A 71,617-nucleotide genomic window follows, 5' to 3' on the forward strand; every position below is an offset into this window, starting at 1 on the left:
GAGCAGGATGAGTTGCAGGTCCAGTTCTGTGTAGACATCTTTTTGCAGTCCACACAGGAAATTTTGCCACAATAAATTTCATTCAGTCTTCATTTTAGTCTTTTTTGGAGACTCATTTGAATGCATCTACTAAACAAATCTCTCTTCTTTCCCAGGCTTCTTTCAGCTTTAACTGTCCTGAATATGAAATTTCCCAACTGGAATACAGGTACTTCAGGGCTTCAGCAGAAAAAAAAGTCCAAGTCTTTGAATTCAGAGAGTAACAAGACCAGAGGTGGGGTTATAGAACAGATTGACTTGGATGGAAGAACAATAAAATTTATCATCCTGCTTTCCTAATTAGCCTGGCTCCATGGGTGCCAAAATCAGTGCTGGAAATACACAAATGTCACGAAACCACACAAAAAATAATACAAAAGTACTTTAATATTGTCTGATTAGAAATTGCATTTTCAGAAATATAACAAATGCAAATGGCATCATCATTCTGTAAACATCTTCCCTCAGACCCTTCGAAACCTCAATGCAGATTTTAAATACATTTTCACAAAGAAAACGGTGTAGAAAAAGAACAAATAATTACAATGCATTTGAGAAAAGTCCTGAAATTAATTTCAAAAGGACATGATTTTAGTATAAGAATACATTTGGAGGAACAGCATTTTTTGTTTGTTTAGCAATCCTCAATTTTTCCAGCAGGAGAGCTGGATGGGCACTCTCTGTACCGTCCTTCATTATTTTCAATTAGGTAATAGATGTGAAGTTACTTTGCCTTTGTTATAAACAGCCAGTGGTACTTCTGAGAAAGGTATATTAAATGCCAGAAGGAAAATGAGCAAGAAGATGTAAGATGGAGGCTGATCCTGCTAACACCCCTGCTCTTCCAAGCAATCCTCTTTCTTTTCTACTTACTGTGCAGTCTAAGAACTTCAGGATTAAGTCAGATCTTAGAACTATAATTCCATTTATTTTTAGAGGCAAACATGCCTTTTGCTCAACATAAATGTTTTTATTTGAAAGGAGGCTGTCAAGCCTGAAAGCGTTTTAAATTCACGTTTAGGAGAAACTTTGTGCGGTTTCCCACAGGCCGGGCGACGCGCGGGGCCGAAGGGATGGGCTGGATCTCGGCAATTCCAGCACCCAGAGCTGCGCTCCCCAGCCCCAGTCACCCCACGCCCAGCAGCTGGGTGAGCAAGCACCCCCTGTTTGGATGCCCAGCACAGACATGGATTAACTCCTGCAGAGACCCTTGGGGTGCTCAGCTCCTGCAGGAGCTCCAGGAGCAGCGGTGCCTCCTGCTGCCATTCCACGCCCCGAGAACCCTGCTCCACCAAAATTGCTGCTGCTCCAGGTTAGCAGTGGGGAAAGAGCTCCCGGAATGCCAGCATTGCATCCCTGTCACGAGGCTGGTGAGGTGCTGACAGTGCAGCAGCGCGTTGCGCTTGCTTGGGATGGGGATGAGCAGCTCAGGGAATAAACAGGAGGCCCCACACAGAAGCAGAGGGACAGGCACTGAGAGTTACATTGTCATCTGTCACTGAAACTCCTCCTGAGAGCCAGCGTGCCAGCAGTGCTACAAGGACAAACACGGGTGTGCACACAGATGCTCACAATTTGCTGTTTCATTTTACACAGGTTTTTTTGTCCTCCTGAATTATCTCCTGTAAATAAAGAAGACAGAACAGAAAGTGGTTTAATGTTTACAGCATTTTTCAAACAGTATTACACAAGTTATCAGCAAAAAAACCCCAAAACCATTGTAGCAACCTGCAACCCCTTTCTTACACATATTAGCAAGCAGCTGATTCTGGGACTGTTGCCTGCAAGCCTCAGGTCTGAGTTTTGTTACATTTTTAAAGCCTGCATCAGAAGCTTAATCAGAAACAGTCAAATCAACCTTTTCAAGGCATTCTTAATTAAATAGCAACATGTGTAGTCCCTGCAAAGGACTAAAAATATTCAGCTGTGGTTATGTTTTTTTGTTCATATATTTCAACCAGCTCAGGAGTGCTGCAAAATAAGTCAGCAGTTGTCATCCTTTTTTTCAAATAATATACTTTCTATAAGCAGAGTTTTATAATAGTTTGGATTCAGCTAATGGATGAATATCATTGATTCATACATTATTTTTAAAAGAAAACTGGGCTGAGCCATTAAATAACTAAAAATATGTCCTTTTTACCCCCAAACTATTAGACTTTTTCTCTTAAAAGAGCAGTAGGGCATATTTTTTCTCAGTTAAATATGAATCCATTCATTTCCCCCAGTTTCAATTCGTTAGGTATGAAAATCTCAGGACTTACTCAGGTTTTTTCAGTGTCTCAAGTGTAAGAAGAGAGTCATGTTACTCATGTTTACCTCTGCCAAACAGCAGTTGGAATATAGCACCTTCGGGCAGAGCACAGTGAACATTATAAAGCACTAAGTGATTCCCAGGAAATTCATAAAATGTCCTTTTCTAATGATTCAACGTATTTCTGTGGAGGCAGATTATTTACTATTTTTAGCCTTTCCCAGTGTCTAGCTCCTCTAATTGCTCCTTGTGCAAGTGCCCTGGCCCGGGGCTATTTTTCAGTTCTAATTGCAAAAGAAAGGATTACATGGCTTTGCTTGTGCTGGAGACGGGGCTCAAACCCTCCAAAAAAACCCCTCCACCCCCTGATTTCATAGCTACCCAGAACATTCACTCAATTTGCTGGTCTCATCTATAACTTCAAACCTGCTGACACCAGGACCACAGGTAGGTACCTGCTGCGTGCTGCCAGTGATCCGGGAGCAGGCCAGTCTGAGCAGTGCTGGAGTTTTCCAATTGATGGTTCTCTCGTCTACTTACACAGTGCAGCAATTACCAGAGGTGTTACCTTTGCAATTTTCTTTGAAAAGTCATGGAGAGACTCCCATAAAATGCTCCTTGTTGCAATTCTAATTGAAAATCCTGGAAACAGCATAGTGAAGTCAGGCTCTGTGCTGGGAATGGGCAGTGAGCAGCCAATTTTGGTTATAAAGCTATCAACTTTCCTACCTACCTACCTCAGCCTGGGGAAGGAAAATCAAAATGTCCAATTACTTTGACTTTGTTAAAAATGCCCAAATGCCACAATCAGAACTACCTAAACGGTACTAGCTGAACTTTCAGAAGATGAAAAAAAAAACGTTTTGTGCCCAGGTTTAATTAACACTGTTTTGTGGATGCTCTGCAGGGACTTTTCATCTCAGCCCACTGGGTAACTTTACCAAGCAGCAGTCTGGCAGAAGCCCCCCTCACTTCAGAGCTTAAAACTCACAGCACAGCTCTTCCCAGAGAGGAGGGAGATGGATCTCCTCCAGGAAAGTGGAAAACCTCAAATCTGTGATTTTGCCTTGTCTACATAAAGAGTGCTTGCATTTTGGTCCAAGCCTGAATTTGTCATTAAAATAGCTCTTGTCTATACAAATGTTAGGAGAGCACTGTCACAGCCTGGTACATCCTTGTGAAAAAGCAGTCACTGTCATCTCCTGTGAGGGTACAGCACTCCTCCAGAGCAGCAGCTATCTGAAAATAATTTCATTTTCCTGTGATAATACAAACATCAGCACAAAGGCCTGGTCTATGAGAGCAGTTGTGCAACACTCAATAATTTCACATCCTGGTCTGAAATGTTCCACAGGCAGTTGGAAGGTCCAAGGCTGAGATCCAAAAGCACCAATGTGTTCACAGCTATGCAAATATTAGGAACTGCCGATGTCTCAACACATGCAACATCTTACATTATATTTACCAGACTCCATTTAAATTCACATGCCTACAAGCTATAAAGACTTACCAGAACTTATGAAAAAAACTAGAATGGATTAAGCCAAATAATTTTTCAGCTATTACTCATTTGAGGTTTGTTTGAGGTTTTTACCTCTTGGGAGATAAAGGTTCCTAAATATTCCAGCAGGCTCTAAATCAGTAACGCATCCGAGACACTCTGTCCCCCTGCATGCCCAGAGAGCCCTGGGTTTGCTCCCTGTCTGCTGCTTGCTCTGCAGCCCATGTGATGCTTTGTTTACTCACTGCACAAGCAGATCCATGCACCAGCCATTCCCAGCAGAATGATTGGGAGTCCACGGCTTTCTTATGCCGGAGTCTGCAAACACTGGGCACTGATGTGTTCCCCTCCTCCCTGCTCAGCTCCCCTCTGTGTTTTGGGTTCAAAGTGAAACTATCCCAGACTCAGGGACCTCAAGAGAGCAGGACTTGGGAAATGCCGGGAGAGACACTGAGGGCACGAGCGTATTATCAGAAAGAATTTGAGTGCTCCCAGCAGCCCAGCAGCAAATTAGAAAGTTTTGGCTCCCAAGAATGAGTTGTGTTGTTTGTTCCTGCACACTGCAGCTGCTCGTCCCTCTCCCTCCCCACCCCCCTCCTTTGGGTGGTTTATTACACACAAGCTACTAATGAATGGGAGCCGCTGTTTTACAGTACACCACACTTACAGGACTTATCTCTAGGCCTACCACAGATTTGACTGATCAACAGCAGGGCACCACCATCATAATTCTTCCTAGAAACAGGAGGATAAAAAGGGGTTTGTTGGAGGTTGGCTGTGTCTGCAGAGAATCCTGCCTGCAGGGCCTGCTGATGCCATCGCTCGCTGCTATGGTCTTTGGCCTAATAAGGTACAGAAACAAAGATTGTTCACTTGTTCAAGAATACTAAAGTACCCAAGTGACGGAAAGTGGAGGCAGCAGGGCACACATCCAAGTGGGATTAAGGCCACAAGTGCAACGTTACAGGGCCGACTGGGTGGCAGAGGGAATATCTGCCTCTGAAGACAAAAAAAATCCAGTTCAAACATAATTTATAATATGTCACTCACAGTCAGAGGTGGCTGTCATTAAGAGTTAAATGTTGCATTGTGTTCAACTTACTCCGATAAGAATTCTCTAAGCTGCTTATATGTTATCATAACTCATGAATAAGTGGAGTGTGGGCAGGGGAGGGGAGAGAGGCTCTCTGGGGCAGGATGGGACCCTGACTGGGAGTCAGAAACACTGGAGCAGAGCTGGGCTGCTGGGTCCTCAGTGTGGTGTACCCAGAGTCTGCACATTCCAAGGACTCCACAGTGAGTCTTAGAGCCTGCCAAGCCCATGGGACTTGTCAGGGTCTAGGCTCTACTTGGACAGATGCACCTTCTTTGCTTTTATGCACTTCTCCAGTCAGGGAGCCAGGCAGTAACACTGAGAGGATCTAAAATGGTACATTCAGCCTCTGTTCAGCTGGTCTGCACAGCAAGGCTCTCTGAAGGTTTAAGAGCTGGAACTGAAGGAGAAAAAAATAGCCAACTAAAAAGCCCCTAAGTTAATGCTGCTTACTGGAAATGGAACTGGGAAACTAACAGAAGAGCAGCAAAGCAGCTTCTTTGGGGACAATATTAAATTCCTCTGACTGACTTGGCAGTTTGGAAGCAGCAGGATTGTTTTCTTTAGCTTAAAGAAACCCAGCAACAGACCCCACCGAAGTTCAAGCAGCTAGATCAGGCCCAATCCCACTAAACCTTACAAGTTTATCAGGGAAATTTTTCCCTATGGTTTTTTGCCTACTTCATTTTGGGTGTAGAGGGGGAAACCTGTGTGGAATAGGAATTAGAATCATAGGAGCCCATTCATTTTCACAGAATTAGAATCATAGGAGCCTGTTCATTTACACAGCTCACTTAGTGCAAACAGCCACTGTAACTCCCAGTTAGAAGCATTTCTCTGGTGCAGCTCATTCAGAAAGCAGCAGTTTGTTTACTCCCTGGCTTGGGCTACCTGGATCACGTTACACCTGCTGGGGCTGCTGGTAATGTGGGAGGTTGCTTTTAAACTGGCACTGTTGCTTTTATAAAGCCTTTAATGTCGTAGGCTCTGGCTGTGTTCAAGACCTCACCCATCAAGCCAAAGCTTAAAGGAGTTTGGGCTGAGACATCCCAGTCCTCTACTCCCCTATCACTCAAGTCAACAACCACAACTTTGCTGCGGTAGGTGTGGGACAAATATTTCAGTCCCTGACCCGTGCCTGGTCTGACTAAAGACCCAGGGTCTCCGATTTGTCCACACTACAGAAACACTGCAGCAAGTACCTGGTTTTCTGAGTACCCCACTGAATGCAAATATCTTACCTGTTACCTCAGTGTTGTGCTCACCTGTGTTTCACAGGCAGGGGGTTGGTCACAGTGAGCTCCTGGCATCCAGAGGTGGCTGCTTCGTGCATGCCCATGGGATGCTGCAGGGCACTGCAGGACACTGCAGCTACAGGGGTGCATGGTGTGTGTGCAGGCACAACGATGCTGCAGTGCTTTTAGGCTTCTGGCCTCTACAACTCTGAGGAGCTGACAACCACAGCCCTCTGTCCCTGCGGAAAGCAGACAGTTCCCTGTAGCCACCTCTCTCCAAGGAGAAACAGCAGATGACACAGGAATTGCATCCACCCCTTCCGCCCACCTAGCCACGGCTGCATCTGGAGCACATCCACACACGGGAGGTGAACCCACGGAAAGGTTTTTGTGGGTGGGTGTCCCAAGGGGGGACGTGCTTGGCTGTTGTGCAGCCTTAAGAGTGTGCAAGTCCAAATCCATTTGCCTGGATGCAAGTTATGGTAAACACTCACAGGTAATTGTTAAAAGAAAAGTTAAAATAGATGTAACTGATGTGTGAAGATGTGTTCTACTCAGCTCTAACTTCTGCTGGATGCATGAGTAAAGGCAGATAGTAGATTAACTATGCAGCTCAGAGACCATTAAGGCTTGCAGAGGAACAATTAATCCAGAATTTGCATTTTATGAAATTGAACCTTTCATAAAACTTACAGCACAGCTAATGACAGAGGTTTCTTCAAACAAGTATTTCCCTCTGATCTTTGTCGCATGGGGTTTGTAGCATCTTGCCAGGATATGAGAACCTAAAAATGTAAAAGGCAATTTTTCAGCAAAAATTAAACCCACTGGTTTATCTTTACCATCTGTGTGAAGTGTAAACATAGAGAATAAATAAATAAATACTGAAAAATACATTTGTTTTAAATAAATGTGAACAAAGGGTTTGACACTGTTGCAGTATGTAATGCTGATTTTAAAACATGATTTTAACCACGTGACACATTCGATTAAATACAGAAAACTCTCCAGGTTGTATTTGCATTCTGGAAAAGCAGCTACAAAAGAAAGTGTAAGTGCAGCAAATCATTCTGAAAATAAACTGATTTGAACAGAGAATGAATTCTCCCTGAAAGGCTGCAGCACCACTGACTTTATAGTATTACTTGAAAAGCTGCAAGTATCTTATTTTTCCCCATAAAACAGATCCACTTTGGGAAGGGCAGACTGACAGTTTGATCTACACTCCAAAAAAGCATGAGAGAAAAAAATCACTTCTAGGACCACAAATTTTCAGTAAGGTCTCTTTTTCCTCCAATATTCAGGGAGATTTCTAATGCAGTTCACAGTCTTTAATTTAAAAAAAAAGAAAACAACAAACAACTGCATCAATAAATGATAGAAGAAAACCAAATCCCTTTTCCGAGCAGTGACACTGCCACTTTAATAGTTTCCCACTGTACTTGGGGTTAGTTGCCAGAGAAGCCTTGTTCAGCCTATTTGGGGGCCCCATGAAATGCTGCAAGCGTTACTGAAATGAGCACTTGTCTTTTGTTGAGCTGCATGCTAGCACCGTACAGTGCTGAGCTGATAAATCCACTTTTTCTAACACAAGCATTTTTCAAACAAAACTACCATGAGACTGATGAGTAATGCCAGCTTGCCAAAAAAAAAAAAAAAAAAAAAAAAAAAGACACACACCCCTCCCAGGCGCTGCTGACACTGACAGCTGTTAAATTCACATATGCACAAAACGAGATGGGTTACATAACTGGAAATTACAAGAGCGACTCACCAGCGAGAGGAACTGCAAAGCAAGGCATCACTGGGGCTCGGGAAGGAATAGATCACACATTTCCATGTGTACTGTCCCACTGATGGCTGGGATAAAGCTGTGCCTTGAGCACACAAAGGTTGCAGGGCTCTCCACACCCTGCATCATCAGGCTGTTTGTAGTTTGTTCAGCGTTGGAGTGGTTTTTTTAGGAAAGCTAGGATGCATGTGGGAAAAGGATATATTAGGGCTGCTATGTATGTTATGAGACAAGGGTAGCTTAAAAGCCCAAATGTAATTTTTTGCAAGGTATGATGCAAAAGCAATGACTCTAAAAGGCTTATTGGCAAATCTTGAGCAGCTGAGAGGGCAGTGGAGAAGGTGAAGTGCTGGGTAAAGTTAGGTTTGACAAAACCTATGTAGCTTTTAATTTGCATCAAATCTTTCAGATATAAAAGCACTTTGCAAAGATGGTGTTATTATTATTCTCATTGTATGGCCATAGAGCTGAGTGCTGGAGAAGGTCTGTTATCTTCCCATGCAGGACAGGAAGGCAGTAACACAACATCATCCTACCGCCACATCACCTGCCTTTATTTCAGTATCGATTTCTAAACTGGTTTGAAAACTTTGACAAAATCCCCTGGTTCTGGAAGGGCCATGGAGCAGATGATGGAGGAAAGGCCATCATCATTAAGGGCTCCTGAGGAATGACAGGATGTGGAGCTGGTGGAACAGCACAGAAGAAGGAGCAGTGAGAGAAGATGGCAATGTCTGCAGAAGCTGCCAGGCCCCCACATGTTGCTGAGATTGCCAGAAATGGGGTTCTGAAGGGGGCTGATCTGGACATAAATCAAAGCAGAAAACAATGGATGTCTTTATGAATAGCAATAGCAATAAAAAAAAAAAATCCAGTAATTAAACCCCTGTTAACATCAAGCTAAATTTTATACATTCAAAATTATCTATGTTTCAGTTTTTTCTGCTCATGGCTGAATTCCTTCTTCTTATGTAGTAAGAGGGGTTTTGTTTTTATAAAAAAAACACCTAAAAGCTTTTTTATAAGCAAGTTTATCAAACAAGAACTGACCATGAAATGACCAACTAAATGCATAAAGTTCCATGTACTTTATCATGTTACCTGTAATAAACTAGGCTAATGCAAAATCAAGATGCACAGACTAATCAGGGAGAAAAAAAGAACCACAGAAATGAATGCTTTGAGAGTGATGTCACCTAAGCTGGTGTGTAGGTACAGTCTGCTGTGTAGGAGAGCAGTGAAAGCATAAACAGAATACTAGATGTGCATTAAGCCACAAACAGAAATAGCTGTGAACAATGGCAAAGTCTGGTTGCTCTTGGAACCTTAACATAAGGAAACATCCTTATAAAAGATGAGACAAGAGCAGGTCTAGAAAGGACAACCCCATAGGCAGGGAAGGATTAAGAACTTCCTATAGTTCCTAAAGTATCAACCTATATTGTAACCTTTCCACAAAGGCTGCCATAAGTGTTTTCTCTGAATTAGTGCACCCAGAATAGGAAAAAGCATCAGAATTAGTTTGACTTTTCCTCTGGACACCAGCCACACACTCTCAAGGCAGAGAGGAAGAAGTAAAAGCAGACGGAAGCACAGCACTTGTTTAGGACCTTTTGTCAGCACACCTCTAAGTCCCGGTGCTCATCTGCTCTCCCTGCTTCCTCCAGAACCCAGAGACCTTTGCCAGCCCTGATCCAGGCTGTGGCAACATGCTGCTCTCTAAAGCAGAGCTTCTCTGTCTCTGCAGGGCACTGAGAATGTGGGGTTTGGAGCAAACACAAACTAGGCTGAGGCTTCAGTGTCCATTTATTACTTTTATTTTCTTTGTTTTATTTTGAAGTGGATTTTTTTGCTGCTTTGTTTGTTTGCATGGGTAATATATTCATTTAACTGGGCATGTGTTTAATTTGAAAACATTAACAAAATACCTCCTAACACCTCGTGGCCTGTGGGCTGTGACATATTCCTGTAGAGCAAACATCCTCTGAGCTTTCAGGTAGCAGATTACCCTCAGAACTCCGATTTTCTTGCAGACAGCCACATATTCTTCTCATAAAAATTTTAATTGAAGACTATGAACATTACTTTGTAAAACAATTCCACAGACCAGCTGCAGTGAATTTGCAAAGGCCTCATGGATCATCTGTGGTCCATAGGGCAGGGACTGGGAACCACCACAGACTTTGGTGATTCTGTTGTTTTACCTCTAACACTGCACTAAGCCCATTCACAGACATCCCTCTGTTGAAACCCAAAGAGCCTGCACTTCAGAGAGTTTACCAAGAACCCAAATGAAGCTGACTGAGCACTTCACTGCACTGATGGGGAAGAAGAAGAATTGTCCCACTGCAGCTACTGCTAACATAGGCACCTCTAGGCACTCCACATCCTTGGATGTGGATGAACTGAGCAATGTGAAGAGGTACAAAACATGCGAGACCAGGACCCGTTCCAAGTGACATTTGTAGATTTGCAGCCGATTATAAATTCAATAGGATCTACAGAAGTCAAAGCTAAAGAATTTGCAGCAAGTCCAAGCTCTTGAGATCTCCTTGTTGTTCCCTCTGCTAACAATTCCTCATTCCAAGCTGGAGGCTTTAGGGCAAATTTGGGGCAATTCTGGTCCAAAAGTTCCAGTGGAATAGTTCTACCTGTTTTCAGAAGTGATCCCTTGTTTTTCAAGTTGAGCTTGGTCCCTGAGTGCTGATATTACAGAGCAGATGTAAGTATATATTTTTTTTAAATCTGTTAAAAATTCCACAAATGCTTTTGAAAATATTGAAGATTCACCTTCCAGCTATTCACAGTCCTATTTTAATTTTTTTTTCTGAAAAACAAGCAAATATTCTGGTTCTCACCAAGGGCTGTAGGCTCCATCCTCCCAAACTCAATCACAGAAGGCACTCCCCTGCATCAAGACACTTCCTAATGGGAATAAATTCTTTTCAGCAGAGCTCTGTTAAAAAATCACCACCAAACCCAAACTATTATTCATATTCAGGATAGAATCAAGCAGTGTCACTGTGGATATCTGAATGTTCAAGTGTGGGCCTTAAATTATTTTATGGCAAAATTCAGCCCCATTTCTTACTCCTTCTGGTCTTCAAACCTGCTCCCACTGGAGCAGATTATGATGACTCTATAAGAGGCAGGACCTTGGCCAACAGATATCCATGGATTTTGGGGGACTTTCTGCAGAGTAAGGTGTTACTGCAAGTAAAAGTTAGATATTCTTGCTGTTGTGACCTGTGGGACTTCTCAGCAGTACAATGACGTTTAGCACAGCTCAGATGCTCTTCCAGAACTGTATTTTATGGCCCTGTCTCTGTGCAGGTCCTCCAGCCTCAGGGGAACTTCTCGACTGGGAAGGGGCTGGGAAGAAAGATGTCAGAGCCATGCCCTGCCAAGCACAGAAAGTGTTTGGGCAAGGTTCTCACTGCACAATTTTTCTAAGACTGGGAACAAATATTAAAGCAATTTTCTTCCTTCAGAGCAGTTTTAAAGTCACTTAAAATCTGATAGCACTTTCCAGCTCAGAGACTGGACTTTGTTCCTCAGTGTAGTTCCACTTACTCACCTGACAACTACCAATTACTCACGTGAGCAATGCACGAGGTTTTGTAGCGGTGGGAATAAAACCAAAGAGCAAATCCACTTGCTCAGAAGGGCAAGTTTCTAGATTCAATAAGAAAACGCTGCAACAGCCTCTCCCTCCCCCACATAGTTTGTTGCTTAAAATCTTAAAGGAAAAAAATATCATATTATCGATGAATACGATCTTAGCATGATCAAATTTTTTCCTATAAAAATACATAATCAGTTTTGTGGCTTTTCTATTTGTACTGCAAACCAGCAAAGGAAAACTCTGTGAAACTCTCACACTTTCATTCCACACTATTCTGAATGTTACCTAATTTCCCAGTTTAAAAATAGATTACAGGGCATAAGAGACTTTTGAATCTAAAAAGAATGTGTATATTAGGGAAATTACTACCTAAAATAAATAGCCCCCTTTAACAAGCAGTCTCGTAGTTTGTATGATATTAAGGAAAAAAACACTTCACAGACATCTAGGTTAACACGTGTCAGTCAGCTTCATTTACAAGTTCAAAATCCAGAGGTAGATAAAATGTTAGTTTGGTTTAGGATAATCAAAGTGATGGTATTTCATGTATTAATGCACTGAAGTACTTGATACAATGTTGTTATGGAAGGAAAAAATAGTTATCAAAAGGGTTTATTTAAGGAATAGTTACTGCAAATAAAAACTTTCAACTAAAAAGGATTTTTTAAATTGTTTTTTAATATGCTTTTAATGACCTCTACTCCTCATACCTACCTCCTTGCTTCCCAAATTGTTTGTACTGTCCCCAATAACACTCAGTGGAAAGCTGTCGTTCCTGGCTAAATCCTTACTTAGGTTGGATGCTATGCCTCCGTTAGACAGGGTCACAAGGTCACAATCGATTTTGGAGGCCACCTGGAGAGTCCAGGCCGTGAACTGACTCAAAAAATTTATATCAGAGCTGGAATGGTCCACCTCCCAGGGCTCAGCCTGCGCTAACACCCCAACCACAGGATGGAGCCTGGCAGGCCCAGCTCAGAGAGAGGCCAGAGTTGTTGACCCCGTTAGCTGACCTCTTCAAACTTCAGGAGAATTTTTCTGGCAGTTACCACGGTGACTGGGCACTCCAAGCTTATCCTTCTTACTGAAAAAAAAAAAAAAAAAAGACGAAAAATTAAGAAGAAAAAGAAAAAGTTAAAACCTACCTCTCAGGGATGTCTATCAAAAATCAAATACATAAAAGTTTTAATTGTTTGCTTCTCTCTTGGGCTGCTCGGGCTCTAACTGGTACATCCGATGTGAACATCGAGAAAACAGTTTGGCTAAAAACATTTCAACTTCTGAAAAAATAATGCTCAGTGGATTTAATGAGAAGCATTTCTAGTATCTGCCAGTGATCACAAGTGACACACTAAGAGGTTTATTGTGAAATAATATTTATTTTTCTTTCTTTATCTTTCTCCAAATTACTACCATTCCTTATTGAATTGAGATGAAGCTGAGAAAAGGCTCAGGGAAAAGATTCTATGCTGCCTTCATCTTTTTTCCTTTTAAAAACTATCTGCTTGGTGAAACATTAAGTATGCAGCAATACATTGCTTTGGTCTCTCAGAAGAGACTGCATAACCTATTTAATGTACCATGAAATATTATTTAAGAGGAAAAAGCAAAAAAAAAAACCCCAAAAGTTGTCAGACATCGTTAGTGCTGGTTTTTTCAGGCACTTTGAACACTTATCACTTCACACATAAAATTCAGCAGGTAAGCAAGGTCTCGTGATGCTGACAGAAAACACTTGAAACACATCAAGGGATCACAGAGCGTGCTAAGTAAACAAGAAAACAAAGTGCACTCTTCATTTCCAAAACAATAAGGGGAAAACTGGTGCTTCTTAATTTCAGAGCAATCACATATTACATACAAAGCTTTTATGTAAATTTTCCTTATGCTGCTCTACTTGAAATAGCATCTTGCAAAAGGGAGCACTGAAGAGTACACTGCATTATAGCTGGAAAAATCCTACTTAAGGGCTCCTGATGGCAAACTGTCAATCAGTATTCCCTGCTTGTTATGAACTGCTCATTTCTGGAGTACAGCTAAACAGAGGTTTAATGATTGAAACTTTAATGGCATTTTGTCTCACACATGGTTCTGAAGTATCTTCTGTTGTTTGAAGAGTTAAATATGGATATTCAAATTGCTGCACAGCCACTGCTCTGCTCCTCCTGGGCTTTTCCACTGGCAGTGCTGAGATGGCAGAGGGGACCGGGCTGCTGAGTTGCCTCTCACGGGAGGAGATGACACAGACCCTATGGATACAAAAATAAAGCAGGAGGTTGGGGTGTAGGAAGCAAAAAGAACATAACTGATCTCTTGTTCCAGATTTATTTTTCATTTCTGCTGGAAGGATGAGAAAAAGGCAGTCCAGTGTGTGTGTGTTAACTAACATTAAAAAAAAGTGAATGTAGGCATGGTACAGGAGTCTTCTTCCTTTCAAAATTGATTCAATTGCTTTGAAATATCATATACCTCAATGCTAAATAGATACATAGACGTATGATAATATTATTTAACAATAGTGAATTAAACATGAAAACAACTTAAATTAAAAACACTTAAAGATTGTTTTACTATTATTAAGGATGTGTTAGAAAAAGGCTAAGCCTCTCATTAGGAGATGAATTTTTTTCATTTGTGTTTTTGTTATGGCTATACAAGATGTTTTTATGCTTTCTCTTTTTTCTCTGCATGAAATAATGTAAATTGAAACAATCAGGTGACTGATTAATAGTCTAGTGGGAAGAAAAGAAGTGTTCGTTGAATTTTATTTTATTTTTTTGCTTTCTTTTTGAACAACCCTGTATATATAAGTATGTGCCTTTCAATTAGATACCATGATTTATGAAGTCATGCTCAGGGCTAGCCAGGTTGTTGACTCAGATTAGAGCTATGATGCCAGCTCATTCCCTGGTGACAAACACTGACTGTCCTTCCCGCAGCCAGGCACCCCTGGCAGCCTTATGAAAAGACCTTGTGGTTGGCACAGCGCTGAGCAGGAAATGAGGTCCTCTCCGGTTTGGGACAGAGATGACTGGAGTTACAGAAAGCTGTAAAGCAAAATCAGCATCTCCTGAGTCACAGACTTTAAGCTATGGTGGACCCCGCAGTTCCCAGGGTGAGCTGGCCCACCAGCGCTGCCTCTCCCGCACCCCCGGCAGCCTCCCACCGAGTGCCCGGGGGAGCACCCCGCAGACTGCGGGGTGGCACGGCATGGGACTGGTTTCACGTGGGAGAGGGGAAGACACGGCACTACAGTCCCCCGCTCTCCCCATGTGCTCCAGCCTTGTGCTCAGCACCCTCCTGAGGGAATCCCTTTCTCCCTCATGCCTACCCGGCAATTTTTTGGCACGTTGTGTGGTGTTTTTCTAACAATGTCACAAGGCTTTTATGTCGGCCTATAGCTTGGGGATCTTTGTGTGGCCTACCCTCCTCTAGGAATTTCACATATAAATCACTGAAAAACAGGAAATCCTTAAGAGCTAGTGGGAAGCTGTATACCACGTTTGCCTCAGCACAGACAGCTGCAGACCACAGAGTGTCTTGCCTTGTAGGTACTACAGCAACCCAGACACCTGGACCTGAAATGGGGGAACTTGGCCCCCTGCTTCCAAGATCTCTGAGCCAGTAAGTGAGCTCCTGGAATGGGGTTAGAAACTCTTACTGAATTCATGGAGTAGGACTCCCTGATGTTCTCTGTGTAACATTTTCACTCTGAATTCCCTCAATGCCATTGAAACAATAATATTTAGACCATTTGGGGCTGAGATTATTGCTTTAATAAATTGGGTTTTTATTGGTTCATTGTGGCAAATAAGCCTCCGATTGATTTTGCTCCTAATCAGCATGGAGAATGCATTCCACTGTAATTAAATCCCGTGTAACTGGGTACTCTGTGTTCACTTGTCTCTTAGCTTGCAGTGGCATGAGATACAGCACATCAAACGCTATACTTGCCACGATAGGCACCCTGCCAGCCCGCGGAACGATGATGCTCGCCTTTAGCGTGCCTACAATGTTTGGAGCACGTCTGGAGCAGCGGCCAGCGCTTGGGAGACGTAGGAAACTTATCAGAGGAGGAAGATGGCCAGGGATAAGGTCTTTTCTCTCGAGGAAGTTTTGACCCCCCTCTCTGAAGAGACTGCGAGAGAGGCGGGGGCCGCTGCCCCGCCCGCTTTCCACAGGTCCCCTTAGACCCCGGCGCGGCTCCGCTGCCGCTCCCGGGGGCTCCGGCCGGGCCGCCCGGGGCAACTGGATCCCCTCGGCCGGCGGGAGCGCGGCCGGGCTGCCAGGCGGGCAGTTTTGAAGAGTCGATCTTCATAATACAAATCCCCCGGCTTCGCCTCCCCGCCAGCGGCGCGAGCCAGCTTTTTAATTGAATCCCGGGGATTTGGCCGCAGCCGAGAGCCCCGGTTCGGGCCCCAGCGCCGTGGGTCCCCCCTCCCGAGAGCGGGACCGTCTCTTGAGGGCTGATCTCTCTCCTCCAAACCCAAGGAAGGGGGGGCTCCCACGGCCTGGGGGAGCCCCCCGGCTCCGGCCCCCGGGAGGCAGAGCGCGGGCTCGCTGCACCCCGGGGCTGGGGGCGGCGGGGGGGCCGGGGGCAGCTGGCGGGGCAGCGGCTGCTCCTGGCTGCTCCCGCCTCTCGCCCGGGCAGCGCTTTAGGGGGGGCTCAGGCCGGATCCTGCCCATTCTATACGTTAATGCTCTTTTCTCTCCGGCTGCAGGGAAGCAGGCCAGCGGATAATTACCCCTCACTGCAATCCGCAGAGCTGGCCTAATCCGAAAGCTCAAGTGCCCGTAAGTAAAACTTCAGGAAAAGTTATTGAAACTGACAAATACAGGGTGACAAATAATCAATAAAAGCCCAGTCCCACATCCTTTATTGTTTCCAGGCACTAACAGCAAGTAATGAAACCTCGGCGAGGTCGGGGGAGGGAGCGGCAGGGACCGAGCGCTGGGCTGGCTCCTTGAAAGCCCCCACTGAAAGAAGCCCAGGGAAGGACCCGGCAGCACAAGGGGGACGATCCCGTCCCCATGGGAGAGAGGAAAATGCCACCGTCCCAGCACCCCCCTCTTCCCCAAGTCATCCTGCCTGCCGGTGGCCGGCCCGGGGCGTTCCGGATGGGCAGCCCGGGAGGGGCCTACCCAGCCGGGAACTGCTGCCCGACCCCGCGGGCAGGGACGCCCCGGAGCCCGGTGCCACCCGGCAGCCGCGGGCAGTCTCGGGCCGCGCACCTATTTCACGCACCCGCACAAAAAGTCAGGCGCTGTAATCTGCGTTCTGAAATCTATAACATCCCTGGACACCCAACGCGCTGCTCCTCATTAGCATCTCGGCCCTGGATTTTCCACGCCGCAGTTTCTAAAGTTTCAGCGAAGGATGCCGGGCAAGATAAATCCGTGCTGTCGTTTCTCTCCCTTTCTGTCTCTCCAAATTAAGTTTCGATCTATCAGTTTAAACACTGGCCAGAAAGTTGATTCACTTTCTGTTAGGATTTCGGGTTAAACCGGGGGCTCCTCCAGTGTCTTTAAGCTTTTGAGCTGTGTAAATGAACTGCAGTGTCACATAATCGATGGGGAAAACTCAGCTGTCACAGATACGAAAGCAGCCTCCTGCCACAGCAGTAACGTGATTTGGCATTTCAAAGTTTGGAAACGTGCTGTCTGCGCGTCCGGGGCTCGGGGAGGAAGAGGGACGGGGGCGACGCGCCGGGGCGGGCGGGGGAACAGCCCCCAGCCACGGTGGCCCCCGGCCTCGGCAGCCCCGAGTGCCGGCGCCCCGCACCGCGGCACCCGCTGCCGCTCCACTGCCGCTCCCTCCCTTCCCGACACACGCTGCGAAAGTTGTTTCCCAACTTTGGCGTTAGGGGAGGGTTGACCCAGAACAAATCTCAGTGTCTCGGTGGCCTTTCCAAAGCGGCCGTGCCCCCCCGCCCCGAGCCTGCGGGACGTGCCCATCTGGAGCACGCACCGTGAGAGCAACTGTGCCGCGTACAGCCACAGCGGCCATCAGTCACTAAAAGCCACACGCTTCAGTGGACCGGGGATAAAACGAAGTCCTGGTGACGCCTGGTTAAACCACTGACCCTCTTGCGAGGGCTGGAGAAGGGGGGAAGGCGACCCCCTCCCGACAAACCCAGCTTTGGGGGACTTGGCGCGGGGCTCTGCTGGGCGATCCCCGCAGCGGCCGTGCCCCTCTCCCGGAGCTGGCAGCGCCGCCTAAAAGGGGGCTCAGCGCAGCCGTTTCGGGGTGCCCAACGGGGGGACGGGGGACGGGGAGGGCCCCGGGCAGAGCCCCCGGCCCGGCCCTGCCCTGCCCCTGGGTGGCAGCGGAGGCGGCAGCGGCATCTCCCTTGGGCACGGGGTTCCCATCGAAATGGCAATTTTTATATCGGCTTGGGTGGAAAAACCAATCCGTGGGCAGGGTGGGCTCTGAGCCGCGGGGTAACCACTGCCCTCGGCCTCCTGTCTCTCTGCACACCCCGATTTACCCGCACACACGTGCAGGAAAACAACTCACACAGAATATTCAGATGCTTTCTGGAAAGGAAGGGCTTTAGTTTCAAATTAGAAATCTGTCTCAGATGAACGATAAATTCCCCTTAGGTCAGGCTATGGTGTTTGATCATATCTTAGTGGTTTTGTCCTCACCAAAAAGGGCCCCGGAGGCTGAATCAAGAAGCGGGATTTGAGATAGTTTGATTTGACATAAGGAAACTGTTGCATTTGTAATATTATAAGACTCTAAAGGGGGAAAATGAAACCTCTGTAGCTGAGACAAGAAGTGTGCCTAAGTGCCACTACGTTTCAATTCCCATTCGGATATAATTTAAGTCTTCTCCGGCTTACAGTAATATACTCTCCAACCTTGAAGCTATCCAAAAGGAGGGATTTAATGAGGCCGAGTTTATACACTTATATAATTTAGGGGTTTCTCTGTAGCTGTAAAATGACAATTGGTACATGTGTAGTGCAAAAGAGCTGAAATCCCATCCAGGGACCAAGTTGGTTATTTCTGAAGGAGCTGTCATTTCCAGCAGGGGGGCACAATGAGAAGGCCAGGAGCGATGGAGCTCTGATCTCCACCAAGGAGAGATAACCACCTGATTAAAATGGGGCTCTTGTTCCCTCGTTACTCGATCGTCGTGTGAACTTACCTTATTTACAATTATAGGCAATGAGTGAGTCGCCCAGATTGTAGTACACCTATAGCTTTAGGTTTACTCCTCCCTTTGTTATCAAGATCATCTCTTGGACAGATTTCTGGACCACTCGTAGCATGGGAGCACAGAAATGCTCTTAAGGAGGGAGGGGATGTGTACGTTCAGAGCCCTGCATTTCGAGCGCAGCGCGTACACCCACACCCCCCCGCTGGAAACCGAGCAGGAGGCCGGGCCCAGCAGAACCAGCCTGTCCAAATCAGGATGTTTACAGCATGCAGGCACGTGTGAACACCGCCAGAAAGCAAAGGGACTCGGCACTAGGTGAAGGACTATTTTGCACTCCACATCTGGTATTTGCTCATTTTCCAGGTGAAGCCAGGCACGGCGGCTGTTGGAGGACACCTCCCTCTCGGGTCACTCTGGAGCCCAGGTGTGCACCAATAGCATCAGAGAGTGATGTACATCTACGCTGAAATTTAACGCACTTTGTTCTCCATTTTAATACTAAATGGTGCAGTGTTTGCCAGATTGTTATCCCACTATTGCTTGTGCATTTGTCTCTTATGTCTAGTGCCTGTCATTACACAAAGCGTTTTGAAGAGCTAATTTCAAAAGACAGAAAGTCTACACTTACTATAAAAGTCATTAAATTAGCATGACAAGCATAAAGTTCCTAGGTTATAATTTGGTTATAGATCTGAAATCTTCCCTGCTTTCTCTCTCCACTTGAAGGATGAAGGCTGAAGTGAGGCACCGACTCGAAGTTAGGACAATTGAGCTGTCGATTGCTTGGTGGAGAAACAGGGAAGAGATGCGGGCTCCAACACCACCTTTTTGGCAGTGCAGGGGGTGACAAGAAAGAGTTCTGATTTTCTCTCACGTCTCCCAGCAGCCAGAGAAAGGTGTGATCAGATGGTCTTCTACTACAACAGGTGGGAACAAAACAGAAAAAAAAATATCTAGATGTATTTCTCGTCGATTAAAATGTTGCTGGAATAGCAGGACGCGTGCCTTTTATATCCCGCTAAATGTTAAGATGGGAAGATGCGTTATAAAAGCAGCCATTGGCTGTTTCCTCTAAGGCTGCAACATCCCCTTCATTTTAATCGCTTCTTCGTTTTGGAAGAAAGCTGGGGAGATGAGGGGGAGAACTACTTCCCCCAGTTCCCCGTGCATCTGCAGTGACGGGGGACTGCAGGAAGCCCCGGTGGTGCCAGGACCGGCAGCGTGGGAGAGCCCGCTCTGCCCGGCCGGGCATCCTCTCCCTGACATGTTGCATTTCGACAATGAGAAAATTAGACAAGGGATGGGGCATTCAAACGCGGTGCTCACAGAAGAGGCTACCCTAGTAGTTATTTAGTCTAAAAATCTGCTGTCAACTTTTTTTTTTTTTTCCCCGTCAGGATCAGCGAGGTGCGTTTCTTTGCGTTGGTTCGTTTGCTTTTAACCAGGCATGCTGCGAATTGTGGAAGCTTTCCATTTACCTTCTCTTCTTTAAGCGTTTTAATTATCATCACTGACCTGTTGGGCATACCTACAGTATCAATGTCCTTTTTACATCGCTGCCTTCCCTTTCTCTGCATGTTTCTGCTATTTAACACTTGCTACCTTTGCCATTAGAGTCCTAGAGTGACCCCCATGGGTATCTTTGAAAGAAAGACCCTCTGCATTCCAGCACTGCCTCCTTACCCAAGTAATAGCAAAGGGACCATTCAGACACATGGACCACACTGAAGCATTAATTAGGCTGATGAAATCCATAGAAATGTATGGATTCAGCATAATCGAGTTTCTTCTGCTGACTATAGTTAAGGAATACGTGAGCAGCTGGGAGAATAGAAAGTACTGTTAGGGTGAAGTCATGCATGTAATTGAGTATATTTAACATAACCATTTTAATGATCGGTGATTAAAAGTGCATCTACTTAAATTGTATACCTCTGCAATTTGTCCATATCAACTTTAGAGCACACACAAAGAAAAGGTCGTCATATAAATTTATAAACAAGATCCCTTCCTGGCTACACATGACTCGAGCTGGAATGATAACTCGGCAGCAGCGAGGGGGGAAAGGCCTTTCGCGAGAAAATAGCTACGCCAGTGCGATATTAATTAATCACTGGTTTGGCCCCCTTTCTCTCTTGTGCAATCACAGTATTAGAAGTGCATAATAAGTGAGTTTTCTTTTCATCCGTAATTATTTATAACAATCAGATCACTCGGGGAAAAAAATCCCTGGGTTTCTTTCCCGTATTAAAGGAGTATCTTTTCCCTCACTTGACAATATTCTGTGTGTGTGTGTGCATATACATATAGTCAAATAAAATATTTGGCGCTTTTTTTTTTTTTTTTTTTTTTTTTTTTTTTTGTCCGCAATAACATTGCCGAAGATCCAGCAAAACCCGATAAATTATTAAACTTCTCCTGACGTTAAACTTGTATGCGGAGAGGTTAAGGACTAGAAACAAGGACAGTGTTTGGGGGAGCCGTAGTTGATGGGCACGGCCGTGTCTCCTCGCAGGAGACCCCTGAGAATGGGAAATTAGCAGTCGAAATCTGCTAGTGGGGACTGGATCCCACAAAGCCCACGCGTTGGGAAGGCTGAGTGTCTCTCTCTCGCCTATTCAATCTGCCCAGGCTGGTTGCAGCGAATAAATAGAGTCATTGTGGAGCCCATACACAAACCGACCCAACTCCCTCCCCCATCCCTTCTCGCCCTCCCCCCGTCCCTTTATGCTTAAGCGCACACAGATCTGCAACCGCTTTGCACTAAGAGGAGACCAAACTTTTCTTCCCTTTACTGTACGACGCCTGTGGGAAAGGTTTATTCGCACGTATGGAATATGTCCTTATGTCAGAGAGACGGGGGTTCACGCTGGGTGAGGGCAAACAGGAGCCTGCCAGGAGCAGGACCCATCCTGCCCTCGCCCCGCCGGGCGGGCGGGCGTTCCTCTCCCCGCGGAAGATAACGGTTCAAAGTAGCCAGATGCATTAAACAGCCACAAAAGGGGCCAAGAGGGATGGGGGGCGGGGGGGGGAATTCACTTAAGTTTCTGGTGGAAAACTTAAATGGTGCCGTCTCCCCCTCTCCCAGCACCGCTGCAAGGTGAAATCCATTTGGCCGCATCCCTCCCAAGCTGCCCGCAGCCCGGCGGGGCGGGCGGCAGCCCCGCGCCCCGGGAACTTGCTCCGTGCAAGAGAATTTGCAACCTTGAAAGCATATTTTTCTTCCAGCTATGGTGGCACTTAGATGATAATGTAGGCAATGAAACTGGGGAGATTTATATCTTTTGGAAAGTAGGACGAGCCAGATGGTAATAGCGTCATTAACAAACAAACTTAGGATCTGCAAGTGAAGCTTGAAATTGGGAAAGAGATCTGGAGAACAAAAGGAGCTGCTGTTGAGGGGGGGAAAAAAAGAGTGCCTCTTCTGCCGGCCAAATCTAAGAGCACATTCTGGAGGGGCTGCTCCTGCCCAGCACTAGATAATAAACGACGGCTTTTTCCTCCCCTGTTGTGACTGAGAAAGGACAGAGAAAACTTTTGCAATAGGCAAATGTGGCATTTATTTATGTGTAACCCTTTGTAGTCTCAAGTGTCCCAAATAGGCCTTTAATTCAAACCCCTAGTTTGATACGGAGGGATCGCTTCTCCCAAGTTTATTTTAGAGAAACAAAGCGCCGCTTGTGGAAGTTGAAGGGCCAAAAGTTCAGTAATTATTTTTTTGAATTAATAGTAACGAATAAATATTAAAGGTTAAACGTTATTTGCTGTGAGAGTGGAAACATCTGAGGGATTTATTGTGTCTTCGAGGCTTTTTTTTTTTTTTTTAACTCCCTCAAAAACCTCTCACTCTTTGCTAGAAGGCACCACCACAGCAGGGGCGTGGGTCCCAGAGCAGGGTCGGGATGCGGGACGTTCGGGGAGGAGCAGAGAAGCTCCCCGGCCCGGCTTCTCCCCTGCACCACCCTTGGATTTGCTCTCCAAACCCACCCCGGGGGGTTCTCGATAGCCGGGGAAAAGGCCTTCAGCACGGATTTACCCAGCTGAGAGTCCATAAACACAGGAGACCCACCAGCTCCAGGGCTTCAGCAGGAGGGATGGGCTCTGTGCCTCCTAAATTTTAACCAGTATGTTCCCAAATGCCACAGAAATGTTTGGAGGTCTTTAGAAGATCCCCGTATCTCCCTTCCAAAGTTGATGGTTATTAAGTGATTAATGATTTAAAAGATGCTTGTTAACAGCCCCAAGTTGAGAGACATGGACCCACGCTCTAAAGTAAAAACCTCACTTTTTTTTTTTTTGTTTTGTTGTTTTTTTGGTTTTTTTTTTTTTAATGTGCTGGAGATCTTTAAAAGCCCCGAGGACTTACCCTTAAGGCATTATTCAAAGAAAAAAAAAACCTGAGACTGGCGGTTCGTCACAGGCAATTGTAAAGGGTTTCAAAGGACCGATCAAACGAGTTGGAGAGTAATCTACATTAAAGTCCGGATGGCAGTGTTACAACATGCACCTGCAGGGTATTTGCTATCCGTGCCCCTTACAGAGCTACAAATCACCATTAAAGAAAGCTGCTTAAGCTTCCTCCGCGCTTCTAGAAAGACTTACTCGGGCTCCTTCACTTTGATATTTATACATCTTGTTATTGATAAGTGTGGGGCTGTTCAGCGCTCCCTTCCCCCTCCCGAACTGTCCCCGGGCACTTTTGCACCACCCCTCCCTGCCCCCACCCCGAGCGCGGCTCCAGGCGGGGGTTCAGGCGGCCCGGCCCCACGAACGACACGCGTGGGCGCGAGGTTATCCCCCTCTCCCTGCGATGTGCCAGCTCCGGGAAAAAGTTTTGGTTTATTTTATTTATGTAGTTTCCCCCAGGCTCTGTCACCAGGGCGACCGGGGCAGCCCAGGCAGCATCGGCACGCGGGATGTCCCGGCGGATTTTCTCACGGTTGCGGGAGGCGCAGACATGGAAATGAGCTCATTGCGGGGGAGTGGCGGCCGCCCGGGCCGCCCCCGGCCCGGCCCGGCCCGGCCCGCTGGGTCCCGGGGCTGCGGGACTCGCTCTCCTGTTGAAGGCATTTGGGGGAAGCCGCGCAGTTTCATCCCCGCCCGCGCAGAGCCCCGGAGCGGGCACGGTTAACCCTTGGCACGCCGCGAGGCCGCGGCTGCCGGTCGGGAGAGCCCTGGCGACCCCCGCTCCCCCCTGCGCCCCCTCTGCTCCCGCACTCCCACGGGCAGCATCCAGTGGGCTCGGTGCTCCCCCCGTCAGGTGATGTCAGCGAGGAAAAGTAAAGTCGTAAAACAAACAAACAAGCCGGGAAAGCTGGGGGGGAGGGATGGGGGGGCGGGGGGGCGGAGGGAAATCAAGATTTTTCTACCCACTCGAGGAGAAAAAGCTCAAAGGTCAACACGGATTCATCAACTGCTTCCCACGGCTGCAGGCATGGCGAGTCACTCAACTTGGATTTCTTTTTCGGGTAATTTTAGTGATCAGGTGTGTGTTTTCAGTACTTCCCTCGAGTGGGTTCTTGCAAACGAACAAAAACCCCACCCGTCGCAGGTGTGAGGCTGCGCTGCCCCCGGTGTCTGTGCCCCGCCGAGGGCCCGGCTGAGCGGGCGGGGTGCCGGGGCCCCTGGCACCCCCGAAGCAGCGCCGGGGACCCGCACCGCTGTGACGCGGTGGCTCCTGCCCCGGGCAGCTGGGGGAGCATCCCGGGAGGGGCCAGAAAGGGGCTTTGCGACGCTGGCGGCACAAGGGGATTTAGTTGGTTTGTCAAAATCAAATAAATAAGAACCCCTCATTAAAGTAAGGGACAATATCCCGAATTCGGTGTACCTGCCTCATCTCTTGACAAGCGATGGGCTGTGCGGAGGGCTGGTACCCATCGCCCGGTCGCGTCCTCTTGCTCCCCCCACGCCGATGACGGAGCTTTCTTGCGCAGCAAAGCGCGCATTGTTAGGGCCGGGGGGAGCTGGGACGGGGCGGGGGCCCAGCAGCGCTGCCAGCGCCCACCGCAAAAGTTTTCCGCATCAACTCCTCTCCGCGGAATTGTCCTCGGAGGGGCGGCGGTGAGGAGGGGAGCAGGACCCGCCGCCCCGACCGGCCCATCCCAGGCAGGGCGCCTCCAGCGCAAGGGAAAAACCCGCGCAGCGCCCAAAGCGCGGGGCGCTCCGCGGGGCAGCGCGCAGCTGCGGGACCCGGTCGGGAGAGCGGATGCGCGCTGGGTGCGCCCTCCCCACAAGAAGTCGCTCAACTTCTGCCTTGGAGCCCTGTCTCCGCAGCCGTGCCCCCCGGGAAAGGCTCACTGCTGCTGTCAGGGGGGAGCTACAGGGTTTGGGTCATTGGGGCCGGACAAATGGGGCCGAGGCAGGAGCACCCCAGGGCAGAGGGTGTCACATCGCGGGGCGCCGTCGGGGAGTTCGTTCCGCACCCCCCCGGGGCTGGCAGGCCCTGACACGTCTCCTGCTACATAGCGGCGAGCGCAACTTCGCCTCCAAACTGTTGCGAAACAAACCCCCGGCACGTTTACGGGGCTGGCGAGAAGGCGGCGAAGCGCAGCGCCGGGAGCCCCAAGCCCCGCGGCTGCCCCCGCCGGCCCGACAGCCCCCAGCCCGCAGCTGATGGGGGGGCCCGGGGCGAGCGAGGGGCGAGCGCGCCTTGGGCCAAGCGCTAATTTGGTGTGTACGCTTAAGGCGGCCATCTGAGGGCTGGATAGCAACGAGAGGAAAGGGGTGTATTCGCGACTGGAAGATTTAGGTTGTTGCTAGGATGTGAGAACAAAAAATCTTCAATAAGTCGGGAAGGGGGGAGGACAGGGCAGAGGGGGAGGAAGGGGGGTTACAAGGTTTGTCACAGGGAAAAGTGCAGACATCTGCTGGAACTTCCATATCTAAGCTGTTCATTTACAGGAGCCAACTTCTGAAATCTCCACAATTAGATCTGCATTGTTCTTTCTCAACAACACTGCCTAGAAAGAAAAGGTCTTCTCTGTCGGGGCCAATCCAACGAAGCGTTTGACGTTATTAAATAATAAAGCGATTGTGATTTACATTGTTGTTCAGAAAAAGGGCCAATTATCCACTGTTATGTTGCCATAAAGATCATATTAACTCGAATTAGTAATCAAACAATATGCTAGCGTTAAAAGTATAGAGAGGACAACGCGACTGGTCTTGTTGCATCCTCACTTTTTCTTGTAAAACCAGAAGCGTAAATACACTTGAAAGAGGCGCAGAAACTTCACCCTTAACGGGAAAAAAGTGAAAGAGGTCCTAGCGTTTGTGATTAATGGTCCTCTGTGTTGACTGTTTTCAATTATTTCAAAGCCACCCAAATCTCATATTGATTTTTCTGTGTACAAATTAGTTCTTCTTTCAAACATCGCGGGAAACGTTCCCCGTTTCTCCGAGAACCAGAACCATTTTTTTTAGTGTAAAGTCTTTTAAGATTTTGATTTTGCGGTGCTTATTGTTTGTTTTTCATTTTGTTTTGAGTTTGGTATTTTATTTTTTCAGAGTAACGTTTTCTAAAGGCGTTTGAGTTCCATCCAAAGACGAGCCTCACCCCCACCAAAACGCAAACCCAGCCGCATCCCTGCACTCCAGCAAATTTCCTCTGACATAATCAAGTAATTATTTTTATTAAAGCAGTTATTAGGTTTATAACTCATTTGCCACTTAAATTTGTGCAACCAACCAAGGCGATCTAAATAGGTTTGAGTTGCCCCTTGGGTCCGGGATGTAAGCGGTAAGAAGGAGGATTAATTATGGGTGTGTGCAGCAGGAGGACACAAAGGCTGTCCGGTGGCGCGGGGACCAGAGGCGGGGCGCAGCCCCTTCCCCGGGCGGGGCCGGGCACCCCGCGCCCCCGGCCCCGGCAGGGACCGGCACCCCCGCAAAACTCTCCTGCGTTTGTTATTAAGCTGCCACGGGGCCAAGGTTGGAGCTGGGGGAGCTACAACTTGTTGGCAGTAAATAAGGCGCCGTCAGGTGATGATGCTCCGGCGCGTTTGAAATGTCCCGAACAAAGTGTAAACGAGACTTATTTTTCATACAGGAGCATCGATATGATCTGATCTGATCTATGATATGAGATAGGAGTATCGATCTCCTCTGCTGTGTGGACAAGGTCCATTCTTTTGTACGCGGGATGACAAGATCTGCCCCCTGGAAACGTGCTCCAAGCACCCACCGGCACCTGACTGGTGGTTCTAATGTCATTTATTGCCAACACGTTTTGTTATCGGCTGGGGGTGGGGGTTACTCGGAGCTCAGGTAATAACCGGGTAGCTGTCAGCTTCTCCCGTTTAGCACTACTCAGGCAAGAACGGCTTTGCCAAACTGTTCCAGGAGCTGATGCTATTTGTTACCACGATTAGGGGAAAAAAAGAACATTCACAGTAGCATGGGTTTCTATAAGCAAACGCCGAGCAATTTTCCTCAGCGCAATGCATCAGCAAGTATATCCAAAAGAGCTTAATCTACTTCTTGCAGGTTAGGTGCAAGAGGAATCAGCATGGGCTGCTCCGGGATGCCATGAAAATCCCGGCTCATTGGCTTGGCCGCGATAGGACGAGGCACATCAAATGCGAGGCGGAGAGGGACAGAATCAATCAGTCCCCTTGGCTGAGGAGTGAGCCCTCGCTCTGGAAATAATTTCGAATAAAACTTGTGTAACCAAGTGTAACCTAGCTTCCTCTGAGGAGATCGTCCAGAGGGTTAAAAAAAAAAGGAAAAAAATATTACGGAAAAAAAGCCAAGAAAAAACAACCTGGACCGAATTAATAAGAGCACAAAGTTTTTGTGTATTATCCGTGTATAAGGATAATACATTAAGCCAAAAAGGAGACAGGTTATCTCTAAACAGGATTAATATGCGTTCGTGTATAGGACTAGACCGTCTCATCCATTTAAAAACAGTGTCTCTCCTCCTCCCCACAACACTTTATTACATATTTAAAAAAAAAAAAAAAAAAAAAAAAAAAAAAAGCAGAAACTTTCCCCGTTAGAAGCACTTGGGAAACGCGTTTTATTAATCGAGTGCCTTTTTTTTTTCTTGCTATCAAATGCAACTGATGGCCCTGAATAAGCTGCCTTGTTAGGAAACGGGCCATTTTTTAAAACCTGTGATCAAAACAGACCTGTCTTCAGAGAGAGCACAGCAGATTTAAATGTTGGTCAAAAGGAGTCACAACTGTTCATTAAAAGCAAACCCTAACTAGTGCTAATGTATAGCCATTTTGTGAGCTCAGGACTGTGGAAAGAGGCGAAAAAAGTCTGAGAGTGTGAGCTGATGCCGTGCTGGCTGGCAGTGTGTGGTCTATTGTAGGGAATGTGCTTTTTCCACTGAACAGAGAGCCCCCCTCTTTTATTCCCCAGCTCTGCTGCACCTGCACTGGATCAGGGAGCTACTGCCATTCACCACATCAACAGAGAAGACATCTCTGACAGCACTCAATTCATTACATTTCTTCCTGCTTTTCAAACCAACGCACAAAAAAAAAAAAGTATTGCCAATCAGTGCCTGGGGGGCAGGGAAGAAATCTTACAATACTTTATATTCGCCGCTCATTTTGGATTTCATTAGTCAGAAAACTCACTTCTCAGCCGGTTACAACTAACTTTCTTTCTTTCTTTCTTTCTTTCTTTCTTTCTTTCTTTCTTTCTTTCTTTCTTTCTTTCTTTCTTTCTTTCTTTCTTTCTTTCTTTCTCTCTTTCTCTCTTTCTCTCTTTCTCTCTTTCTTCTTTCCTTCTTTCTTTCCTTCTTTCTTTCCTTCCTTCTTTCCTTCCTTCTTTCCTTCCTTCTTTCCTTCCTTCCTTCTTTCATTCTTTTCTTCCTCCCTTCTTTCATTATTTCCTTCTGTCTTTCCGTCTTTCCTTTTTCTTCTTTCTTTCCTTGCTTAGGGGGCTGCTGGAAGTGGGACCTGGGGCCGGTGCCACCTCCCCGGCCACGGCCGGGGCGGTTCCACGCCAGGGCTCCGCAGCCCCGGTAGCGGAGATGGGCGGATGGAGGGGCTCCCCAGGAGAGAGTTTGTTCATAATTCATGGGAGCAGAGCAGCTCTCGGGAGACGGGGAGAAAGAAACGGCCGAAGAGACCAAAGTGTCCTCCAGCACTTGCGGGGGGAGCGGGGGATGTGGGGGTGTTACAGGGGGTGCCGGGGCAGGGGCGGTGGGGCCGGCGGCCACCGCGGGGAGGGGACGAGCCGGCCCCCCTAACCCGTGGAGAAAGTTATCAGCCAAACTCCTCGAAAGGGACTTCGGGGAATTTGGGGGTAGCTTGGTTTCTTCAAGAACCGTTTTTCAGAAGCATTTGCAAGCAAAAGAAACCGAGCCGAGGGGTTTAGATTCAGGTATTTGATCTCGCCGGACCCAGACATCTAATTAGAGTGGCCTCAGCGACTGAAACGGTGTTAATACCCATTGTTCCCCGCTCAGATCCCTTGGCCCTCCACCACTGGGATGCTCTCCTTTTCAAAATTCCAAATAAAAATATTTCTATTTGAAACAAACAAACAAACAAACAATTTTTGTATTTCCCCCCTTTCTGGCCCATTTTCCTCCATCACGAGCAAAAGCAAAAGCAAACTCCTGGGTATTTTTTTCGCAGACGCTGGCAAAGAATAACACCCCCTCTGTGGGATCTTAACAGAAATAAATCACAAGGAGCTCTTGCCTACCTGAAAAGTAGGAGGAAATCCGACTGTCTGGTTTCGGGTGTAAAGTGTGTATCGATAAGGAAGACACAGCCGACTCAGAAACGGGACTCAATTAATCTATGGGTTTCTTTACATCACCCCCTGTTAGGATGTGTGCTTTGGAAATATTGATTCATTGCGACAGGATAGTCGCAACTACCGTGTGTGCACAACATGGGGAGGACATGGAGCGAGAACCCGCAGCCAACGCAAAGCCCACTCACGGGAGAGCCAGATTGCTTTTTAAGCTAAAACTAATAATTTCATAACTGATTCACATTCAATCTGGCGCCGATGACGTCAAGGGGTATTAGCATACGAGGAGGGATGAAGCCAGTGTGGCTGGAGTTGATAAGATGCCTCCTGAGGAATTCGCTGCTTGTTTTAATACATTAATTATTTCTCTGTCTTCCTCAACTTCTGCAATTTGTAAGAGCTTAAAGGAACCATCATTCCCAGCGATGCCAGAAGGACACGTTGGAGAGCTTCTCCCGTGGCACCGGAGCCCGGCAGCCGGGGGCAGCGTGGGGATGAGCCCCAGCCCCGCTCCCGGAGCCCGGCCCGGCCGCCCTGCAGAGCGCTGCGGGACTTGGTTCTAATTAAGCCGGCTCCAGCCGCGGGCGTCCCTACTCGCCCGAGTAAGCTCGGCTCGCTTGGACCGGCCGCCCCAGCGCTGGGAGCTTCCCGCAGGATGGGAGGCGGGTTTGCAGGATCAAGCCCTCAGCCCGGAATGCGTGTGAGTTGTGAGTGTGCGTGAGTGTGAGCCGGTGTGCCAAGACACCCCTGCGGAGCATTCCCGCGGGAAAACCTCTGCAGAGGCCCCTATCTTTCCAGCACCGGGTGGGATTCCCCGCTCTACCCCTCCCCACCCCCAAACCCTGCCGTTAATCACGATTTTCTGGGGGGAAAAAAAAAAAAAAAAAAAAGCGCCCACATTACGTCATCAGGCCTAACTGCTGCGGAGATGATGGGGTCACAGAGGACCCGGGGCGGGGGAGCCCGCGGGAGGCCGGGCCTCCCCTCTCGTTCCCCCGGGACAGCGGCCGCCTGTCCGGGAGCGGGGACACGTCCCGGCCGGGGCCGGAGCAGCGCTGTCCCCGCCGCTGCGCTCCGGACAGAGGGACACGCTCTGGGGAGACGACAGGACGCAGCCCAGCTCCGTGCCCCGGGGCTGACAGCTCTCCCCCGGCGTCCCACTGCCCCCAGAGCTTGTAGGAACCGGCGGCATCGCCGCTTTGGGCCCATCGAGCTCCGCCGGGCCCCGCGTAAGCGGTCTGACAGTCTCCCGCCCCGTAGGGTGCCCCTCGGGGACCCTCCCGATCCGCGGGCCACCTCGCTCCTCTGATGAAGTCAACTGCCTTGGAATAACCGCTCGGTGACTTGAGTCTGAAACACATTTGGAGGGAAGGAGGGAGGGAGAGGCGCTTTTATCAGGGAGTGGGGGGGGAGGGGTAGGAACGGGCGCAAAGCACAAACAAAACATAGAGAGACCCTAAAAGAATTAAATTAAAAAGGAATAAATAAATATAAAAAAAAAAAACTACATAAAGCCACGCTGTACAAGCTCTCGCCCACATGGCAGAGGTCCTACGAGGCAGCAAGATGCGCCAGCGGATGGGCCAAACTCCTGCAGAAACTTCTCCGGCCCGGCCCCGATCCGTTCCCCGCGGGCGCCCGCAGAGAGGACCCCTCGCCCACGGGCTTCCCCCGCTCCTGCCGACGGGGCTGCAGCAGCCCAGGCGTCTCCTGCAGAACAGCCGGGCCCGAGCCCCCACCACACTTCACGGGAAGGGCCGTCTGTGCTCTCCTCCAACACTGCTAAATTATAATGGAAAATTGCAGCTTGTTTCGGCGCGCCCCCTCCCCCTGTACGCACAGGCGCACACGGATACAAACACGCGCAGACACAGTCACGCACAGTCACACTCACACACACACACTCACACACTGCTCAGGCACAGCAAACCCTCGGCCAACTCCAAAGCAAAGCTCCAAAACCATCCGGCGGGGTTCGGGGTTTCGCCTTGTTCCCTCCTCCCCGCTCCGCCCGCCCGCACCTGCCGGCGCAGTGGCTCCGCGGTCGCGGTCCGCGGAGCGGTCGCGGTCCCCAGGCAGGGCTGGCCGGGCCCCGGCGCGGGCCGGCCCGGAGGACGGAGCTCGCCCTCCCGCTCTGGCACAGCCAAACGCGCAGCTCCGGGAATTTCCACCCCTGGGCTCCTTTTCTTTCCAGTTCGCAAGTGAACCAGCCCCCACACTCACTGTAGCGCTGTACGTCCTCGCCAAGTGAATTGATTCCTCAAAAGCAAAATAGTACCAAACTCTCGCAATTCCCCGTGCCATCGTCAGAAAAACTGGTTTTAATTACCAAAACTAAAATAGCGGCGGTGCTAACTAGCAGGCGATCAAACCGCAATCAAACTTCAATCTCTGAGCAGTTAGCTATAAACTGTCAGCAATTGAAAAGTAAACCTGGTGCACACAAAGGCTCTGTTTAATTTTCTTGTTGTAATGGCTCTAAATGAGGACCCCATCACTATGCAGTTAAGCGGTGTTGCTTGTCCCCCTGAGGCGCTGATCAGTTCTTTTTAATGTGAGAAAACTGGCAGCTCGAAGCCCGTCAATGGAGCTCCCACAACAAAAGTCCTGAAAAGCTGAATGAATTGGGTTTGTAATTACTGCTTCCCTCTCCCCCCTTGCAGCTTATCTCTTATTCATTCAACATATATTATTGTCACCTAATCGCACACTCCCAACGTTATTTTGGGGGGGGGGGGTTGCCTTTTTTTTTTTTTTTTTTTTTTTTGGTATCTACTACGGGCATGTTTGTTGTAGAAATTAAACAAAATAATCCACCCTTCTCTCTCCCCCCTCACCACGAAAAATGTTGAAACGACAGTGTCAGGCGAGGCTGACTGGCGTTAAAAACGCGAAGACGAAGCTCTTCTGCCGTCAGAATGTCAGCATTTTGCATATATCCTCGGAAATCTCACAAGCACCGAAGCAGGTTTTACATTTTAGTATTTGAGTTAAATCAGGATTTAAATGACTGAAGTGTATCTAATCACACCTATCAGTAATGGGCCCCTTTCTTTCAGTGGGACCTACATTATATACTACTTAAATTGCTGGGCTATCTACCTCCTATTCGGAGGCAGATATCCAGCTCTGCTGCTCATTGGGGACGAAGAGGAACTAATATTGAGAGAAAACGCGCTGCTATGGGGATCACCGTCACCCCTGATGTCCCACCCGGCACCAGTGGGCATCTCAAGGAATCAAAATGTGGTTTCGGCCAAGAAATGTCTGTCGGCAAGCGGCAGTCGCTCGCTCGCTCGCCCGCCCGCGGGCTGGAGCCGGGGCTGCGAGACAGAGCCTCTCCCCAGGTCCCCCACCGCAAGAAGCTGTCGGTTGCAGAAATAAGTACAGCTATTACAACCAAATCTACTAACAGTCTAAATAATTAATTGAACCATTGCTCTTTGACCCTTGGAAAGTCCAGTAGGGACCCGTTTGTAGTAATAATACCCCCGAATGAGCCCTTGTCAAATATTCATTTAGTGGTTAATGTGAGCGATTTCCCCCTGGGACAGTCTGTAATACCAGCTTCCCAGCTTTGGCAAGAAACCCTGCTAATCTACCTCTCCAGTTCCGCAAAATATTTTAACACCCCAGTACTTAAAAAGCCGTAAAAAAAATCACGAGGGAAACTATAATCTTATCCTTGGGTTCACTTCGATTCTGTAGAAGGTTAGGGAAACATTACACTGGCGCTCTTGGGCCGAGCATCACCCTGGCTGTAATGTACACAACAATTCACGAGAGGGAAACCACGGAGAGCCCCGAACGTCTTCAATAACCAAAATAAAAACATACCCACGAGCTCTGCTACACATTCCAGCTGCCATAAACAAAAGCCCAGGATAATGGTTTAGGTGTAAAGGGCGTTATTGAATATGCTGAATTTAAAATGAGCAGTGGACAATAGCGTTCCTCCAAGCAACACTTTAAAAATAAAACCCTTCAGCTGTACATGTAAAATACTTTGGGTTATCCCCCCTAAACGGATAAATGGATGGATGGATGGATGGATGGATGGATGGATGGATGCATGGATGGATGGATGGATGGATGGATGGAAGGAATCTGTCCAAGGCATATCAGGTTTCAACCATATATATTCCAAATCGTACTTCGAAATCTAAGCTTAAACAAATTGCCCATATAAAAAGTTGCTGAATTCACTAAGCCTGAATATGTGGCTTAGTGCCTTTTGTTTAGTGGTATTAGCTCGCCTTCTCTATGTGAATTGTAAAAGGACCAACATTTCCAAATACCCCCCTCGAATATTTTAGTTAGCACTTCAAAAAGGGGCCAGGTTTTATTGCTGTTAATTGGCTAAGATTCGCTTTTAAAAATGGAATCGTGATATCGATTGGGCTTTTATTCCTGGTTCTTTTTTCCCAGCGAGGCGAGCGGGAGTGGGGATGTGGGCTCGTTACCACGTGAATAATCCCCAGACGCGTTGCAAACGCTCACAGCTCTGAAAAAGAATATTTTACTCGTTGCATTAACGTAAAAGACAGAAAAGGTTGAAAATCTGCAAAAATTGTTGTCCTGACCAAGTACCGCGACGGTGCAGAAGTAAAAGAGACAAAGAGAGCTAAACTACTAAACCAGGCAGTAAGCAAATCTCCACATATCCTAGTCTGGCAACGTTAGTTTTCATCCGGACACCAGGCTTCAAGGATGGAGGCCAGAACTGAGCCTAGGAAGTAGTAATACCAAATAAAAGCCACAAGTAGCCAGGTAATTTTGCGTGTGTGTGTGTGTGTGTGCATTTTACCCAGCCTTCTTCCTCCCCGACCTAAAGCAAAATCCAGTGGCTGACAAGAAACACTGGAGAGAAAAACTCAGCAACGCTTGCCCCGTGCCGGAGTACCCACTTTGTGCCTTGCCTAAGCCAAACATCACATGCTTTCCTTTCCACGTACCACATGCCATTAGCAGAAGACACGATCAGTTTGCAGTCACAGTGCTCCAAATCCCAAACTTCGTACCTTTTATTGTTATTATTGTTATTATTATTACTATTATTATTATGAACGCCCTCTCGCGCGTTTCCTAAAGGAAACCGCAGCCGCGTTAGCAGCATCAATTAACCGCTGGGGCCTCAGTGGGGGAGCAGGGGCTGCCGCAGGGGCTGCCTGGCTCTGCTGCCCATCGCCCCCTGCCCTGCCCGGGGCCGCGGGCCCTGGCGCCGGCCAGGGCCGCCAGCGCGCAGCAGCGCGGAGAGGCGCGGAGCTCCGACCTCGGCAGCTGCGGGTACGACTGTACAAAGTAAAACTCTACCTGGCACGGACGGTGGATCTCTCCTTCTATATGGCGGGCGCCACCGCTTCTCTTTGGGGCTGTGACCGGCTGCAGAGAGTGTCCGAAACGGGGCTACACCGCGCTGGCAATTTAAGAAATAGGATTCAAGAAAGAGCTGTGATAAAACGTGAAAGTCTCTGGCATTCGACTATTTTTGTTTGTTTGTTCGGTTTTTCTTGTTTCTTACCTCTGCCCGGCCAACCCTACCCCCGCCCCCACCTCTCACCTCCTCCTGCGCGGCCCAGGAGCCAGGAGAGGAAAGTTTGGGAAGTGGCGGACAAAGGAAGCGGGGAAGGCTGACCCCTGCCAGGCCGGCCGCGCTCGGGTTCCCGGCCGTGGGAAGCCGGCTCCCCTCCCGCCTGCCGCAGCGGAAGGAGGCACGGTAGGGAAAAGAGAGCAGGGCATTATCCGCCTGTGGGAGCCGGAGGCCGCGGCAGTGCCCGCGGCCCGCCCGCCGCTGCCGCCGGCCCCGTTAGCCCCGGCTCGGCCCCTCCGGGGGCAACAAGTGGCCAAAGGCAGCGGCGACAGAACCCCCCGCACCTCGCCGCACCCCGCGTCCTCGGGAGGGAACTGGGAACCAGCCTCTCACTCCTCATTCCCGTTCCCCCCGAAGGAGGCACAGGCAGTTATTCCATTAAAGCTATTGTACTTTCTCTCTCTATATATACGTACCTACAAAAATATTCATGCGTTATATATATATAGTTATATATTCTGCATTTTGTATCGTATTCGATTGGCTACGATGATACCTTCTACTGCATGAATTATTTAAAAAACATCTTGCGTTACAAAAATAAATCCAAGACTCAAGGGGAACTTCAGTGTCCATATGTCAAAAATTTATTTATCTCAAACTGTGCATAATGGAGTAAAAACTTAACTTGAATATGTACCTGTTATAAGGATGGTATTAGTTCAAATATATACATGGACTGTCGGCAGACTGATTTCAAATAATACAGAGCCGAATCTTTAAAATACAACTACGGAAAATGAGGAGAAAAAAAAAAAGAACTTAAAATATCATCACAATAAATTTACAGAAATATTACAAACCATAAGAAAATATTTCAAACACAGTAATTTCAGGTTGGTAATTTTCCTTTTTTTTTTTTTTTTTTTTTTCTTTTCTTTGAACAGGATGAAGTCTGGAAACAAAAAGTTATTATAAATTAACAAACGGCGTGTGAACCTGCATGGCAATTTTTGCTTTTTAACAAGAAGTAAAAAAAAAAAAAAAAAAAAAAAAAAAAAAAATTTAGTACAATCTAAACGTTTGCCCTTATCCAGCAAACCAAGCCCATGGTTCGCAAGTACTCATCCTACCTTTTTTTGTCTTTTGTACAATTTCTAAAACAATTTAAATGTCCAAATGTCGTAAAATAATTTCCTCTCCTCTCGCAGCTGCTATAAATTCAGCAGCCAAAACCACAATACTCCAAGAAGACTCTAATTTTTTAAAAATAATTGGCAAATTCACGAGCTTGGTTTTTTTCTTCTCTCTATATTACCAATGGACATTCTGATTGCCATGTGTCTTTTGATAAATACTGTACAAAAGTTTCCTGCAAATATTAAAACATCTTCCTCTTCGCTCTTTGAGTCTAGCTCTAAATATTATTGGTAAAGACTTTTGCAAACTTTCTGCAAAGTTCCTACCGTTTTAACTAGAACTTTTTAAAAGTTTTGTGTAGTTGCTTCCCCTCCGAGATCTATACAAGTTCCTTGTCGGCTTAATTTCTGACCCCCCACCCCAAACCCCACCCCCACCCCCCGCCCGGAGTTTTCTCTGTACAAAAATAGTCCAAAAAAAAAAAAAAAAAGTCCAGAATTTCTAATAAAAGTTTTTTTGTTGTTTGTTTTGTTTAGTTTTCCTTTCCCTCCCCTCCCACCCACCCCCCCCGGCCCCTTTGTCTTACATATGTGATAGAGGGAGTGTGCCATTAATGGCTGTGCCAGGAACAGGTGCACTCTGGTAGTGTTGGGACATATGAAGTCTGCTTGGGGCAGCTGGTTCTGGTACTTCAGCACCTGGTAGATACATGCTGATCATGTCCCGAAGGTCCCCAGCTTGGCAAGGAGCCCTTGAATGAGACGAGGAAGTGACTACGGGGGGACTGGAGCTGGATTCCGTCTTGACCACCGAGCCCATGGAGCCCAGGGCCATGCCCGGGGTCCCTTGCTGGGAGTAGGACATGCTGTAGGTAGGCGATCCGTTCATATAAGTCTGCGAGCTGGTCATGGAGTTGTACTGCAGGGCGCTCACGTCGTAGCGGTGCATAGGCTGCATCTGCGCCGCGTTGTGCGCGTTCAAGCCCGGGTGCTGCGGGTAGCCGAGCTGCTCTTGCATCATCCCATAGCCTCCGTTGGTCCAGCCGTTCATGTGCGCGTAACTGTCCATCCTCTGGTTCACCCCAGCTCCCAAGGTGGCCCCAACCCCTACCCCAGTCGTCATGGTATTGGTGCCCGGTGCCAGTAAGCCCCCCGGCAACGTGTACTTATCCTTCTTCATGAGGGTCTTGGTTTTCCTCCGGGGTCGGTATTTATAATCCGGGTGCTCCTTCATGTGCAGAGCTCTGAGCCGCTTGGCTTCGTCAATGAAGGGTCTCTTTTCCGCCTCGGATAAAAGTTTCCACTCCGCCCCGAGCCGCTTGCTGATCTCGGAGTTGTGCATCTTCGGGTTCTCCTGGGCCATTTTCCGCCGCTGCCCGCGGGACCAGACCATGAACGCGTTCATCGGCCGCTTGACCCGGTCCGGGCTGTTCTTCTGGTTGTTGGCGGCCGAGTTGGAGTTGCCTGTGCCTCCCCCCGAAGTTTGCTGGGGGGCGGGAGGTTTCAGCTCGGTTTCCATCATGTTGTACATTCAAACTACTTTTGCCTGGAACCAGCCTTGAGCAGAGAAACGAGGAACAGCCGCAGCGGAGTCCCAAGCCGGACTTTTTTTTTTTTCCTAGGGAGGGGTAGGAAAGGGGGGAGGGGGACTCCCCAAAACCACACTTGGATCAAGATCAGGATCTTCCTCTTCGCTGATGGATTAATAATGCTAATAACTGCTATTATTACCGCCGGAGTCTTGATTTTTAAAAACTTCTTCCTCCTTTTTCCCTTTTCTCAGCCTGCTGCTCTCTCTCTCTCTTTCTCTCTCTCTCTCTCTCTCTCCACCTCGGTCTTAAAGAGCCAGCAAACTACTTTACCCCCTTTTGCAAACACACACACTCTCTCTCTCTGCCTTGACAACTCCTGATACTTTTTTGAACAAGTTAATAGACAACCATCCATGTGATGGGGGCTTGTCAGGCAATAAATGCGTTCGCCCCGGCCAATCAGCGCGCGGCGGCTCCGCCACTGAGGACAAGTCTCTTCCCCTGGTTTTGCATGAAACGGGGCGGGGGCTGGGCGCGCCGGGACGGCTCGGCGGGGAGGCGGGCCCGGGGGCGGCCCGGGCGGCCACTGGGAGCCTTTGTATGTCCCCTTCCAGCAACAGGTCACACACGCCTTTTGGAGGAAGTGGGTAAACACCATTGTTGCTACGTGGTGGTTTTTTGTTGGTTTTTTTTTTTTTTTCCTTTTCTTTAAGTTGGTGTTGGCTTGGGGCTAGGAGAAGCCATGGGGAGAGCGGAGCGGGAACGGCTTCCTCCACCCCTGTGCTGGTGCCCCTCGGGACGGAGGGGCCGCCCGGCTGTGCGGGGCCCTGCGTGTGCCTCGCTCGCCCCGTCCCAGCCGTGCAGTGAAGCGGAGCCCCCAGGCGGGCCCTGCTGCCGCCGCCGCCGGGTAGCCGAGCCCGCAGCGCAACGCCTGGGCAGAGGCTGTGTCCTTCTCCCGGCCATCCCCCGGGCCCTGCTCCGTACGGCCGTGGCACAGGGCGCCAAGACCTTCTCCCCGGTTTCGCAGAAGGAGGATGTCCAGTGCAAACACAGGTCCCCCACATGCCATCCCCGCAGAACACAAAGCAGCGCCGGGACCCCTCTGCAGATGCTGGGGACGGGTCCGAGCCGCGCTCCGTCCGCCGCTGGGCCCGGCTGCACCGTCACCCCGCGCCCATTGCGGGGCGCGGGCGGCGCTGGGTGGGCGCAGCGCGGCGGTGGGGGGACGGCCGGGCGCTACAAATAGGTAGTTTTGTTTCCCTTGTTGTCACTGCACGGGCCGCACAAAGCCCCGGCTAAGTTTACTTCCACTCTCTTGTTGGGATCTTTGTTGCTAAACCGCACTTGACGACAAAGGAAGGAGGGGAGAGAGGACGCGGAGCGGGAGTGGGGGGAGCCGCTCGCCGCCCTGGCCGCGCTCCCCCGCGCCGCTCCGCGCCTCCCCTGCCTCGACGGGATTGCTCCGCCTTTCGGTGCGATGGCGCTCACGGCGTGGAGCCGGAGGGGTGCGGGGCGGCGGGGCACTCGGAGGGGCCGGAGCGCGGCCGGAGCGGGGCCGGAGCGGGGCCGGAGCGCGGGGCGGGGGCTGGGGCAGCGCGGGGCGCCCCGACGGCCTCAGCCGCGGCGCTGCGGCGCCCCCTGCCGGCCCGGCCGCGCCCCGGGCGGGGAGGCGCCGGCGGGAGCCGCGCGAGGGACGGGGGGAAGGGAGCGGGAAATGACACCCCGGCGGAATAATAATAATAATAATAATAATAATAATGGTAATAAAGAATAGTAATAAAAACCCTCCGGCGAACAGGGACGCATCTTTTTTTTATGTGCGTGGATTATGCAAATAAATCCTATTGGGTCCGATGCGTTTAATTCGAAAATGTATATCTAACCCCTAGATAAGTGATAGGTTAAACTGTCGAAAAATAGGTGCAAATTATGAGATGTGGGATATGACCGGATTTTGATTGTCCAGACACTCCTGAAGGCACGGCGGCTGTTTGCTGTCTTATTGTTCTCCCTTTGGTCTGCAGTTGATAAAGTTATTAAAAAATTATTTTAGGGATAATTATTTTGAATTTTTTTAAAAAAGGGGATGGGGGGGTGGTGGTGGTGCTTGCTCATCGTGCTAAACCGATAAGCGAGGGCTCGCGGTGCGCAGGCAAAGGGTTATTTTTGCTCTGACTGTAGCTGCGGGAGGTGCGTGGGGTGCACGGCCCAGAGCTCCACGCAGGACCAGGGCATCGTGGGCTGCCCTGTGCTCACTGGAGGCCTTTCGGAGCCTGGTCCTTCCCTAATTGCATTTAACATACGAATAAAGGATGGGAAATACCTAACAATTGTGTTATCGGGAGTATTTACGGCTCTATTTTAATTAACACTTTTAATTATCGATGCAATAAACTGGCATATATACATAATAATGCACTACAGGAAACAAGGTGAGGGCGGTGGCTCTTTTGGGCCATTTTGCGCCTTTCCTCTGGGTATGGAGGTTTGCTTGTTTGGGAATACACACACGGGTGGGCGGAAGCAGAGGCAGACCGGGAAGCTGACTACAAAAAAAAAAAAAAAAAAAAAAAAAAAAAAAAGAAAGATGGTCCCTGATTTTCTATATTAATGACAATAACATCACTGCTCTCTAAGAATACGGCCAGGGAAGGGAGGCCTGCGAGGGACGGTTTAATCTGAGTGGATTTAAAAAATCGTTGCCTTTGGTATAATTTATGGAAATGAAAAGTGCTTACATTAAACAAATAGTCTGCAAACGTTCTCAGTGATGGGCTCTGCGGCACACGCACTCTTCTTTCCAGGTTATGAGTGTCTTAAAAAGCAAATGAATGTTAACTACTTGGATTTCATGTATTTATTGTTCTAATACTCGCCGATTTTTCTAAAAGCCCTACGGATACAACCTATCGTGTTAACTGTATCGGGAAGAATATACACATTTTCATATTATTTTTTTCCCTGAACCTACTAGTAACCAGTCTAAAGCAAACTATTAAGCAGACTTGTGGAGATGAGAGATTGCAGCTCCATTTTTTGTCCTTAGCTGCAAATAGAGGTTTAACTTGCAGTAATTAGGTGAGAACTAGCCAAGCATCTTACTATTATGATGCTTGTTAAAAACGCTTCTTTTCTGCATCTGCATTTGAGTGTGTTCCCCTCCACTCTTAATCTTCTTATGGAAATGAAGGCGAACGGCAGGGAACCTGCAGAGACTTAGAGAATGTCCTTGTTAACTGGAATTTCTCAGCATTGCTAATTAGCAGAGTTTGACGACCACCAGTATTGGGGAAAGCTCTGTTTAGCCACTCACAAACCCTTCCGAGGAAGAGCAGACTAATTTTATTTTGTAATTAAAATCTGAAAAGGGCCCTATTTGACAGTTAGGGCTATGAGAGTTTTATCTCCCCGTGAAATAATTACTGCCTTGATAACTCAATTTTCTGCAAAATGTCAACTGTGAGCTCCAAAAGTTTTAATTTCATTACGTTAAAAAAAAAAAAAAAATCGACAAAGACGAAAATGTACAGATAATTTTCCTGTTGGCCCTCTTATGCTGTAGCAGCCCAGTGCTCTGGAGCTGAAGTTAGTCAGGGAAGTTTTAATGAACTAACTATACCCCAATCTCTGGGGAATTTCAATCATCACATGGTGAGTTTGCAATAGTACCCCGAGGAAGACTTGGGGAGATATAGTCTGAAATGTCCTAGAATAAAAGCCACATTTGGACTGGGTACGAGCCCAGGACAGGGGCAGGGGCCGGGGGAGCCCCGCTGCCCGAGCCACCTTCCCCAGCCCCTGCAGGGTCCCGAGATGGCGCAAATACAGGATGTCCTCGGCCAAAGAAGGATCTCCCACGGCGCCGGCCGGAGAGCCGGGGAGATCCTCCGGGCGCTGAAAGGGCTCCCGGAAACTTGGGAAGTTCGGCGGGGCCGAGCGGGGGTGAGGCTGGGGCCATTCTGCCTGCGAGGCCCGAAGGCGGCTGTTCGGGGAACCTGGGGGGAGCCCGCAGCAAGTGTAATCCACTCTGCTTGCGTTTGGGATATTTTTTATTATTATTTAAAACGGTTTAATCTCCTTTTTGTCCCTCCCTGTCCAGCAAGTAGCCCGATTGTCGCTCTCAGAAGTGGCATTACACGTACAAACCAAGGAGGGGGCGAGCCGCAGCCGGTCCCGCCAGACCCCATTTCGCCCAATAATTTCATTCAAGGGTTCTAAGGACCCTTGAAAGCCGGGGAATGCCGAGGGAGCCCCGCGCTGCTCCCGGCCTCTCCTTTCATCCCTGTTCTCCCGAATGGAAGCGCAGGGAGAACACACGTGCGGCCGGGCGGGCAGCGCACGGCCCGAGCCCGAGCGGGGCCGCGGGGCCCGGGGGCAGCGGGGGCTGCCGAGCTCCCCCCGGCCCGCCCGCACCGGGGGTCCCGCTGTGCCCCCCGAGCGGCCCCGCTGCCACCTCCTCGCCCGGCGACCACCGCACGCGTGAGCCGGGGCTGCGGGGCTGGGGCGGCAAAAAACAAACAGCCGAGATATTAAAAAAAAAAAAAAAAAAAAAGGGGAGAAACAAAAAAGAAAAAGAAGAAGCTCCGCTTTTGACCAGTGCTGCAAGAAGTGAAATTTAAGGAAAAAATAAAACTCGGATCCTGGAGGAGTTTAACGTACACAATAAGCAGCAGAAAAGCCGACTCGCATACACCACCTCTCGAAGTCGCTTTCAAAAGGCTTCTCAGTAAATGGAGAAGCCGATTGTCCAAACAGGCTTCCATGACTCTTCATAAATAGCCAACAGCCTTCTCAAACTGCCCGCTAATTTTGCCCTGCATCTAAAATCTCACTCCCGGGATTTCTTTCCCAAAGGAAAGTATGCGTGAAGCCCGTACTTTTTCTTACGTGATCTTTAAAGTAAATCAGAAAATCAAGATCGGTGGCGAGGATAAACTTAGGAATTACTGTACAACGTAACGGGGTGAAATTACCGTTGAATGTTGGCTCTTTAGCAGGAAGGCAACCCCCTCGAGCGGGATCCTTTTTGGCAGTCTATTTAAAGTTATCTTTCCTTCCTAGTTTTATAAGAACAAATGAGTTTTCTTTTCCCATTGTAGTTGAATGAACTCATGTATATTAAACACAAAACCCCTCCTGAAGAACGCTAACTGCTTTGCTTAAACCCACAAAGGCACAAAAATCCAGAATTGAAGATTTCCAATTCCTGAATAAGTTCCCTTAACTCTCTCAGGCTCGAAGGAGAGAGAGACTGGGAACATTCTCTGAAAGTCTTAATGCCGAGAAGGGGATATCTCAAATATATTGTCTTTTCCTAAAGTTGAGGCTTCTATTTTATTTCCCTCTTTCCCCTTCACCATCTTTGTGTTGACTTAAGAAAATAATGGTCTAAAAAAAGTGTCTGTTCATGGGATCACACATATCGCCCAAATCAAATGAAGTCCTCTTTGGCCCCAGCACAGTTTTGATGGAATTATTCCAGCTCTTCCATTGAATTCACACCGTTTCCCAAAGAATCTGTGGCAGTTTCAATGGGAACGCATGAAGCACAGCCTGAGGTGCTTCAAGGTTGCTTCTCTCAGCGCACCTCAAACCCTGGCATCCCGAGGCATGGTTTGAAAAGTACATTAAAAAAAAAAAAAAAAAAAGCCCTTTCCAGTGATTCTCAGATCACTGACACGATCGCCCATAATGGAGCCAAGACGGTGACTTTTATCTCGCTGTTCCTCATAGTCCTTAATTTGGAGCTCATTGACAGGACAGACGGTAATGACACTTTCAGAACTGTTATGGTCTGGAGTGACAATCTCTCCATCTCGCCCATGGTTTATTGACACCATGGGCTCATTGTGTCAACTTAGGCTTGTGATTTCAGAATTCTCCAGCGACGGGCTCGTTGGGAGGATTTTAATTCAAATTATAGACTAGCTGTCTATACTGTGAATTCATATTTAGACGGCGCTTAATCGGAGCAGAGAGATGCTGCTATAAATAATAACAACAACACTTCCCATGTGTCTATCCACTCCGAAGATCTGAAAGAGCCTTTGCCGGAGGAGGCCCGGGTGCAGCGGAGGGAGGCGAGGGGGCCTCGGGCTCCTCCAAGGCAGCAGAAGGGAGCCCGTGGGACTCCCCGCCAGTCTCCAGCCAGGCTGAGGCCCTGCAGGTGTGTGCGGCAGACGGGGCAGGAGAAGTGCTTTAGCCACGTAACGATCTGCAGCACTGCGTTGGGTTGGGGTGTGGGGTGCTGTCGGCAGGGTGTCACAGCCCTTTTTCCATGGAAATCGCTCGACAACGGGGCCTCTCCAAATACCCCGCCTGTCCCTGTGGGAGCCTTCCCGGTGGGAGTGGATGAATGTGAGAAGAAAGGCCCAGGGGGTGCCCATGGGCTGGGAGAGAAGGGGCAATGCTGCGGGTGCTCAGGGCAGCAGGTGTCAGGGACAGGCTGAGGGGGAAGCAAGAAAAGGTGAAGTGCGAAATTGGCATTTGAGGCTGTTTTTCTGGTTTGTTTCTTCACGTCTCCCCTTCCACCGCTCAAGAGGGAGATGTAGGAAATGCCGGCATCCAAAACCAACTCCTTCCAAAAGACATAAATAAACTAAAAATGCACTTTTCTTCCAAGTGGAGATGAACGAGACCGAACACAGAGCTAACCCCCCCCCCTCCCTTGCTGCCAGCTGAGCACAGAGCTGACCCCCCCCTTGCTGCCAGCTGTCTGCCAAGCCTGGGACCCGATCCCAGATTTACAGCATTTGCTCCCTTGAGTAACGTCCGCAGAATAAAACCCGGCAACTGAGTTACGAACCGAGCCCAGGAAAACCGCATTTTGGTTAAACTGATCACTCGGGACCCTTGATTTTATGTGCCAACTTCTGCCCTTGGGAGGGGGGAGTTTACGACCCCTTTACAGCCCCCTCACAACTGCTGTTTCTAAGAGGAGCACTAACAGCCCCTCTCCTGGAACCGGGTTAATCATTCACCTTTCGGCAGGAGTCACTAAATTTTTGTAAAGTGCCTCCTGATGTTAAACCATGTGTACAAGCGCTCTGTATTTTTTCCGTTTCCTGTGGTAATTGACATATAATACCTCTGTTTATAACTGGCTTGACAGATCTGTACAAATGTATATTTTTTCTTAATTTCAGAGTTATGTATACTGAACGCGTGCTAACTAAAGAAACAGTAAAGGAAATCTGGGAATTCCGTCGTACAGGAAGTCTGTGCAGGGTTCTTGCTATTATTTATAGAAAATGCCATGTCTTTATTTTGGGCGCTCTTACTTATTAGGGAGTCTCGAGCGGAGATCCAACTGAAAGAATGGAGAAAGTATACTCAGCGTGACAAACAATAATATTTCATAAAAACCTATCCGAATATAATTTCTAAAGTGAAAAGTTTATTGTGAGACCAACAGCCATAAGGTTCATTTAATAGAAAAATAGTGGCGTTATGACTTTCATCCAGGCTGTCAACAGGAGATACAAAATAACCCCAATTTAGCAGAAATAATTTGGTTTCCATTAGTCTTTCTCTTTGCACGCAAGACACATAAACCGTGCTGGGTGTTACCACAACTCACAGATACCGCCGTTAAATGCACTACACTGAGCTGCGTGCACCCTATAAAATAAATAGAGAATTCATCTGAAAACTTGGTGGCAATGCAGCACATCACATATTTTGGCTAATCGTTTTATATCACCAGGTTTCTTTTAAATCTGTCATCTCTACAGTGAGGAAATAAAATCGCGCTTCAGGCATTCACTTAAGATAACGCTTCTTCCTTTTCCAGGAACTGGGGAGGGGGTGTTTATTTTGCTCTTTTTTTTTTTGAGGGGGGATTGAGGTGACTTTATTGCTTCGGGTTTAAACATATGCCATTTCAGAAAATGTTTCCTTAATGAAAAGGAACCGTTCAACGCTGCTTACAAGCAACACCTGTCAACACCGACTTATTTAAGACACGTTGGGAGGAAAACACAAGCACGAGCATCTGAAAGGCTGGCATTTGCTGACAGCACTGGAGCACCGAAGTTGGGAACGATGAAAAATTAATCCTTATTTTTTGTGCCTAAGGCTGCCAATAAAGAAGTTGGTCTGTCGGGGATGTCCCGCCGGCCGCCGGGCTGGCGCGGTCCCGCAGCAGCCCCCCTGCTTTGCCTAGGTGTGGGAGAGCATCACATATCAGCATTTCTGTAAGACCCAGGCTTATGGAAGGCTCTGCTTAGAAAGAAATCGGTGGCACTTCACTTATTTTTTGCCCACGTTCATCTCCGGAGAGCAAACAGTGCAAATTGGAGGTAGCTTCCCTGCCCGCGGTCGCTGTGCTGGGCTCTCCGCTCACCTTGCCTGTCCCTACCTCACCGTGCGCACTTTAACCCCTGCAGCGACTCCGGGCCAGTTCCAGGCGCCGGCTCCTCGCCCGCCCGTTGCAGCCGCCCCGGTGCTCCCGCTGCGCCCGCGGGCGCGCCCGTCCCGCGGAATTCCCCACGGGCACCCCCGGCGCGGCCGACAGGGGGCGCCGCCCCCCGCGCGGAGCGGCCGCAGGAGCGGGGGGAGCCCGGGGGGAGCCCGGGGAGCCCGGGGGGAGCCCGGGCAGCCCGGAGCCGAGCGGGGTCGAGTACAGATCTTTAGTCGTCGTGGATAAAAAGAGATTAAAGGCTAAATTCTTTTTCTTTCTTTCTTTTTTTTTTTTTTTTTATCAATTTTAACCAACTACGGAAATGTAGAGCTTTCATCCTTTGATGTTTCCCAGAAAGAAACTGTTATATCGGTTGTGAAATTACGTCTCAGAGCCAGCGAACCAGCCGTGGAGTGTTAAAATAATTTAATTAAAAATAATAATAATATGACGACCCGAGCTTCCACAGAGACACTTAAAAGCTGACACGTGTCCCTCCGTCTCCCCTCTCCCTAGCGCTTCCGATGTTTCCTGACTGCCGTTTGATGGGAATAATTAAAAATAAGATAACCTCATGCTAGCTGGGGGCTCACATCCCTCGCTTGCGGCGCGCTGTCCTCACCCTGCCCCCGCACGGCCGGCCCTGCCGCCCAGCCCTGCTCTGCAGGGGCAGAAGAGTGCAAAAAAGCAAATCGCTAAAATCATGAATCAAATGTTGGACTTTTACCATATTAACCATAAATAAAATTGCAACCGGCTACACGCTTTCCCCCTACTAAAAAACCCCCTTCACCTGTATTTAAATAGCATGTCTTTAATTACAGCAGTTGGGGATGTATGAGGCTGAAATGAAATTAGCAGTCATTACCAGTCCTTTAACTCTGTGGTGCTTTTGATCAGCACTAAATTAGCTTTCCAGTCCTAACAAAGGCTCTATAGCAAGCAGTGGGCTGTAAATAAGACAGCTCGACCTGCCCTCAACACCTTTTCTCTTGTCAATCACAGCTCTATCATTCAGCCCAAGATTAACCTTTATCTACCAAATTCTTACCAAGAAAAAAAAAAAAAAGGGGGGGAGGCGAAGAGGGGGAAATCCAACCTCAACTTTGCTAACTGTAACTAAAAAGAGTTTCCCTTTAAATGGTATTATAATGAGCCAATATGTCAAAATCGGGCCTTTCCCAGCCCCAAGTGCATCAGAAGGCAGCGGCGGGCAGTTAGAGGTACTGATGATTTATTACCGACTTGCCCGGGCGAGGACCCCGCGCAGCCGGAGCCCGGCCCGGCGATGCGCCGCCTCTGCCCACGGCGTACCCCCGCTTTGGGCGTGCGGACAGCCCCGCGAGGCCGGCCCCGCTTCCCCGGGATTGGGCCGGGAATCGCCGCGTGGCGCCGCGGGAGGAGCGGCTGCGCAGCGCCCACAGGGGGCGGCAGAGAGCGACGCGCCCGGGGAACCCCCGCCCGGCGGCCGCTCCGCGCCCCGCGCACCGCCCCGGCCGCCCCCGCGGAGCGCCCGGCCTGGGGCACCTCCCGGCCCGGGAAACCCACGGAGAATCGCCGGGAGCGGCGCGGTGGCTTCTAGCCTGTCGCCCGGTGCGATGCGCGGCCGGGGGCTGCGCGCCTCTCCGCGGCTCGCCCCGCGGGACAGCGCCAAAATAGCGGCCCCGCCTGAAACACCCCGGGGCGGCAGGGGAGAGTCCGGCTCTGCTCTAGCCCAGCGCTGCCCGCGGGCCGTGAGCTCCGCGGGAGAGGGGCAGGCGGGGCAGGGCAGCCCGCGGACCGGGAGCGCTTCTGCCCACCGCTTCGCTCGCGATGAGCGGCCGCGCACTTTCAGCCGAGCCCAAAGCCGTACGCGAGTCCCCGAGCTTAACGCAGTGGAGCTCAGAGCGGCGGGTCGTAGGTGGGAGCTACATTTCCAGATCATTTTAAAGGTCACGGGGGAGGAGGGGGGAAAAACTGTGAATGTCGAAGTTGTGCTGCAGCTACTTACATGTCGGTGCCAGAGCAGGGTGGTGGCTGTGAGCGGTTTGATTGGCAGCTCAACGCGAAAGTCCGCGTGGACTTCGGAGCCCGGCGCAGCCCCGGGGGTCTGAGCACTTTTCACCGGACAGAGACAGTTGAAGGAAGCTCGCACGTCCCCTTCTCTTCTCCTCTCTTCCTTCATCCAGGACAGAGAATGAATCCATTTCGGTTTTTCTTCTCCCGGCTCTCTTTCCGTTTGCCTACACATCCTCCAAGTCCTAGCCCTAGCTCTTAACTGCAGTCCCTGGAACAAGAGGGGAAAAAATCGTTTATGGCTTAAAAAAAATCCCAATGGCTGATTTTGTGTGTGTGTTATAAGAATGCACCCACAACAACAAAAAAGTCACTTCTCTGTCCCCCACCGTACAGCAGAAGAATAATAAAAAAGCTTTATATTTTTGCAGTGGGTATTCAAAGATAATTTGATGCCATTGTTTCTGCTACAGATGGTTCTTTTTAATACAATAACACTGCTCTTTGTGCATACTACACACAATAAAAATCGAAAGCGTTCTCCTGAATAACCATTTTGTTCTCGCTTGTATACAGGCCAACAAAAGCTGCCGTGAGGTAATGGGTTCTGTTTATTGAAGCCATAGAATAGAGGTTTGATAAAGATTTTTGTATATGGGGGAAAAAAATTAAAATAAAGACCTCGCAAGGTCGAGCTGATCTCTGCGTATTTATTACCACTGAAATATTTTATCAATATATTTATTTGAGTTGCAGCTGCAGGGATCCCTCCTCCTCTCCCCCATCCATAATCAGCCCAAACATCTGTTTCTTTGAATCTGGGGAGATCTACAGCCGTGGCCAGACCTAAAAATCTAGACTTTAAGAGCGAGTGGGGCAAAGCGGCTCAGCGCGAAGGCAGCGGGCGCTCGGGAGGCGAGGCTGAGCAGCTCCGGCTGAGCCTGTGTGCGCCTATCTTTGTGTGCCCGGCTTTGCAATCTGCTGTCCACGCACACGCACACACAAAGGCGCAAACTGCTGCTGACAGCCACCGGGATTAGCCCACGGGATTTTCCTGCGCGCGGGCGCGCAGCGTGTCCCTGCGCTCCAGCAGCCTCCGCGGGGCGCAGGTCCCGCGCAGCGCGGCTTTTGCGCGGCTTTTGCGCGGCTCTTGCGCGGCTCTTGCGCAGCGGCGCCGCCGCCCGCGAAGTCCCTGAGCTCCTGCAGAGCCGCCCCACAAACGGGGCCGCGGAGCGCAGAGGGCAGCAGCAGCCGGGGGGCGGCGGGTGCCGAGGGTGCTGCGGGCTCCAGCAGAGTTCCGCTGCGCTGCTAACTTTCTGCCAAGTAATGAATAAATTAGCACCGCTGAAGGGGGAAGTAAATGTCGGAGGGAGCTGCCAAGACCCACAGCGATTTTTGTCGTGGAAATTGTTTCACAGGTCAAGAATTCTGCGCCCGAAAGTCGCCCCGTTACCTAGTTTGGGATCTGGTTACGACTGTAGCAACTCGAAGAGAGCCCCAAAGCAGAAGAAAGTGCTTAGACAATAGGGCTCTGCGGGAAAGTTGTTAGTCAGTGACTGTGTTTGTCTACCTTTCTATAGGAATTAATGCCACAGTTCTCTGTTCCTCTGTAGCCTGGACTGACAGTAATCCACCTCTGTGACTTCTGCCCTTTGTGTTTTCACAAAACTCGGCTCACTTGTAGCACGACAACAGCATGGAATAATGACTTTAACCTTCAAACGTTCTTTAATTAGCTTTTTCAGCAAACTAAAAGGTGCTCAAATGAGCCCTTTGACTGACCTGAGCCTTCAAATTCTACTTTCACTTTTGGGACTAAGACGTTATTGGTTCGCAACTCGTCTGAAGTCATCTAATAAGGGATTATTTAGGAACTATTACCCACACGCCAATTAAAGCCTCTCCGATGAAATTCGGGAGACAAAGATAAGCATCAAAACGGAAAATTAAACTATTTGCACATGGCTTGTTTTTCAACAACCCATTTTGCATCTCAGGATAAACATCTTCGCGCCAGCTCGCTCCGCCGGAGCGGGGAGGGTGCGGGGAGCCTCTCCGGGGCGGCCGCGGAGCGGCGGCTGCGGCCCCGCCAGCCCCGCACGCCTCCGCGCAGGGGCCGCGCTGCCAGGGCCGGGGGAGCTCTGCTTGCCAGGCTGAACGCCAAGAGGGTACTCGTCGGGTGGCAGAGCTCACCTCCAGCCACAGAGTTCAGGCAACCTCCCGTCATTTTGCAATAACCTTTACATGTTGCGGAGGGGGGGAAAAGTGGCATAAAAGAGTCAAGCGTGTCAAAGTTCAGGAAATCGTGCAAGAACTTTCCTAAGATTCTCGAAGAAAGTACCGCTTCTCCTGAAGAACTATTTTATTTCTCAGAGCAGGGAAGGAGAGATTTCTAGGAAATGCATATTTTGAACCTATGATGGTTCTTTGGGTTAAATGGGAACCAGGCTCTGAATAGTTTAATACTGACTTATCAATGAAAGATGATTTTTTTTTTTTTTCCAGAGAGAACAACCCGATGTCTCAGAAATCTTACGTCGTTCTTAGCCACTGTATACAAATTTTGGAGAGTTTCCTGGCAAATTACAGCAGCATCCTACAGCAAGCTGACAAAGAGATTCCAGGAATGCCACGCATCTAGGAGGGAAACACGAATCCGTCTCTTTAGCCTGAAGCACGAAATTGGCTTAAAGCTCATTTTGCAGATAACCAGAAACGAAATCACCAGTGCGTGGACCAGGTAGCTACAACTTTCTAACGCTTTACAGCAATTTCTAAGACTTTCTGGAGGGAAAGAAAAACAAACAAACAAAAGTAAAAAAGTGAACCGCAGATTGGAAGGGCTCTGAGAGAAATTCGCATATCAACATGCATTTTTTGCCCTGGTCTGAGGAGGGCTGGGCTCCCACACGGCCATTGGTACCCTTAAGTCTCTATGCCGAGACCGATCCCACGGGGTGGGGAAATGAAAGTCCTAGGTTTTGACTTTCACAATTCATTTTAAGCTTGGGGAAAAAAAATACCCAACAAAACAAACCATCAAAACCCAAACCACCGGGATCCAGATGCATAGATAAAATAACGGATTACTCCGAATTGGCTATATATAGATATATCTCTAGGTTGCATGTTCCAACAGACCGGTAAGGGGTTTGCCAGACACGGTCTCCCGTAGTGGAGCTGCGTGCCGGAGCCTGAACCAACACTCTGTCCAGAAAAAAAAAAAAAAAAAATCCAAACCAAAAAAAATCAGAATTTTGGAGTTCCTACCCAGGACAAAGCACTGAAGCTGTTTCAAAGTAGAGGAGGAAGCCAGGCTGCTGCTGGCATTTTTCGCCCCAGCGAAAATTTCCGCCCTTGCCGTGCCCACAGCGGCTCCGCCACTGCTCAGCCCCAGCCTGTGCCCGGCTCCGCCGCGCACGGCCCCGCGTTCTCCGCGCCGGGGCTCCCAGGTTAATCTTCCCCGGAGGAGCTGAGGTTCACACCACACGGGACAAGCCCTTCTTTCGCATCCTGTTTCGCTGACAAGAGGGTTAAAGTTTATACCAGCGGGCTGCCCGAGGGCCGGGCGGGGAGCGGCCCCGCGGCAGAGCCCACGCGGGGAGTGGAGCGCGGATCCCCCCCGCCCCCCTCGCTCGGCCGCCGCCACCCCGCGTGTCCTCCGGGACTCCTTTCGTGGGCCAAGGGGCTTCCCAGTCTATTTCCAGGAGTTCTCAGCCTCTCGTTTTGCTTTAGCAACATTCATGCTTTTTTAACCAAAAAGCTGTGAGTGAGAGCCGTGGCGTGGTGTCCGTGGGTACTCCAGAGATACAGAGCCCGGGAAGGCTGGACGACCTTGCCACCATGCCACAGCCTTAAAAGAACACTGGGGATACACTGACAGCAGAGTTTTTTCGTTGCTGCCCCCAGCCCTCAGGGATATGAAGGTAGAAAATCCATTTACCCAAAAGCAGAGAAGCTGTAGCACACAAGAGTGGCTCTTGAGCAGTGGCAGGTTTGCAGGGCAGGCAGGCCTTTCACTGCATAGAAATCTATGGAAGAACTTTAGATGTGTCTCCTAAAATTGCAATTTTCTTCTATTTAGTTAGTTTGGTTTTTTTTCTTTTTTTCATGGTTGCTATGAGAGACCCTGCTCAACGCTTACTGCAATAATTTCACTATGGGTAGCTGTGGTGCCAAGTATACCTTTAGTGAAAGATGACAGCTTGGTATAGGATAAATTTCTCCATGGGAAGAAGAGTAGAAAGTATAGCACCAGTAGTATTCTGTATTTTGTCCAAATATCTCTTGCACTTGATACTTTTGTACATTCAATTCCTTAGATAGCAACTTTCTTAGGAACCAGACATTTTTTTACATACTAAAGATAAATTTATCAAATAAGTGAAACTTGTTTGCAATAACTCTTAAATTCCTGTGTATGTCATGTCTACATTACAAATAGATATTGATAGTGTTTTGGTAAATAAAATAAAATAAACATACAATGAGCATACATGTGCACACAGCATGTACACACTTTACACTGCACATCTCATGCCCATGCACATGCTATACATTGTACATACGATAACATAGAGTCTAGGGCCTGGTATACAATACTGCACATTTATAGGAGCCAGGGACCCCCTTCACATATACTTCCACACATTCATATGGCATTTGCATATGCTCTTGCATCTTAAATGTTGTGGGAAACATAATTTTGAATGCTGAATTGTGACTATATTACTATGGAGTAAAGTAACAATTCACAACCTGCAAGCAAGTAATTTCACAAAATTAGGCTTTCATTCCATGCCTATTGCTGCTGTGAGCAAACTGGAGCTGGAAAGGAGAGTCTTGGCAGGAGGACCCCAGGAAAGTCCAGAGAGCTCTTCACTGGAAATATTTTGACTGACGCTTTTTTTCATCATCATTCATTTAAGATATAAGGGGTGGATTTGGGGAACTTAATTTCTTTCTCTGTGGCTGGTTGCAATAACATTTCAAGTAGTCCATCACCACCTCACCACAGTAACATCTGCTGATCCCCGTAACTTGCAGTGACTTACCGACTTTATCAGGTAAACTCAGTTTATTTGGAAATAAACTCCCATTTAGTTAGGTCTTCACAATATTTGTCTCCTGTTATTCTAAATTTTCTCCAATACCTGTTTTCACTCTAACCACCATAGCAATGAAGTAAATCAGGGTCCATAACAGGTCACAACACATGGTACTCAACACTCCTGCCTCTGAACAACACAGGCCCTAAGCAGGAATCCCTCTGCATAATTTGAAACTTTCTGCAGTATTACAGAGTAGCAATTCCAAGGTTCCTGATGGGTCAAGAAATCCAGGTTATTTCAAAGAACATTAATAAATGAGAATATGCAGAAATGAGGAATAGTTATTTGCAGCAGGAAAAGGGCAAACCCCTCATACTGTAGCTGGCACTGAATTAAAAAGTATACACAGGATTAGATATCAACCACTTCTATCAAATGCAAGGGCCCAGGAACCTAGGGGGAGTGAAGTGTGTAAGAACAGATGCTTAGAAGATAAAACACCCCAATTAACCTCATTATCTGTTACAAAACTGTACTATTAATATTCTGTGTTTTTTCAAATTGCTGTTGTTGTTGTTGAAGAGAATCTGTTGACTAGCATGTGTTTTGCTGTAGTCTCCCAAATCAGCACTGCCCTTCTTAAGGTCAGGGGAACGTATCTTAAAACATTCATATATTTAAAAAATATGTATTGTCATTTTAATAGGCACTGTGGATAGTTTAATTTGTATCTGTATTAAATTAAACATATGGTGAACAGGGTATAATAGATTTTCTATAATTTAGCTGCCAATGTGGCAACAGAAGCCAGTTACTCTCACCAGCAGACTTGTCAGTGGTTTGTTTACTAGCTTATTTGAATTAAAATAAAGCTTCGCTTCTGCTGACTGCACATCATTATCTATGAGACCATAATCCTGCTAGCAAATCCTATATCTTCCAGAACTGGCTCTTTTGTTTGGGATTACTGAGAGCTTAGCCTATAACAAAGAGGAATAAGGCATCCCTCTCATCCTCGTAATTAAGTGTGGGGAGTAATTTAGAAACAAACCCAGAAAGATGTACAATTTGGAGTTCTGCTTCTATACAGGATTGGGGAACAGAAGAGGCCAAACACTGATTATGTTAGCACAATATTTAAACTATTAAACTACTGTACAACAGGAATCCAGCTTTTAAAAAGAAATGGCAACTATCAGTAAAGTATTAAGTTATTTTACACTAGAGACATTTTTTAGGGATCTGAAGGTATGTTGGCAAATTTGGGCGGAGCTTGAAGATGATGATTTTAAATGTTTTTCTACATGCACACATTACCAACATATCACTTTTATAACATCTTCATTTTTAATTTAAAGAGCATAATTTAATATATGAAACTTTATTTGTTTTCTAAAGCGCCCCTTAAATGTTTTAACTATTTCTGAATAAGAGTATTCTCCAGGAATAGGAATATCTCTGGCAGCTGAACACGCTTGTTTTAAGTGCTCTATTTTGATATCACCAAGATTTATATTTTCCTTTGGGAAAACAAGTTACTTGAAGTTGTTAGCATTTTACAGCCACCTTAGAAAGGACCATAGCATTCAGCAAGAAAATAAAGAATAGGTTAACGTATGTATCCTGAGGTCAGTCTAAATTATTCCAGTAATCTTTCAACTCTGTTGCTCAAGCTGTATTCACGCCACCCAAATCTGTTTCTTCTCAAAACAAGAGTTATGCTACACATGAGTAATAGAAATTAATAACTAGGTCACAAAAAATAGAAGCCTCAGGAGTATACAGATACACAACATCTATTTGCAGAGGGCTAATAAGGACAGGGGTTGATTTATAAAAGTCTTCGACATTAATTGTCACAGATGGGAATTCTGAGGACCTCTGTGAAACCAAATGAGGCCCTAGTGAATTATAAAGCAGGTCCTTAGACTTTAAAAACATTTAGGCAAAGTGACAGTTCAGAACATCTGTTAGCCTTCTGTCTGAGTATAAACTGGATGTCATGGAGTGCACAGCTGTAGGCATTTTCTGCCTCTTTTTGCCAACATCTGTCACAGCATTACAGTAATATAGGTAATTATCAACACCTCATATAAACTGTTTGCTATTTTAATTTCTGAATAAGTAAAATTAGCATTATACCCTTTTGCGAAAAAAAAAAAGAAAAATCCAGCCAGGGAAGAATACACGTTTCCTTTTAAAGCTGAATGACAGATCTCATCATTTCAGGAGAGCTAAAATTCAGACAAAAATCTCTTCTACAAATAAGGTCCTTAGGATAACATAAAAGACTTAGGTGAGAACAAGTTTAAATATTCTCCTTTTCTCTCTCTGTCTCTTAAAAAAAGACATCTAAGTCTCATCTGTCATAAGCAAAGAAGATCAGTAGCAAGAAAAGATAGGAAACCGTTAATCATCTATGTTTTTTTCCATGCACAAGCAGCTGTCAAACGATGTATGTTTTACCACAGTAACAAAGCCAAGGGCTCATCAGCACCAAGCAATTTTACTGTCAGCTGGTCATCCTTCTTCTCAACAGTGAGAAAGTAAGAGATCACCTTGCAGCGGTGCACAGAAGCTCGACCTCACTGGCTGAGGCTGAAGTGAGCAGGGAAATAATCCACAGGACTTACAGAAATAAAAGCATGTTCCAGGAGTCCCCTGACAACTAAGCAGGAAGGGGTACACAGGAAGAGATGCTCCAAACAAATAGGCCTCCAAGCCAACTTTTCGACACCATATTCAGTTACCCCATCAAGAGATGGAAACCAGTCCTGAGAATCATCTACCTGAGTGTGGGCAGCACAGAGAAGGTTGCAAAAAGCGACCACGTACTTTGGGTTCCTCAATTTTGGAGGTCCAGGTGATGTACGTTGTAAGAGCATGATTGGCAGAAGGCAGTTTCTTATAATTTGTGATAATCAGTCTCCTGTGAGATGTTTCTAGCTGAACACCAAAACCATCAGCCTCTGGTAACAGTGGCTGACTTGGTGGTTGTCTTAATGAGAGTGATTTTGTGAGTGCCCTTCACTGTCTTTTAGAGCACAGGATAAAAAATGGTAGAAGAACAAAGCAACTGTCGAACAACAGCAGTGGAGACACATCAGCCTGAACCTGCAAGTATGAACCTGGCGGTAAAAAATAATCACGTGGCAATGAGTTTTACAAAATTTCATGGGAGAGATGATCATCCCCAGCTCACACTCATTTTGCTTTCTCCACAAAAAGAATAGCACCTCTGCTAGAAGTTAATGTTCCAACATGGAAAACCTGAAAAAGTGCCGTTAGCTCCTTTTATAAAGGAGGCATATGGAACAAAGTGGTCACCAATATGCTATTTTCAGTGCTTGAACTACAGTCCAGAAGATAATACCCAATTACTTGATATAGTGCTCTATACACTGTCTGAACAACAATAGTGGACTGAGAAGCAAGAGAAAGCACCAGAATATGTTTTTGAAGTCATTCAGATTTCACATTTTTTATTTTCTTCTAAAAATAAAGGCTTTGAACAGAGGTGCAGTGTTGTCCAGGCTGAAGGAGGGGGGGAAGAGAAGAGCTGAAAGGGAGATGAGAGCATATGGATGTTGAGAAAGAAGAGAGACAGACCTTGACTAAAGGAAAAGACAGCTAGGGCAGAGATAGCAAGAAATCTAGAGAAAAGAAAGAGGAAATGCATCTGGGGTGCACGGTCAGAAGAAGCCAAGCACACAGCTGTGCATGTCATACCTATAGGAAACACCACAGTCAGGACAAACTATCCAAATGGGGACAATACAGGATTTTAGTAATTCTACTGTTTCCCCTAATTTCCACTCCGATGGACTGCGAACTGTGGTGGCTGAGCTGCAGATGCATATATTTTTTCACAGTCTCTGCTAGAAATGCAGTAATTTTACTGAGGGCCCAGAGGACAATTCTGTGCCAGTACAGCTTGAGGCTGATCCAGCAATTTTGGAAGGAGATGCCCATACACCTTACTGTCTTGCTTTCTTATTTTCCTCTTCTCTGTCTCTTACTGCCTCCTCAGCACTTAGAACGTGCCTCCTCCTATTTTCTCCTTGTGCACAGTCAAAATTAGCTGAAATTGTGGATCTGTTCCATGCAGTCTGAGGTCTACCACTCTAACAAAGACAAGTCAGTGGTGAGGATTGTTTTCACTATGATCCTAAACCATGTGTGAGATGTTTGTAGGCTGGGACTATTTCTTTCAAGAGCTCTGTCCCTCCACTGAGCAATCATTGCTCTGGCTTTTCTTGCCAACTGTGACTCTGCATCCAGGTGGATGCCAGGCAGGTTTTACCAAATTACAAGGTGCAGGATAAACATTTTCATCCTACTTTTGGTTTCAATGTTAAGATTCTCAAACATTTATTTAACACTTAAAAATAAAACTATCTTACATATTCCCATCACCCTACTCCCTAAATGAATTGTTCAAATGCCAAAGAGTATATGAGCTATTGCAGATCACATAATAGATGCCTACACATTCACTATTCTGGTAATATTTATTATTAAAACAGACTGTTTTGTAAAGAGCTCTGAGATACCTAGGCCATAAAAAGTGTGACATAAAACAAAATGCTATTCAGTTCAATAGATGTCTGATAAGAAAAGAACCCTAAAATTTGAACAGTTCCTCCTCCCCTTAATCAGCCCAAACAATGGTACCCCAGTCTTGGTGCTCCTGCACACAGCAATATCTGTCTTTTAAAGAGAGGAATAGGAACGTGCCACTGAAAGAGAGTGCTCATTGGTAGAACATTGTTAGGTGCTTTATAATTGATAGTTTTCAGCATCAGCACAAAGGTAAGGGCTTTAGCCTTGAATACTGCTCACTAACAATACACCCACATACAGAAAACTAGTGCTAAATGTATTTATTAAAATAAATGCTTTAAAATAGTCTGCTTTTCATACAAAGTAATTATCTTACACTATGTGTAAAAGGTACTTTTGTAATCAATGGTATACAACCAGCTTCAGATACAACCACACACCCATCCCATTACACACAGTGATGCTCATCAGATTGCATGGGACTGAATCATTTCATTATGTTCTGTAGCTTAATTCTTCAATTCCTGTAGCTTCAGCTGGAATTCATCCAGATCAGCCCTGTTTTCTAAGATTAAATCAAAATACTTCAAGGCCACAACTAACAAACAGCACAATCAGCTCTAAACATAGAAAAAGGTATTTCATACTTTTTAGAGGCTCATAGTTCCTGTTATAAGAGTGCCAAAGCAACAGGGATTTTTTTCCCCCTTTTCTTTTTTTTTTTCCTTTTTTTTTTTTTTTCCTTTTTGGCACTTCTAACCTATTAATTACCAAAGGACAAGAGAAATATTTTGTGGGTATGAGTGAATTTTGTAGCTGTCAAAATAGACAGTAGCAGCCAGCTGGAACATTTTAAATGCTCTAAATTTTCACAAGTCCTGCCTAAGAAGCTAACCACTAACACAGCTAACCACTAATTAATGCATTATTTTTTCTTTTATTTATTGGATATTCCAGCACAGTCAAGTGATAAAAGAAAAAGTAAAAACCAGAAAAAATATAATATAGTAACAGGTAATGTTTTTTCTACTGAACTGGACAAAAATAATCTCTCTAGTAGGATCAGATGAGTAATCATAAGGGTAAAATATTTTAATTACTAAAAATGCTTAGTTTCGTTTGGTTATCTGTAGAATCCTATCATCTCTTGTAATTAATTCACTTGCAAGTATTTGGATGACCATCAATTTATTAATAAAAATATTTGAGAGTTGCAGGTTATGCAAATTCTGTTGCTAATTAGTTAATGGCTACATTCACCCTGTCAGTGTCTGATGATCAGATACTCGTGCTCATAATTCAACGCCTACAAACATTTTTTCATACAATGCACCAGAATATTTCTGTACTTGCGTAGAGTGGACAGCACTGATCTTGAGTGGCTTTTTCCCCCCAGGATCAGTGTTTCCATGGCGAGTCCTGTGGAGATCTATCTTGTCTTTTCTTCTCTGCAGTAGGCATTTAGGGATAATAAAATAGTTAGTGAAGAGGTATGTTCTCTGCTATTTTCAATAAGCTGATGACAGTCAACATTACAATCCAGACCCACAAAGGCACTGGGAAATCAAAGAGCCTTAGGCTCCTCAATACATTCATCCACACGAGCCTACATCTCTCAAGTATCTGATTTATCCTTTTAAATGTTCCACCTTGTGGGGACAGGGACACAGAACAGAGTTAAACGACCAAAGATCTCTGGATAAGATTGAAATGATGCTGGCTGATCATCAAATGACAGTGACGCGACTTCTCTACCTTTGATTTTATCCGTCCTTTGTAATGCCCATGGACAATGTGGAGCTGTTGTTGGCCCTCACAGCTGTTGGGTGCACAGTGACAATGTCCAGGACACTGCTTAGCATCCAGAGAAGCAAAAAAGGAACATTGCTGGTAATTCTAATTTTTAATTGAGATTCCCTTAAATACCTGTGGTAGCACTACTCAGATAGTGATAAAAGCTAAATTAGAAGACCAGAATCCTGTAGACTAATTTAGTCCTGGTATTATAAGATCCCAGGATCTTGTCCAGCCTAATATTTATGAATAGTTCCACCAGAAAAAAAATCCCTCATGAACTTCAGCAAATTGGTAACTGCTGGCCAGGAGCCTTGGTGAGTCAGTTTGTATTAGTATTGCTCCTTCAGTGCCAAATGCTTGAAATTTGTCCTTTTGTGTCCTTTTTTTGCATTTACTGGTGCTTTACTCACACTAAATATCATGATATCATTTAAGACGTTCCAATTATGGAAAAAAAAATAATAGTCCAAGTGAAAAGTCCTTTGCAACACACATCATCTCCTCATCCTATTGCCATTAAAATGTTCAATTTTCAAAGTACCAAGCATAATTTTCTTTTCCTTACACTCTTTTTTTTGGTAACTTGCTATATTTCCATTAGAACTCTGGAAAAGGATGTACTTCAGTAGATGATAACTGAGACTATAATATTTAATAGATGCAGCAGCTATTCTACATTTCAGAATGACTAAATTTAGTCCTACTAAGAAAGCAGAAATTTTACATTTCTTTTAATCAGGACACTTTTTGCAGATTAACTAGCACATTTCTTTAAGGAAAGTAAGAAAGAACATTTTTTTTTTATTCTAAGCATTCCATATAATTAAGGATGCAAATTATAAACAAAATGATACATGCACACACATAGACTGGAGAAAGCCACTTAAATGGCCAAATCACAGAAACCCTCATATGAGCTAATTTATTCTCACTTCCTGCTATAAAATAGCACAGAAATTGGGGTGCTCTATTGGGGAGAGTGAATAACATTTTATTTCCAGTGTGTATAAGCCAGCTTAGCAGTTTCAGGACAGTAACCAGACTTTTCCAGTACCTTCCATGGACTTTCATAGCTGTATTTTGTGTGAATGAAGGTTCAAATAGTACAAGACCTGATTACATGAAATCTGATACCAGAAGAATTGTGGCACCATGGCTACATCCAGTCCTGCATCCTCCTCTAACAGGAAAGGTCAATGCAAGTGTAGAGCTGCAGAAGAAATGCACTGTAGAGTGAGCAGAAAGTGGCAATTCTCTGCCATATTCACCCCATGTCCAGCCATCCGAAGATCAGGAACTTTCTAAGACAGATTTTAATAGGATTTTGAGAAATTTTTCATTCCATATTTGCCCCTTATTTTTTTTTCTAATCGTGTAAGCATTACCAAAGTTCCACGGCAGTGAGTTTCACAGGTGAATTATGGACAATGTGAAATACCACTCCTCAGTTTGTTTTTAATTCTCTGCCTAATAATTTTCTTTGCTGCCTTCATTCCTTGCTCTGGCTGTTGCAGGTTCAGCTTAGGAGATTACTGTCACTATCCTTTCTCAGCTACTTCCCATTGGAAGTTCCCATTCCAACAAAACTGCACATATACTCAGTCTGTGAACAGGTTCCATTAAAACTACCTAGTTTATCTTGGAAATGTTCATAATTAATTTTTCTTGCTTGTTTAGTTTTTGTTTAATTTTTCCTTTGATTGTTTGCTTTAATCACAGTTTTGTTTAATCACATTCATTGTTTGCTGATAGAACACATGCAGTTCTGCTAGCAAGTTTCCAGCTGCCATAAATGATTACAGGGAAGGAAAAGAAGAGACAAGTAACAGGGACAAGGAGCGGTTGGTAACTTTTCATCCAGATCATACCAGCAACATACTCTTAACATGAAGATGTTCACACGGGTGTTCTTCAGACTACAGGAGTCCCAATGTCACTACGGCATTGTGGCTTTATGTCTGCCTTGCCAACAAGTGGAAATTTGCATGGAAACCCACCGGGATGGAAAAAGGAGTCTTTGGCTCTCAGCAGCTTGCTGGTTGCGAAGAATATGACAAACCTGGTCCCAAGCCTGGCAGAAGGTTATGATGTGACTGTGACTTTTCCTCCACAGATGGTCTTCAGCCCTTTCTTACAAGTAAATGGAAACTGCTCACCTATCCTGGCCTCTGCTTTTGCTATCTTTAAAAGATTTTGAGTCACCCATCTTTTTTTTTCTCTTTTTCAATACGAGAATTTTACTTCAGAATTATCTTCACAGGCTGCAGTTACTTTCTAGCCAAAATGATAAGAAATAATAGTTTACTTGGCATTGGAAAGGAAGGGTTTTTCTGCCTGTAATAAACAATGCAACAGAAATACGCTATGGAATCCTAAATGCCTGTCTGCAATTCTGCTGCAGGTAACCACACCATTCAGATATCTTCCTCTTTTTTCTATCAAATATTGAAACACACGAATTGCAAAATTTATTTCAGCTGTTGGATAGAATAGTTTCCACTGCACTTAGCAGAGAACTCAATGTTCCCATCAGTGGACTCGACGTTCTTAAGTCTGAGGACATCACAGAAAGCTCTTTGCCCAGGGCACAAGGTATTGCAGCAGCTGCTGTGCAAATTGTCATACCCTTGTTCCAAATTATCCAAAGCTTGCCAAGCCTTTGGGTATATCATATCCATCTTTGGTTCACCACTTCTTCAAACTTTTGGGAACAGTGTGGGAGAATTACTTCCATTCCTGGGTAACAGAGTGTCTGGCTTGGATTTCACTTCTATTTGTGGCTGGTATTCATTTAATCGTTTGAATTTTTAGATGAGAAGATGATGCAGGATTTCTAATTTGTCAGTAAGTAAGTATTTCATAAAGATTGGGACAGACATCTGATATTGAAAAAACACCAAAAAAACCTTTTACTTGTTGGAATGACAAAGGCACTGACTGATTTAGCAACATTTTCTCAAGTTTTTCCTCGGAAAGTACTTTGGCTTTTTCCTCTTACTCTCATGTTTCATCTCATGAGTTGGTGTTCCTCCTACCAGCATCTGCTGGAACATAAATTATTCTAAACCAAGATGATCTGTCAGTTGAAAACAATACTAGGACACTTATTTTTATGTATTTTGAATAAAAAGTTAGCTGTGTCTACCTTGAGGCATTTGGACAATATAAGTCAAATTAAGGAAAAGGGTGAACTCATATTTAGAGCATTAGTTAAAGTAAATAAATTTCTTACAGTACTGAAGGGCAGCTTTACAGTCCCTGCCCTCTTTTCTCAACCCCATGTCAAGTCAGAAGCCAAGCAAAGCTCCACCCAGCCAAGGGATCAGGTTTGGTGTTGCATTACTTTTTCTAGGCTCCCTTTTCCCAGAGTTCTGTATTCAAATCTGTAAAATTGAAACTCAGTGCCTCTGTTTTGGGTTTTTAAAGAGATTTCAATGTTGCTAACATCTCATTTCTATGACCAACACTGTTGCTTGAAAGTGTATCAAAACCAAAATGAAAAATTATTCTTACTTAATATAGGAATTTTGAAAAATACTTCTATTTTTGTCATAATTCTCCCAAGTTGAAACATTGTTTCATTTAAAAGGTTTGTTTTTCTTAGTTTGGAAACAAAAGTAGGAATTTAATGAGAATAGAACACAGCTGTACCTTTATGTCCCATAATTACTGTTGATCTTTGATCCAAACACAATGTATGTTTTGAGCATAACTACCTATAATTATAATATTTCTTCATAATGTGATTTTCCAATAATTTTAAAGAAATTTTTTTACATACAACCTATTCCAAACTTCTGACACGTCTATTTGTTTATATCCTCACTGTTAAAAAAATTATCCTTTCAATTGAAAAGGTGAGTACTATTAAGTGAGATTCTTGGAAATTTTCACATAAGATAGACTAATCCTTGGAAAGAATCCCTTCTGTATGGCCTCACTTTTCTCATGGGAGTTTCTATGAGTTGTGAGATTATTAATACTCAAATTTTCCTAGATTTTCAAGGGATTTTCTTCTCTGTTATTCTGTTCTCAGATAGTTGAGAAATATGGACATGAGGACTAAGAATTTTCACCTGCTTTTCTGGGATAGCCTGCATTTGGTGGACAGATCTAAGGCTGTCAGTAACCAGTACTACTGAGGGCATGCTTAAAGCAGTTTTCTCCACACTCATGCCTGCACATGGAGTATGCATTGCTGCATAGCAATAGAAGTAGGAAGCAATTAAGGCATACTCAACTGTACCCAGATGACAGTAGGAAGTCTAATTCACAAGCATGTTTCCCCCCTAAATAACCCCAGATTGCAGACTACTCGCCCAGTGCAGCCTAACAGCAATACTACTGCAATCACACACCCTTCCCCACAAGGGATGGAATCTCCATCCTAACTTCAGACAAAATTTAGGACTGTAACAGGTTCCCCAGTCTAGAAGCACTACAGAATACTAAGTGCAAATCAGTGTTGAAAAATGCCCCATATAATATTAATTACATTTTGCAGTCACTTCTTTTAGCTGCAGAGCACAGCTTCCCTAAGTGTGAGTCTCAGTGTCCTCAAGCAGAAACAATGCAGTGTAGTTTCTCAATATAACACCCCAAAATGTTCTGAAGAACACCTCATCTCGTATAGAGACATGCACAGTTTAGTAATGAAACAAATAAGCAATATACATAAACTATGAGTCGTACAAATTGCAGGTGAGATGGTGATTATGCTTGGGGGACAGACAACTAAAAGGATGATGTTACCTGTCCAGTTTCCCAACCCCCCACTTTGCTTTAGGACTGCCATTGTCCATTAATGTAAAACCAGTCACTGTGCCCCAGACAGGAACTGGGCACCTCAATAAAACTGCTCTGGAAGGTGTCCCAATAGTGAAGGGCCATCAAACTGGATTTGTTCTTGAAAACCACACTCCAATGCAATGAAGCTTGTAGACAGACCCCTGGTGGAGACAAGGGCTGCTCCCTGAGCACAATGCAAGGCTCTCCTTGGAAGTGAGTGAGCCTCAGAAGTGGAGGACTGGTTTTCACTCAATGCAAAGAGAACTGAGAAGGCATTGGCTTCACTCAGGGAAAGAGGCCAAGTATGGAGAGGTCTGTCTTCATTCAGTTTCTAACCACTGTTTTGTAAAAAGGAGGACAGCTGAAACATTTACTTGCTAAGGCAAGTGATCGTTGTTTCACTCTCACATCACCCTCAAGGCACTTAAAGAGAAGACAGAGGTCCCTAACGCAGTACCTTCATTAGCTTGATGCAGTTGCTGTGCTTATACCAACTAACTGCTGCTGGATCAGTTCGTGTGAGGCTGCTCCCTTGTCCTCACAGAACTGCTGCAGCCTTGCACACCTATGGCCAATCAAGGAGCTGGGCCACTTAGAGTAGACAGGGACTGGAGCAGTTTGCAGAGAGTTTTGCAAATCTCCCCAGCCAGTACATATCCAACTATCTGGTTAATTGCCTCCAGCTGTGCCTTCTTTCTGTTTCAGTTGGCAACATGCATCCCTTATGAATCTGTTGAGAAATAACATGCAGTTCCTTTCCTTCCTTCATAAAATCTACTCTGCTTTGAATTTTTTGCTTTATATGGCCAGTTCTTGCGACCAGAAGCACCATAAACCAAAGGTGAGAATAAAGTCCCATACACAGAGACCACTCCACTTTGTGCACTCCTCTAGGTACAAGCCAAGTGCACAGAGGAGGGAGATGAGCGCATACAAAAGGGCTTTGGTAATTTCCTGTAGTGTTCAGATTCCCCAGCTTTGAGTTACAGCCATATCTTTCGGAATACTCTCATTTGTCCAGATTTGGTTTAATTAGATTAAAATAATAAAGTGTCCAGTAACTAAACCACTTAATATTCACTGCAATATGAAGCAATAAATCAGTCTGGTGAATTACAGGAATGTATGGTGACCAGCAGCTAAATTTTGGAAACATCTCAAGCCTTTGACCAAGTATTGTGCCCTTTATACAGGGGTTTCAAATGATTATCAAAGCTCAAAGTGGCTATATCTTAAAATCACAAGAAACTTCAGCACCAAGGGGTGCCACCTGCTCACAGTGACACAGCAAATCATGACAAAAAGTAGGGATCTCTCAGCAGCTCAAATTTCTATCGGGTAATTTGTATCAAGGCTTAACCTACACAGGTCCCCACATGAGCAGACAACACACCTATCACCTGAGCTGAGGAGAGTGAGGGAAAGCACTGCCCGACGTGGGAAATAAATTGGACCCTGCAGGCTGCAGGCACAAGGAACCTGCTGGATCTGGAGTCATGCTTTCCCTGAGCCATTTCTTTCCACATGGGGAAGAAAAAGGACTGGCAGTGACAGGGGAATAACAGCCTCTCTGCTAGAATACATTCAACCAACACTGCCAACAAAGAGAGAAAGGCTCCTAGTTTTCTGTTTGTGATTACACTGTTTTGTCATTGCTGTCAGGATGTGCCTATGCAATATGTGCCTCTCTGATGTCTCGTGCCTGTGTTTCATTTTTAGTTGAGTGGGATGTACAGTAATTAGCCACTCATTCTCCTTGTCTATTCTCCACATTTTGTTTCGTTTCCTTCACTTGCAGGATTTTGGCAAGCCTTGGGCCTTATTGGCAACTCCTTCCCTTCTCCCCCATCTGAACCTCCTCTGTCGCTTTTCTTCTCACTGCCTGGGAGATGACAGTTTATATATTTGTACACAGGAGTGAATGTGCTAATATGCTCCAAATATGGACTGTGCAATCAAATTATCATGAGTTTGGTGGAATGCTTTTCTGGATTATTTCCTCCAAAAATATAAAATTCCAATTGCAAACAATTGACAGCCAACAAAATATTGTTTGAATCAAACATATGTGGGGAAGTTGAGGGCACTTCGTAATTCAAGATAGAAAATCTTTGTTTCTGTTTTTTTGGTGGTTTTTTTTTGTTTGTTTTGTTTTGTTGTTGTTTTTTTTTTTTAATTTTTTTTTCTCCCTTTCATTGTGAGTTGTTGCCTTTGGGTGGATTTTTGCTTTGAGAGTGCAAGTTGCTCTTATTGGCATTGCTGGGACTTATATGCGAATAAAGAGTAGAAAATGAATAGCTTTCAGAGGCTTCAGGTTGATGGAACAATTTCATCTCTTCTGTTAATGCTTTACAACACTCCATGAGTTTTTATCTCATATCAGAAGTTTTACAGCTGTAGGGACCAATTTGAAGCTCCCCTTCTGAGTTCTTTTCCTTTGCAGGAACATTGCCAAATTAGTGAAAATAAATGGCATAGAATCACATCCAAAACCATCTAAGAAAAACTAATAATTTTTTCATTGGCATTTTATTTTTTATTTGTAGCTTTCTCAAATACACACATATATTTTCATATTTAATAAATGGAGCTTTAACATTTTGCATGTGCTAAATGAAGAAATAATTCTTTTATTACTGCAAGAAAATTCATAATGTAATACTTCAGAAATGTCTGAAAAATCCAGACCAGTCCCTAATTTTCCTCCTGTTTTTAAAAAGTAATTTAACTGAGGTGTGGAAATTTAGCAAGGGTCTTCTCCTAGAGTCCTTTTCTCACAGTTATTGGTTTGGAAATACACTTTATTTTCAGGGCCTACTTTTTGTTTCTTTACATTCATGTGGCTGTAAGTTGAGTTGAATCAATCCAGTTGGTTCAGATGAAACCAACATATAAAATATATATTTGAGCATATACTTATGAATATATAATAGCATTTATTTATTTTGCTCAAACCAGTCTTGGTACCACTCAGTTGAGGAACTGGCAGTGGCTTGACTGTGTCTCAAGAATAAAACCAATCTGTATAAATTTGAAAAATACTAAGCCTATGCTTCCTTGCTCTACTGACATTTTCCCAAATTAGGACACAAAGATGAAATGGAATTTGAAGAACTTGTCTCAGAAATGAACAGTTAGAAAGTGTTTTAGCCATGCGATTCCAGCTCACAAAGAAGGTGTCAGACATAGGATTATTCAGGAGAAACCCTGCTACTCTTGAGACACCCAGAGCAAGGACCCCATCCTGTGCCCCTGCATGTGAGATCAAGTGAGCAGAACCCAACTGCAGGTGAATATTATCAGCCTAGAGAGCAGCGATGGCACAAGATACAACAGAGCTGCAAGCGAGCAGAGCAGCAATTACTCTCATTACAAATAAATTCCCACCAAACTAGAATGAAGGTGTGAAGCAGTAACACATACCTACAATAGCTAGAATTTAGTTTTATGCAGTTTAAGAAAACAGTAATTGACCTCTGTAACCTTTCTTTGTAACAAGCCACTGGAGAGATCCTGCAGCTTGTCACCTGGGCTGTGGACTGCAGTGGGGGATTGACACCCGCTAACCCAGCAGAACTGTGCAGCTGTACAGCAGCTGTGGCTGTACAGCTACACAGACATGGGGCAATCCTGCAACAGCATTGTGCTGCTCATTCCTCCCTGGGACTCATGGCAAGCTAACAAGAAGCACTGCATGCATCATTTTCTGTAGCTCGACATCATTTATTCTTTAAGATGCAGGAGAGGCTGTCTGGATACTCCAGCATTTTGAACTTCTGGTCCTTAGGGCCTTATGAAGCAGCTCTTACATTTTGCACTAATCTCTTTTCTTCCCTAGTACTATACATTTTAAAGAGATGCCATATGGCACTTAAACAGACAAATCATATGGTGTTTTGCCCTTTCTTTCTAATTCCGTTGGCTTTACGTTTCTCAAGTTACATTCCCAGTTGATGAACAATGTCCTTAACCTCTTGAGTGGTCCTGGACGTCCACTAGACATAGACCAACATGATACTTGTGCTGACTTCTAATATATACTGCATGTCAACAATGTTACTGCCATTCACTTCAGGAGTTGATTTGCATCTAAGCATAACATCAGGGACTTTATTCTGGCACCTAAGAGTAAACTGAAAATACAGCACAGCTGCTACCAAGGTACACCCGAGCGTTTCCTTCCCTGGCATCCAGTTCCCAGACAGACAGCAGTCAGAAGCCACGGTGTTAAATGGCTAAAACTACATAAGTAGGATTGAACTCTGAAACATAAAGTGCCCTTCCCATTGATGAAACCCTGTTTGCATGCACTCTTCTTTCAGAAGGAGGTAAGTAACTGTTTCTGTAAGCCTCTTTTTATTGTCTAAGGAACAGAGCCACAGTGGTTTTACGAAAGTTAAAGTCCCTTTTCATATGACTAATTTGTGTTACATAAAATGGAGGGATCAGTACCATGAGGTAGTATAGCAGATACTGTTAGAATGTAGAGAAGCATTTCATTTATTGGAATATCACACATGGTCATAGATCCTTCATGGCCTCTTGTCACATAGGACAGAGCACAAAATGAATGGTAAAAGGAAAAGGTTCAATTCACAATCTTTTTTTTTTTCTCCTCAGTATACAAAACAAGCTCATCGTATATATTGAGAGTGAAAATGGTGTTAGTGTCCTGTCCACTTAATACTTAGCACTGTAAAATGTTGCATAAAAGCACGACACCCACTTGTGCCTGTGTATGTTTATCTATAGAAACGAGACAGAAGAATACACACACCAGCATCACTTGCATAGCAAAATAATGGTAAATTCTCATCTGTAGAAATGACTAGATACAAAAGCAATTGCAAGTGTTTATGCAGTACAAACATGGAGGTGAAGCTAAAACACCTTTGAAAATCTGACCCATATTATTGGCAGTAATAAGTAAATCCTCCCTCTAAAGATAAAAGAGAAAGTGCCCTCATTATTTAGTCAGACCTTCACACCATGAAGACCCAAACACAGAGGGGTTATCAAAATGCCCTTAGAATAATAAAATCAAGCACTGACAGACCAAGAGACAAAGTTTTAAAGTGGAGGCCCCCTGACAAGGCTCTGCTTTACTCTCAGAGGCTGGCTGCTCTGATTACCACATCTGACTGCTGGCAGAGATACAATGCTGGATATTCATTAGTGGAAACTGCTGTCCTAGCGAGAACATTACTGGAATTATGTCAATTAATACCAGCTGAAAACATGTCTTACAATTTTTTAAGTACAGAAAAACCACCAAGAGATTTATAAAGTTTGAAAGTAAGGTTCAGAGGCAGGATGTCTCCCACGGGCTGGCTGTCAGGGTGCAGGTGAGCCAGGGGCCGCATACTGCCCACGCTGAGCCCAGAGCTGAAACCGAGCAGAGCAGTTTAAGTGTCTCAGCCCTCAGCAGCTGCAGCCTCATGAGGATCACGCCCCAGGAGGCCAGGGGAGAGGTGAGGAACATGGAGCAGTGGCGATTATGTAAAGCATTCCCTGGAAATTTAAGGCCTGTTTTCTATCCTTCCTTTAAATACAATTGCAGCATCTCTCATGGCAGCAGTGACCAAAAGTCCTTCACTGCAGGACCCACAGTTGTGGGTGTAACTGAGTCACGAGCAATACTGATAAACACAGGCTGGGGCATGACTTTAGAACTGCAGGCAGGGTTCAATGACACTGCTGGTGGGTGGATGTGAAACCAGAAGGATCCATTTTTAAGCAATTATAACTATTTCTTTATGGGCTACTATTGTTTGATTACAAATTACTCTGGAGACTGGTATCTAAAAATGTGATTACTTTAAACACATATCATTAGTAATACACTGTTCACAAATACAATGGACATAAACTAATGTTTGCAGTCTTAATTTACTTTTTAAGGTTACAAATATTTTTTTTCCCTTTTTCCCCTGAGAAAATATTAGCCTTCTTCAGTCTTAACAGGGCGTGTTACCAGTCCTGTCACACCAGCTTGGGGCCTAAAACCTAGCAAACTGTTCACACTTAATTACCTCATGTTTGATAACTAACATGGAGACTTTCAAAAGCAGCCAAATTTTCCATGTTTCATGTTTAGACACTTGAATTAATGTCTATTTTGATTAGAAGTTATATGCAACTTGAAACGAGACCACCTATTCCCATGTCAAAATGTACACTTAGGTGTCCTGCGTCTGAGATTCAGGCACTTCACAGCATGCACTGAATTTAATCTAAAATAATTTGTTCGTGATATATACAGAGACCTCAAAGTGCTCCTTGGTGCTAGTAGAGGTGTTCCGGGTTTCATCTGGCATCATCTGGTATTCAGACAATAGAATGTCACTTAATTTTTATAAGTTTCCATGTTCACTTGGTCTTGGTATAAACATAAAAAAAATACACAAAAATAAATAATTTGAAGACAAACCAACAAATATTTAATGCCAGCAGTTTTCTACTACTCAGTACTGACTTTGCCCACACCAAATTAAAACTGGGCCAGGAGATTCCCAGACACAGACATTCAGTAGTATTTCTATATTTACACGTTCATCCCAATTTTGAGGAGCTGCACTTCTTAAGTTTTTCCTTGCTTACCATGGAGTTCAGTTCAAGCTCTGTTAAATCTACAAAAATCAATATTGAGTATATGTATTATGTGACAGTTCCATCTAAAAGTATCTGGTGTAGAATATGGGCCAGATACAATAGAGCAGCCAAGCACATGTAATTTACCCAACAAACCTAAAGCACTCCCACATTGATTTTTGCAGTTTTGTAGCCCCTAGTCACAGAGCAGAGAAAAAATGGCTTACTCATAGAGTGTGCCAGTACTTGAGGCTACAACATGTTTGTCTTAGAGCCTCTGATTTGGGTTGTCTTTTTGTTACCTTTGTTGATGGATTTTTTAGGTCATTTAATGCATTCTCCATTCTAAAGTCTCTACTTCTATGGCAAGAAAATAAAATGCATTTTCTAAACTGTTCTGATCTGTTGATTACTTTTCTCAGAGTTACAGCGTGCAAATGGAAAATTGTAACATTTTAACAGTTTCTAAATGCAATTATTTAAGTGAGTATGAATAGAAAACTGTATATAAGTAAGAGGATAAGCTTTCAGCAACATATTAATATACTTCACACAATAAGTGGTATAAAGAGATTCTAAAATCATATCTGAGAATACAAATACATTTTAAAGGAACATTTAAAAATATTATTTGCAAAATACTTATTTGCATAGTATAAAATATCTATGTATATGTACTATAATAATAAATTTAAAATGTTTTCAAATAATAAAAAGATAATATTTATGCATATATACTTATATGTCTTTATCCTTATTCAGAAATAATAAATTCATACGTTCTCAACGTATATTAAAATAAT

General features: G+C 46.0%; 1 protein-coding gene and 2 long non-coding RNA genes across 5 annotated transcripts; 1 reads left to right on the forward strand and 2 right to left on the reverse strand.

The window, feature by feature from the left end:
• Nucleotides 1-408: 408 nt before the first annotated feature.
• LOC116448951 lies at nt 409-34,868 on the reverse strand. Of its 2 annotated transcripts, none has more exons than XR_004242170.1 (7): nt 34,741-34,868; nt 13,623-13,788; nt 12,254-12,623; nt 7,897-10,839; nt 6,816-6,907; nt 6,153-6,361; nt 409-4,529 (listed from the first exon to the last, which is right to left on the reverse strand). It is a non-coding gene; the product is annotated as an uncharacterized LOC116448951 (long non-coding RNA). The 2 variants fall into 2 exon arrangements; XR_004242169.1 differs by lacking the exon at nt 34,741-34,868 and adding an exon at nt 29,374-29,688.
• LOC116448953 lies at nt 15,959-20,980 on the forward strand. Of its 2 annotated transcripts, XR_004242173.1 has the most exons (3): nt 15,959-16,333; nt 19,069-19,129; nt 19,432-20,980. It is a non-coding gene; the product is annotated as an uncharacterized LOC116448953 (long non-coding RNA). The 2 variants fall into 2 exon arrangements; XR_004242172.1 differs by lacking the exon at nt 15,959-16,333 and having other exon boundaries at nt 17,970-19,129.
• Nucleotides 34,869-36,528: 1,660 nt separating the features above from the next.
• Nucleotides 36,529-38,025, reverse strand: SOX2 (SRY-box transcription factor 2). Its single transcript, XM_032120020.1, has one exon. It carries the CDS (start codon nt 37,625-37,627, stop codon nt 36,680-36,682), a length of 948 nt encoding a protein of 315 aa, XP_031975911.1. The 5' UTR covers nt 37,628-38,025; the 3' UTR covers nt 36,529-36,679.
• Between the last annotated feature and the right edge of the window lie 33,592 nt (nt 38,026-71,617).

The sequence above is a fragment of the Corvus moneduloides genome, chromosome 10 (assembly GCF_009650955.1).
Source record: "Corvus moneduloides isolate bCorMon1 chromosome 10, bCorMon1.pri, whole genome shotgun sequence".
Taxonomy (NCBI): domain Eukaryota; kingdom Metazoa; phylum Chordata; class Aves; order Passeriformes; family Corvidae; genus Corvus; species Corvus moneduloides.

Coding starts and splice junctions, on each gene's coding strand:
- SOX2 (XM_032120020.1), bottom strand. CDS start 37,627: ATGTACAACATGATGGAAACCGAGCTGAAACCTCCCGCCCCCCAGCAA.